Source organism: Dromiciops gliroides, chromosome 6 (genome assembly GCF_019393635.1).
Source record: "Dromiciops gliroides isolate mDroGli1 chromosome 6, mDroGli1.pri, whole genome shotgun sequence".
In the NCBI taxonomy this organism is placed as follows: Eukaryota; Metazoa; Chordata; class Mammalia; order Microbiotheria; family Microbiotheriidae; genus Dromiciops; species Dromiciops gliroides.
This window is the reverse complement of record NC_057866.1, coordinates 137759018-137831106: the sequence shown is the minus strand read 5'-3', so window position 1 is coordinate 137831106 and position 72089 is coordinate 137759018. Positions and strand designations below refer to the sequence as shown.

The 72089-nt window shown below is 34.4% G+C and overlaps 1 protein-coding gene across 1 annotated transcript; it reads right to left on the bottom strand.

Annotated features, from left to right (window-relative positions):
- Positions 1-28846: 28846 nt before the first annotated feature.
- Positions 28847-39932, bottom strand: LOC122732092 (chloride intracellular channel protein 1-like). The gene is made up of 2 exons (XM_043972262.1): positions 39821-39932; positions 28847-29496 (listed from the first exon to the last, which is right to left on the bottom strand). Exons 1-2 carry the CDS (start codon positions 39930-39932, stop codon positions 28847-28849), a joined length of 762 nt encoding a protein of 253 aa, XP_043828197.1.
- Between the last annotated feature and the right edge of the window lie 32157 nt (positions 39933-72089).

The window sequence follows — 72089 nt, the reverse complement described above, 5'->3', positions numbered from 1 at the left end:
GCCCAACAAAGAACAAGGATAAACAAACAAAAAAATTAAATGCTTTACAGATAGCATCCCTTCATATTCAGTTCAGACCTGTGTCCTCTGTCTAAGTGTATTCCTTTCAGCTACCCTGAGAAAGTTCTTATGAGTTTGAAGTATTATCTTCCCATGTAGGAATGTAAACAGTTTAATCTTTCAATATCCTTCAGGATTTCTTTTTCCTTTTACCTTAAAATGCTCCTCTAGGGTGTTGTATTTGAAAGTCAAATTTTCTATTCAGTTCAGGTCTTTTCATCATAAATGCCTGAAAGTCCTCTTTTTCATTGAAATCCTAATTTTCCTCTGAAAGATTGTACTCAGTATTGCTGGGCATATTATTCTTGGCTGTAGTCCTAGTTCCTTTGCCCTCTGGAATATCATATCTCATGCCCTCTGGTATTTTAATGCAGATGCTGCTAGATCTTGTTTTATCCATACTGTAGCTCCACAGAATTTGAATATATTTTCTCTAGCTGCTTGCAATATTTCCTCCTTGCCCTGGGAGCTCTGGAATTTGGCTATAATATTCCTGGAGGTATTAATTTTGGGATCTCTTTCAGCAGGTGATTGGTGGATTCTTTAGATTTCTATTTACCTTCTACTTCTAGAATATCAGGGCAATTTTCACTGACAATCTCTTGGAAAAAGCTGTCTAAAGTCTTATTTTGGTCATAGTTTTCAGGTAGTACAATGATTTTCAAATGATCTCTCCTGGACCTATTTTCCAGGTCATCTGTTTTTCCAAGGAGATATTTCATTTTGCCCTCTTTTTTATTCATTTGCATTTGCTTTACTTTGACTTGCTTTCTCATAAAGTCACTAGCTTCCATTTGTTCAATCTTAAATTCTTAGGCAATTATTTTCTTCTGAGAGCTTTTGTATCTCTTTTTCCTTTTAGCTTTTCCAGCTGTTGACTTTTTTCTCGTGACTCTCCTGCATTGATCTCATTTCTCTTTCCATTCTTTCCTCCACCTCTCTAAATCTTCCTTCTATCTCTACTATTTTCTCTTTAAAGTCCCTTTTGAGTGTTTCCATGGCCTGAAAACCAATTCATAATTTTCTTGGAACCTTTAGATGTAGGTTGCTACCTTGAGGTTGCTATCTTCTTCTAAGGGAACACCCAGGAATTCCTTGTTGCTGAAGAAACTTTCTATAGTTTTCAACTTTCTTTGTTCATCTTGCTGTTTTTTTACTTGACTTTTAACTTCCTCTTACAGTGGGGCCCTACTTCCAAGATACACTGTCCCAAGTTTCAAAGGGTTCCAGGTGTTTTGTTTTGAAGGAGGGAAGGTTTTTCCTCTCACCTGGCCTGTTCTCTTGTCTGAAGATAACTTCAAGCCAACTTGCTAATTAACCAGCCAGCAGAATTTTGTGTGTTGTGGGAGTTCTTAGCTCCAATGAGCCTGTACCCCTCCCCCAACTGGGCCTCCAGCCTTATCAGGATTTATTCCTGCTTTCCTGCTGAGGTAGGATAGCTGAATTTCTCCTTAAGTCCCACAGACACCCCTGTATTTTCCCCTCTGTCCAGCTATTCAGCCCTCTCACAAGAACCCAAGATTAGTTCCAGAAGATACTAGTGCTGCAGCTGATTCAGAGGGTCAGGAGTAAGTTCCTCTGGCACAGTGTGCCTGGTGTCTGTGTCAACACAATCACAGGGTTGAACTCTTCCCTCAACCCAGGATGGCCTCTTTTAATCTGTCTTTGTCTGGAAAAATAATCTCAGCCTGTCTTTTTGTGGAGTTTCTGCTCTAGCAGTTCTTTTATTGCTGTATCTGGGCTAACTGAATCAGGAACTCTGTGAGTTTTTCACAGGGTCATTTTAACAGAATGAATGTATAGCAGAAATAATGTATTCATAGTGTTATGTAACCTTTAAAATATTAGATGATAACGATAATAATGATAATCATTAAGAAGCAGTTTGATGGGTGGCTAGGTGGCGCAGTGGATAAAGCACAGGCCCTGGAGTCAGGAGTACCTGATTTCAAATCTGGTCTCAGACACTTAACACTTACTAGCTGTGTGACCCTGGGCAAGTCACTTAACCCCAATTGCCTCACTAAAAAACAAAAAAAGAAGAAGAAGCAGTTTGAGGGGCAGCTAAGTGGTGCAGTGGATAGAGCACTGGCCCTGGATTCAGGAACACCTAAGGTCAAACCTGACCTCAGATACTTGACACTTACTAGCTGTGTGACCCTGGGCAAGTCACTTAACCCCAATTGCCTCACAAAAAACAGAAAAACAAACAAAAAAAGAAGCAGTTTGACATAATAGATAGAAATCTAACCTTAGAATCAACAATCTATCAATAAATGAATATCTAGTAATTACCATCTATGAATCAAGCACTGTGCTAAGCATTAGGGATAAAAGAGAGGAAAAAGAGAGTCACTTCATTCAATGAGTTTTCAATCTAAAGGGAGGAGAATATGCAAAAAAAAATTTATATAAAGGAAGCTTTATAGGATAGATAGAAAATAAGTGTGAAGGCACCAGAATTTAGAGGGGTTAAGACAGGCTTCATATAGAAGATAGGATTTTTCTTGGAACTTGAAGGAAACCAGAATTGCCAGTCATTGGAACTTAGAAGAGAGATTGTTCTAGACCTGAGGAATAGCCAGAGATAATGTCCTGAGCAGGGCAGCTAGGTGGCTCAGGGAATAAAGCACCGGCCCTGGATTCAGGAGGATATGAGTTCAAATCCAGCCTCAGACACTTGACACTTACTAGCTGTGTGACCCTGGGCAAGTCACTTAACCCTCATTACCCTGCAAAAAAAAAAAAGAAAATGTCCTGATAAAAGAGATAGGCTATCATTTTTTAGGGAACAGCCAGAAGCCCAGTCTCATTGGATGAAAGAGTATGCATCAAGATATAAGGTATATGAGAAGCTAGGTGGTGCAGTGGATACAGCACTGGCCCTGGATTCAGGAGGACCTGAGTTCAAATCTGGCCTCAGACACTTGACACTTACTAGCTGTGCGACCCTGGTCAAGTCATTTAACTTTCACTGCCCTGGGCGGAGTGTGTCGGGTGGGAAGAATTATGATAGAGCAAATAGATGCTAATGACTTAAGGAGAAATCAAGATAAAATAAAGGCAATATGAAATATCTCCTTGGCAAAACAGCTTTCCTAGAAAATAGATCCAGAAGAGATCATTTGAAAATCATTGGAATATCTGAAGATCATGAGCAAAAAATGAACTTAGCCATCATCTTCCAATAAACAGGGAAAATTTCCCTAATATTCTATTAGCAGAAGGTAAAATAGCAATTGAAAGAATCCATTGATCACCTCCTGAAAGAGATCCTGATAGGAAAACTTCCAGGAATATTACAGCCAAATTCCAGAGAACCCAAATTAAGGAGAAAATATTGCAAACAACAACAACAAAAAAACCAACAAAAAAGCAATTCAAGTACTTTTAAGTTTCAGTCAAAATAACCCAGGATCTCCCAGATTCTACATTACAGGATTGGAGGGCACGGCATATCATATTGTGGAGGGCAAAGGAAGTTGAATTACAACCAAGAATCACCTAGCAAGCCAAACTGTGTATAATATTTCAGAGGGAAAATGGGACTTCACTGAAAAAGGGGACTTTCAGAAATTTGTCCACTGTGAGTATAGTAATATATTTTTGCCCTGAGGAAAAGTGGGAGGGGAAGGAAGGAAGGGCAGATGGGGGAAAGGAGCAGAAAAAAAATGTTTTCAAAGAAGTTGAAGACATTCTGTATAACTGCACATGTATGACATAAAATTTAGAACATATAATTAGCTCAAAGACCTTAACCTCATCAAAGTGGACTCCAGGAAGGAATAACATACACATCCAATTGGGAGGAGTAATCTATTTAACACTACAGGAAAGTAGGAAGGGAAGAGGATAAGGAGAGAAAGGTGAAAGAAGGAAGGGAAGAGCTGGGGAGGGGGCTGTCAGAAGTAAAACATTTCTGAGGAGGAATAGGGTAAAAGATGATAGAAAATTGAGTAAATATCATGGGAAGGGAATAGAATGGAAAGAAATAGTTATGATGACTAACTATAATGGCAAAACATGGTACCTATTCTACTGGACTATTGGGAAGAAAATTATTTGTCAAGTTTAAGGTTCTATATAAATTTATGATGAACAGGATGCTATGCTATCAGAAAAACCTGGAAAGACCTACATGAACTGAAGCAGAGAGAAATGTATTGTATACAAAATAACAGCAATAGTTTAAGATGATCTGCTGGGAAGCAAGTTGCTATTCTCAGCAAGGCAATGATCCAATATAACTTTGAAGGACTTATGAAAATTGCAATCTATCTACACAGAATGACCTGATGGTATCTGAAAACAGATTGAAGCATATATATTTTTTGACAGTTTCTTAATCTGAAGTTTTGTTTTTATCTGTTTTCTTTCACAACCTAGCTAATGTGGAGATGTTTTCCATGACTACTAATGTAAAACTTATATTGAATTGCTTGAGTTCTTGGGGTTGGGGTGGGAAAGGAGGGTGGAAGAGAAGTTGTAACACAAAATTTCTTTTAAAAATTGATGTCAAAATTTGTTTTTACATGCAATTTGGAAAATAAAATTCTAAGCAGAAAATAAAATAAAATGACCCTGTGAGGTTAACATAGGTATTATAGATCCATTTTGAAGATGAGGAAACTGAGGTTGAGAAATATTTAGTAACCAGTCCATGGTGACTCAGCTAAGTGTTGGAGGTGAAATATGAATAAAATATTAGCATAACTCCAGCATTGAAACATGGAACAAATCATTATTTACTGTTTTTCCCCTCCCAGGGCTTTCCCTAAGTATATAATAATTTATCTTTGGTAGAAAATACATAGAATAACAGGCTTTAACTCAACTGAAAAAAAAATACAAAATACAGAAAGGATTTGTTTTGAAGACCACTAAATAATCATAACTCTGTTTCCCTCTATGGCAAGCCCCACCTTCCCAGGAACCCACAAAATCTTCTCCAGACTAATAGTACATTTGTATTTATGATGCCCACCTGATCCATAGAAAACACTTGGGGTTATTATAGAGTTATCTCTTTCTGTCACATATAAACCAGTATTGGACAAGATCCATATTCGCTATTACAATTCGCTATTTCATCCCCTTGTTGCTCCTCAACATCACTTTCACATTGGCCTTGGATTTTTCTACTTGCTCCTGAAATTTAGATTTCCTATCCATCTCTCCAAATGATTTGGTCAATTTGTTGTTGTCCAAAAACTTGATGTTCAGGTGAATTGGTCCCAGAATATCTTTGCTTAGAAACACATCTGTAGGGGGTGGCTAGGTGGCACAGTGGATAAAACACTGGCCCTAGATTCAGGAGTACCTGAGTTCAAATCCAGCCTCAGATACTTGACACTTACTAGCTATGTGACCCTGGGCAAGTCACTTAACCCCCATTGCCCCGCAAAAAACAAAAAACAAAAAACAAACAAACAAAAGAAACATCTATTTCTCTACCACTGATCTTCTACTGCTTTGGGAATATGTTCCTATATATCCTCTCTTAGCCCAGTAACTTCACTACTCCACTAAGGCCTCTAGAACTATGTGGATCCCATTTCTTCTGAGATAATATTATTCCCTAGCAAAATGTTCTTTTTTTCCCTTAGCTGCCAGAAATCTTAAAGCTAAATTCAGGAATAATTTTAGCAATCATTTCAGTCACCTGAGTCATACCTACTTTATTTAGATTGTCTGTCACCTGTTTTCATTCCCAAACTGTCTTGTTGGCATTTAATTCAATCTTGTCTTTTAAGCCACCTCATTTTTTCTTAAGTGGTTGGGCTATGACTTCTAAACAAGTAAATAGGGTCTCACATTCACCAATGCCAAAAAAAATTCTCATCTCCACCTAAAAATATTACAGAAAAAGAACACATTTTAACATTTCCAGCTTTTCTGGGTGGATAAAATGTCCAATTGATGAGTAATAAAATAGCTTGGTTCAAACTCCTCAAGTCATTTATAGTACTTGTCATTTTATAGAGTTCTGATTGCTCCATACATAACAGAAAGGACATTCAGTGAAAGATGTGAGAATCTCTAAAATTCAAAACTTCAAAAGAGTTTTCCTAAACTTAGAAAAAAAGTACCAGTAGAAAAACATAGCTATCATTTTATGCATTTACATTAGCCCTTTTTCATATAAAATTATAATTATATTTTGAATAATAGTCTTTATTTTCTTCTAAAGAATTGAAATTATCTTCATTTGACTCCATTTAATCAATAGTTCAATTAATAATTAATTATGGAATATAAGTAAATATGGTTTACCCTGCTTTGTCATTATTTGTAGCAATATCTAAGGAATTAAGCCATCTTAAACTAGAAATTGAAAATATGTCATAGCATTTACTACTAGACTTCAAACCCTCAGATCAGTTCAAATCTTATCCAAACCCTGTCTACATCATTTAGAACTATTGACCATATGGTGAATAGGTTTGTCATATGGAAAATACAATTGGCACATATCTTCAAAAACTTATTCAGAATTCAGTATTGTGCTGCTAGATGTCTCTGCTGTGCTTGAGACTTAAATTTTAACACTTCCTGGTTAATGTCATTGAAAAACCATCAGGTGACAATTTTATTGAACCCAGTATTAAGATGGCATTTAAATCTTCCCAATTTGGGACATCCTACAAAAGAAATGTCATAAACTTACTATGTATCAGTAAATCTCAAGGCACAGTTGATTCATCAATGCTAATTCAGTTGTATTGCAAAATCCATAGACCTTATGTGGCTAAAGACAAAATGAAACGAAATACATTATGTAGAATGAACAGTAGATAATAAACAATATTTCTTCATATATGGTTATAATTAATTTTCTTATTTGCCTCAACACTTGATATAGACAAGAGACAAAGTACTTTTTACAAAGTCTATTTACTTATAATATTTATAGCAAAACAATATGACTTGGTTGACATAATTGCTAGAAGCACCTGTTCAACTTTCAGATTTCAATGTGTTTTAACTCTGAGAGTTACTGTGAATTCACGTTAGGCTTTAGTCTGGGTATTGGTTTCTGTTTTGTTTTTTTTTTGGGGGGGGGTTTAGTGAGGCAACTGGGGTTAAGTGACTTGCCCAGGGTCACACAGCTAGTGAGTGTTAAGTGTCTGAGGCTGGATTTGAACTCAGGTCCTCCTGACTCCAGGGCCAGTGCTCTATCCACAGCGCCACCTAGCTGCCTTGGTATTGGTTTCTGTAATTTGAGATCATATCAAATCACCATATATATAGTTCCAAAACCTTTTGCCTTTCTTAGAATTTATGGTCCTATTATGGAGAACAATTCGGAACTATGCCCAAAGGGCTATAAAACTGTGCATACCATTTGACCCAGAAAAACCACTATTAGGTCTTTATCCCAAAAAGATCGTAACAAAAGGAAAAGGACCCACATGTACAAAAATATTTATAGCTGCTCTTCTTGTGGTAGCAGGAAATTGGAAATTGAGGGTATGCCCTTCAACTGGGGAATGGATAAACAAGTTGTGGTATATGAATTTAATGGAGTACTATTATGCTTTAAGAAACAATAAGCAGAAAGATTTCAGAGAAACCTGGAAGGACTTACATGAACTGATGCTGAGTGAAATGAGCAGAACCAGGAGAACATTGTACACATTGTCAACAACATTGTGTGATGAGGAATTGTGATAGAATTAACTCTTCTCAGCAATACAATGATCCAAGATAATTCCAAAGGACTCATGAGGGAAAATGCTCTCCACATCCAGAAAAAAAGAACTATGGAATCTGGATTCAGATTTAACCATACTGTCTCTACTTTTTTTGGTTTTGTTTTCTTTTTTTTAGGTTTTTCCCCTTTTTCTGATTCTTCTTTCACAACATGATTAATACAGAAATATGTTTAATGTGATTGTACATATATAACCTTTACCAGATTGCTTGCTGTCTTGAGGAGGGGGAATGGAAGGGAGGGAGGCAGAAAAATTTGGAACTAGAAGTCTTATAAAAACAAATGTTGAAAGTCATCTTTACATGTAAATAGAAAAAATTAAATATTTTTATGATTAAAAAGTGTATGGTCCTGACATCTGAAAATAGTTTTCTCTTTGTTTTCTTCCCATATTAATATATGAAGGAACTGTAATTTCATTGGGTTAGTGAACTTATGATATGGGAAGTTACTCTACCAAGAGATATTGCAGTCCATCAATGATTGAATATGTCATAGAGTCATAAATTTAAAGGTAGACAGTATCTCATAGGTCAAAGTCCAATTCCCTCATTTTACACATAGGATTCTATATTTTATCTGCATAAACTGATGATGCTAGCAAAAATAACTCCAATGCAGAAGTATTGAAACTTTAAAAAATATTTAGTATGTATCAAGCCCCTTTCCCCCAAATGAATATTTTAGGAAAGTAAGGGCCAGAGAGATTACATGAACTTGCCCAAGTTATTATAGGTGGGAAATATGGAAGCCAGATCTGACTCCTAATCGAGCTCTTTCCACTTCAGTGGATTACCAAATGAATTGAGGGGTTACTTTTCTTGCCAAAAGTCATCCATCTATCATTAGAGGACATTCTTGAACCAAGATTTGCCTGACTCCAAAGCTAACAATATCCATTCACTACCTTGACTCTTACAGTTTTCTTCCTATTTTTCTCAATTCATTAATATTTTTTTTTCTGCTGAGCTGTTCTTCTCATGTCTGTATCCTCCAGTACTCTGTCTAATGTCTCTAACACTTCTCTTTTGATCCTGATTATTTGGAGAACTCTTGTCCTCATGGTTTTCATTATCAGATATGATCTCTCCATTGAATATTTCTGGTGTCAAGCCATCCAAAAAAGTGCTTTTCTATAGCCTCAAGCTTTAGAATATTACATTTAAGTTCCTATTTCTTTCTACAAAATCTTTATATGACTCAACACACCCATGAGTGCCTATCCTTGAGCATGTAGGATACAGATAATCTATTGTTTATGGCCAACCAATTGATGGATTCTGTCACTTTCTTTTCTACCAAGTGTTATTTCACAATTGGCACTGTTTTACTATCAACACCAAGTCTTTTGTCTGAGTGGAGGTCCCCAATTTCCCAGATTACTTCAGATCCTGGTTCTGTCTTCTTAGTATTATGTGTATGTGTTCAAACCACATTTGTGAGATTTCCAAATAAATCTGCAATGCAAACCAATATTCTTATTATTATTTCAGTGAGCAAGTGATATCTGATAGCCTTTAAAATCAAAATACACACAGAGTTCATTTGTCAGAAGGTTTTGTGAGCAAAAAAGTACTTTTTCCTCACAAATTGGAATTTACAAGGAAAGAAATAGGAATATAGACATTGTAATCATTTCTCCTAGAATAAAGATAGATATCAGCTCATTGAAAGATAAGATTTTGAATAAAAAGTATAGAAAGATCTAGGCAAGAAAACTTGAGTGACCTAGCCTATGACAGGTATTTGTGTTGGAGAAAAAGGACCTAAAGAAAGGGTGATGTCCTGGCATTCTGTACCATTAAGCTGTGTTGTTCAATAGAAGTTGAACACAAGGGCAGAGGCTGCTTATTCACATCCAGTCTTACATCTGCACCACTGTCTGCCAAAAGCAATATTATTTTTCCTGAATTCACAAACTTTATGTGGAAACTGACTATAATCTGCAGATTTCTTTGTGTCTAATTATTTTCCTTACTGTGACTTCATCGCACAATTTCTCAAAAGTTTCCAGTCCTTGTCTGGCTGTCTCTAGACTATTCAATTAATCAGAATTCCCAGAGACAAAAGAATCCATTCTAATAGCAATAACAATAAAAAAAATCCCTAAACTGAAAATTGTATGTATTATTACACAATCTAGAGATCCATAGTTCTTCACATTAAGCCATAAAAAATAGGCCACTGTGGAAGGAAGGGAATGTCTAACAAATAATATGTATATTTAAAAATTCAAAACTATAAAAACTCATCAATAATTGTCATCCTTCCCATATATTTCCACAGTTAGCTCAGCCAGTATCTCCAGGGTGATAGCATCTTGCTGAGACAGATGCTGCAATTGCCACAGTGGGAGTTAATTCCAAGTCCCGTCATTGTATCCTCATTGAGAAAAGGAACAAAGCAGACTTTTCTCATTTGATTACACCTGGAGAAGCATGAGAGAAAGAAATAGAGAAGTAGAATGTAATACTCAGCCAAGCATGCTTTACTTTCAGAGATAAATCTCCTAACCAACCAGATTAAGGATGGGTAGGGATTATGATAATATGATCAATTTAAAATAATATCCAGTTCTCTGAGGAAAGATAAATCAGTTTAAAGACCTATTTTATGCTATAGGAATTAAATCACTAAAAATTTACTGGATTTTTCACTTGGAATGCATTTCTTTGTGTAGCCAGTAGACTCAACATCTTAAACTTTCCAAAGCAAATCTAAACTCCAAGGTAGAGTCCCCGAGTCATTTTCATTTGTTTTGCATTGTATCTGTTTTCATCTTATAGAAAAATTAATACAATCACAGCAGCTTAGTTATAGCCAAAGTTTTATTTTATATCTTATACTTTGGAATATCACATAAGTTTTTACAGTAGAGAGATAATACCACGTGATTTTTTTTTTCATCAATTAAAATCTGACCCGTACATTTTTCTATTCTCCTCTTCCATTTTCTCCTTCACCTGTGATGGGTATTCCCCAAAATTTTGCTGAAAGACAGAATATTAATTATTTTTTAAAATTGTATTTTTATATTTTTTCTTCAGAATAAGAGGAATCTACAATATTTACAATGCATTTGCCTTCCATTGTAAAAAAGAAGGGAGGAGGACACATATTTTTGAAATGTCTGAAAGTTTTTTTGAGGGATCCTTTCTAGATCCTTTACTTTATCATTATAGTAAAATCCAGGTATGGAGCCCCTGACCATGCAGATCAGTAACATCTTTGCAAAGTTGCAAGGAAACATTAATAGGTTAAATGATATACTCATGGTAATACAATTAATATGAGTCAAAGGCAGAACTTCAACTAAGCTCTTCCTGTTTTCCCAGATATTTACTCACTGTACAATATTGTCTCTCTTAAGATGGATCACCCAATACCAGTGAGAATTTTAGTGTGTTCAGAATGAGATGGATACATAGGAGACAATTCCTGTAAAACAGTATAAGAAAGGAAAATAAGAAGATATATGACCAATTCATGATGGCTCATAGAGGAGTCTCAGTAATGGAACAATTTTATTTTTTTTCCTTTTAATTATTGTCCTGGCAATCAGATCATTTTCATTGTCATGCTCATTTGTGTTGATTTTTTTCCATTCCAGCTGTCCCTGTTGGCATCGTGGCAAAATATATTTTCAAATCATTGTCGCAATTATCTGTAAATATTGCTTTTAGCAATGTAGTTGGTGTCACAAGCTAGTTTAGTGGTGGTCCCTGCTGTGTTATGGGATGTGTGGTCCCTGCACTGACTGTGCCATCATCCTCAGGAGCAGTGACCATGCATCCAAGAAGCTAAACTCAACAACTTTAAGAGAAGTATGTTGTTTTTTAAGGCTAGCTATTGAAACGGAGGGAATTAATTTAATAGGTAAGTGAAAATATAAAAATTTGAATGTCAGAAACAAAATAAGCAGAATAATCTTGTTTTTCCCGAAGATCCAGAAACAGAATTTATGTGCAGTGTCTCTTTTCTCCCTCTTTCCCTGCTTCCCCCCCAAACAACAACAACGTGTTTTCTAGTATTCTAACTAGGGTAAGGGTGAGGTAAAAGGAGGAAATCAGGCAGGCACTTTTGAAAATGTTGTAAAAAAATACTTTAGAACCATAAATATAGAGCTGGAAAAGAACTTAGAGGTCAAAAATCCAACTCTTTCATTTTATAGATGAGGAAATTGATTTCTAATGTTCTCACAGATAGTTATTAGCAGAGAACGTACTCAAACCCTAGGTCCTCTTGTTCCAAATCCTACTTCTTTTGTTTGTTTGTTACTTTACAAAAGTTTTTTTTTTCAATGGTACAGCAAAAGAGAACATACTGAGAGGCAGAATCTCCCCAATACCTCCTAGTTTTCTGGGCAGGTAGGTTCAAAATTTAACATAATATTAATTCAACCAAGTTCATATCCTCATGTTTGATCTTTGGCCGGACAATCTTCTGAACTTGGATCCCAGGTCAGGTCCAAAGATCACTCTTTGTTCCTAAGGAAACTGATGAGGCATGGATGGCAAAATTCATCCTGTATTCTGTGACTTGCTCTGTGGACCAAGGTCAGAAACTCTACTCCCTTCATCTAGAATAGAAAAAAAAAAAAAGAATGAGATAATCAAAACCAAAAGAACACTTCTCAAGGCCATATGGCCTCAGAGGGGATGAAGGCCCTAAGGCTCTTCCCTTGCCATATAGTCTCTCACCAGATTCCATGAACTAAAGAATCACCATGCTCACTGAATTGGAATCCCAATTTTCTTTTCTATTGTACCATGCTACCTCACCTCCGAATTTCCTGCAAGTAGTAAACATACTTCCAGAAGTACAGGAGCGATTGCAGATTCCTTCTATTCCCAACCATATATCAGATACCTATGCTTAAAAATATGCTAAAGAGGAATCACCCTTGCCCCTGTCCTTGTCCCATGCTGGGTCTGCAGGCCATAGAATGATGTTAAGGAGAAGTAATTGGGTCCCAAGTTGACTCTGTTGTGGCTGGTGATAGGAGTTGGTGTTGGGGACTGAGAGAGAGGTGTAATAGGACTGTGCATATGTGCATTAGCCTATCTGCTGAGGATGATCAGAAAAACATGGCAGTTTGTGGCTTGTAATGGTGAACTGTCCATTTTGACAGGGTAAAACAACACCAAAGCAATTTCCAAATATCTTATGGAAAATTAGAAGTCTTGTTGCTGACCTCAGCCTGCTTCAGGCCTACTTACTATGGGGATAGGAAGAGGAAACAGGAAAAATTAGTGATAAAGTTAATGAGAAGGAAGTACAATCCAATCCAGGACTTTAAAACCTGGAGAGAAAAGGAGACTCACATTCAGATGATCTTAACTGTCTTTATTTTGTGAACAAAAGATAATGAGAATGAATATTTCCTGACTTCTTCACTCTTGATGTTGATAATATGAGATCATAGGAGCAGGATCATAGATTTAGAGCTAGAAGGAACTATCCAGGTATTTCTGTTCAATGTCTTATTTTTATAGATGAGAGAACTAAGGTCCAGAGAATGTAAGCAACTTCTTCCAAATTGCACTTTTAGCTGGGTCTTTTAGTTGCAAATTTATTACTTTTTTCAGATATCACTCAACACCCGAAATAAGACTCCCAAGTAAGCTGACCTGCCCAGAACATCACAGGATGATTGAAAATGCACAAGAATGTGTGAGTGGGGGAGCATTAGCTATGTTCAACAAGAGAAGCTATATTCTTTAAAAAAACATATCATTCTAGGTTCAGCAAATTTGAATGAACCAATTATGAATGGAGTAGATAAGGATAAACAGGGGACCAAAATTTCATCTGTCTCTGTCTCTGCCTCTGTCTCTGCCTCTGTCTCTCTGTCTCTCTCTCTGTCTCTCTGTCTCTGTCTCTGTCTCATTCTCTCTCTGTTTCTCTCTGTCTCTTTCTCTTTGGTGTTAGTTGATATACTAAGTGAATGAATAAATCACTGTAGCTGTGGCTGCCTACAAACTGGCCCTCTCTCCTTATCAGGTAAAGGATTCAAGGATTCAGGCTAACAAGATTATATCAATGTTTAATTTTGCTGAGATATGCATTCCTTTACAATTCATACATGATTTTAACTCCAAGGTCAAACCTGTACACTGTACAAGCTGATATGTGACTTTAGACAAGTTTGTCAGTATGAATCAATTGTTTGCTTGTATGCATCCTGGCAGGCCCTAGATGGAAAACAAACAAACAAAAATGATACTTCTGCACATTCTTATATACAAACTTATATTTCCAGTTAACTTGAATTAATTTCCTCTTATTATAATATGATTTTCATTTGCCATTAATTCCATCTGTTTTTTTTTTTTTGTGGCTGGACTTATCTGTATGTAAAAATAATGGGGAAGGTAGGGTAACTGAGGGATTGATCCAAGGCATGGAATTTGATGATTGGAAGAAAATTAAAATAATGATTTTAAAAGACAGTATAAGTTTAAAATTTTTGTATTTGCACAGAACTTCTGTTCTTTAAGGAGTGTGGAAACAAGTCAGCAAAATTATTTGTCTGAAGAGATCCTCTCCCATAGCTTAGGGGTAGGAAGGTACTAAGGAAGAATACTGTGCACAGTCAGAAATGTTTTTTCCTTTGTTAAAAAAATACAATGTATATTTTTTCTATCAACTATATTTTCAGATATATCCTTTCGCTCTATCCTATCCAGTTTGTATTGGTTCATATAAGCCTCCTATACTTCTTAGCATTCTTCATATTATTTTTACAGATGCAAAGTGTAGGAAGTAGAATCAGGAAAACAACATGTGTAATAATGACTGTGTAATAATATAAATAGAAAGGAAAAAAATAATATGTTTTAGGAAATGAAAAAAGTGAATGTCATGTAGTTATAATAATCAAGCTCAGCCCCCAGAGCTACAGGAGGAAACATACCTCCATACTTTCTTTGCAGGGTTGATAGGCTATGGGTATGGAACACTATATATACCATTACACTTAGCTTTTCTGTTGAGTAGTTTTGATGAACAGCTTTTTTTCTTCTTCTATTTGTAGGCTTTATTACATGGCATGGTTCTCTGGGGATGAACCTATCTTCCTATTAGATATGTCCGCTCAGTTTTCTTGGTTAAGAGAAAAGATTCAGTTGGGGATAAGAGTGGGACATGACCGAGAGAGTAAGACAAAAGATATCCATTAAAAGCACATTTAAAGGGAATGATTGTTGAACATCAATGAATTCCTTGCAAAGCTTCTCACTTAGAGGTAGCAGCCTGGTCTCCTGGAATCTCTTTCTCAATATCACAAAGCAGTGTCCCAGAGTCTCTCCCCTAGGGTCCTTGGGGACATAGGTCCCTCTCTCCACTAGGCAGCAGCTTTAAGTTTTACCTGTAGGGCCAGTGTCAGGATCTCCTCTCTCTTTTTTAAAAAATTTATATTTTAAGATTTAGTAAGGAGTTCCCAGGATACCAGTATGGCTGGTTACTGTTCTAATCACATGGATTTTCTCTAAATATATACATACACACATTTTCTACCAAATAATAATAGAAAAGTCTGGATTCTGTGTGAACAGTAAGCAAATTAAAATAACTTCTTAGGTATGGGTGATAAAAGTGATGATGTAATGAAAATCAGCATACATGGGTTGTACATAGCAATTGGTCATGTCCTCAAGACAGATGACCTCTCACATCTTGCTCTATTTCTATTTTACTATAATAAGTGCTAAGGAAAAAGATAGAATGCAGTATATAGAAATGGTAGCCATAGGGAAACTCTACACAATCTATATACACAGTGCAGGCAGAGGGAATTGGGTAGGAACATAAAGTAAATCAGCATATGCCGAGAATAATCATCTTGTTTCAGATTTGGACCTTTCTGCAATATATACCTTGCCCAAAAGATATGAAGTCTTTCATGAGACCGACAACTTAGAGATTCATTATTATTAGTGATAGTTACTGATGCCAAACACATCATTCTCGGGCTTGATATTACTTCTGTTCATATTTTTGAAATATCATCTGTGCAGTATCAACAGGGAAGCATTTCATGCTGAGTGTAAAAGAGAAAACTAGGAACTGTAAAGGAAATAAGAGAATGCAAGTGCCCATCAGTAAAGGATGGAAGAGCATTTCATAGTTAAGTGAGGAAAACCAATAAGTCTAAACACAATTTGTGACATTGTATGGGAAAATAAAAATCAAAATGTGAACCAAGAGGAGCCAACTGTGGAAGTATGAAAACATTCAAAAGCAAGAAACGAAAAAAAACTTAAAGGAAAAATCGAAATCATATATTTTTCCCATTCCAAGCAAAGCTTTTAAGTAATTTATGTTCGTCCCAATGTGTTATCCCATATACTTTTGTTAAATGTCCATTGATAGGCTACTTCAGCCCTAAATTTCCAATCCAGCTACTCTGGCCTACTTCCTGTTCCTTAAGTATGATACTCCATCTTCCATGTCCATGCTTTAACACTGGCTGTCCTAACTTCCTGGAATGGCCTGTTCCATCACTTCTGCTTCTTCATTTTCCTGTATTCCTCCATTATTTAATTCAAATCTTACCTTTTGCTGGAGACTTTTCCTAATCCTCTCAACTTCCTTTCCCCTTCAGATTATCTGTTATGTGTTCTGCAAATATCTCACATTTACCTAATTGTTTAAATGTTGCCATCTCCATTTGAATATGTGATGTTTCTTGAGGTCAAGTACCACTTTTTTGACTTTCTCTTTATTTCCCAGTGCTTAATATAGTACCTGACAAAATAATGTGTAATTACTGACATAAAATAAGGATTATAGCTGAAATAGAAGTTGGTAGCTGAGAGGTTTATAACTCTGTGTATAATAGAACTCTGCCTGATAGCACTTAGAAGTCATCTCCACAGAGTGAGTAGAGTAAGGTGTAACAATCACCTTCAAAGAACTGAGTGGAACAATGGTTTTCTAAGAGTACCTGCTATAGCCACATAACCAGGAAAGACTACAGACCTGGCAGGGACCTTATCAAAGGAGACCAACAGGATTAGTCCCAGCATGAGCAATATGGTGATAGTACCAAATGATATCGGTGGCTCTAGACCCACTGGAGATATGAATAATCCCTCTACATATTAACCCAGGTTACATGGGTTCTATTTGCATGTACCTAACTCATGCATACCCAGACACACATTTCCCTATGTGTGTTATTATAGGGCATACAAAGTGAATTATTGTTGTTGCTTAGTCTTTCAGTTGTGTCTAACACTATGTGACCCAGTGGACTTTTGTCCATGGGTTTTTTTTTGGCAAAAATACTGGGCTGGTTTGCTGTTTCCTTTTCCATTGTGCCCCCATTTTACAGATGAGAAACTAAGGTAAATAGGAATTAAGTGATTTGCCTAGGGTTGCACAGCTAGTAAGTATCTGAAGCTTATGATAGCAACTAAGATCTACTTGACTTCAAGCCCAAAGCTCTATCCACTGCACCATCTATCTACACAGCTAGGTAGAATAGTAGATAGCAAACTAGAATTTGAGAAAAGAAGACACAAATTGGAAAACTCTTTCAGATACTTTCTAACTGTGTGACCCCTAGAAAGTCAAAAGACCTTTCAGTCTAACTTTCCTCACCTGCAAAATGAAAATAATAGTACCTTCCTAGCAGAGTTGTGAATACCAAGTTAGATTTTATACATCCATGCATGCATATATGTATGTATATGTGTATATGTATGTGTTTATATATACATTCTTCTTTTTATTATTATTAATATTAGTTTGGTGTGAACTCTGGCCTAACATATTGCTGTAGACATTTATCCCAGGTCTACAGAATCCCTGAGTTGTCAGGGACCTCAGGGGACAACCAAGCCAACATCTACCTAAAGAAATTTCTGTATAGTAACTACAGCAAGTCATCATTCAGCTTTCACCTGAAGATTTTTGTTGTTGGTTGAACCATTATATCCTCAGACAAAGTCTGAGGACATTACTAGCATGTGCAATTGTCAAAAAATAATTCAGGGGCAGCTAGGTGGTGCAGTGGATAAAGTACCAGCCCTGGATTCAGGAATACCTGAGTCCAAGTCTGGCCTCAGACACTTGACACTTACTAGCTGTGTGACCCTGGTCAAGTCACTTAACCCTCATTGCCCTGAAATAATAATAATAATAATAATAATAATAATAATAATACAGCCTTTTGTTCTTCTCTTTCATTTTGGATCAACTTTATAGCACATCTTCAGTTAAAGGTCTAAGATATATGCACTAATGTATAAGCTTTATTTTCCATTTAAATATTATAGCTTGGAAAATGGACATTTTTCATCCATTTTTCTTTACCTGTATGGATGATTAGATCAAATTATTTATGGGCCATTATAAATATTAAAGTATTTTACATATTCAAGAATTTTATATGATCAGCATAATATAATCTATAAACACATATCATAATGATTTCAGAATGTTAAAATTGATTTTCTTCCAAGTATATAATATTGTCATCCATGATTTAAATTGATCTGAAATATTTTGTACATAAAATGTTTCTATACATATATATGCATGTATATAATCTGAAAGGACCTTTAAAATGAATCAAATAAGTATGCCATAGACTGATACATCCAAAATTCTATTGACATGTTTTAAAACAATATTTAGCACTAATTATATTTTAAATCAACAACTATTAGACTCTGTTGCTTGGAAAATTTCTTGCTTTCAAGATTTCTTAGGGAAACAAACCACTATAAAATAAAAGTAGATTGAATGTTCCCGAAAGAATTCTCCTATTTGGATTCTGTGATAAGCTAGAATGAAAAGAAGAAAACTGTCAATATAGAGACTTGCTTTATGGAAAAGTTCTTAAAGATGTTTAATGGATCTTCGAGTTTTCTGCTTGGCACGAAGGAGGAAAATGATGTTCCTTTAACTGTGCCACCCAAGGAAATAACCATTTATACCTAAAATGTCTATAATTTTCCCAAAGGCCTGGCAACTAACACAGCTAGAAATTTGAGCCAATTTCTCCCAGCCGTTCTTGGCTATGCCAAGTGCACTCTGTGTTATGGTATCATTTCTTCCTAGAATATTTTGCATTTCCAAATTCATCCTTGATTGGTGGAAGAGAAAGATGTAGGGTTTAATTTTATTTTTTCCTAGGCATTCTGATTCATTTGAGTATTCTTGGAACTAAGGGGAGTAGCACTTCAATTTAACAAATATTTGGGGTTTTTTTGTTTTGTTTTGTTTTGTTTTGTTTTTACTATGTGTAAAGCATTAAGAACAAAAAGCAAGTTGTTTTTTTCTATTTTGAGGTTTTTCATCATTGCTCTGATTTTTTCTCTTATAACAGGACTAATGCAGAAATAGGATTAATGTTATTATGTGTGTATATATATGTGTGTATAGATATCTATATCTATATGTATATAGATATATAGATATATAGATATAACCTATATCAGATTACCTGCTGTCTAGGGGAGGGGGGAGGGAGGGGAGGGAGGGAGAAAAATCTGAAATTGTAAAGCTTGTATAAACAAAAGTTGAGAACTATCTTTACATGTAACGGAAAAAATAAAATACCTTATATGTTGTGTAATTTAAGATTCTAAATGTGGATTCTCATCTGTTCCCCCAGTTTTTTGGGGAAACTGACTAAAATCGCTGATAAAATGAGTTTAGGTTTTTAAGGGTTTATTGGAAAATAGAAAGAAAAAGATTGAGAAACAGAATTCCAACAGCCTGGCATTCCTATCTTTCCTCAAATTTCCTGTGAAGTCCTCTGCCTCCACCACCACCAAGTCAGGAACCCAAAAAGCGCCAGAGGTCTCCACGCAGGCTCCCTCTCCTCCTTCCTGTGTCCTCCCATAAAATAGGAGGCTCCTCAAGTTGATTGGCTGGTAGCCTTGATAGGCAGCACCCATGAGCAAACATCATTTCCTGACACCAAGGAAAAGCCACAATGCCTCTGAGGCATTTTCCTCATGGTGGAGCTTTCCCACAGCAAGTCTCAAGTAGGTGGCATCATTCCAATCATTACAATGTAAAATAAAAATAAAAATAAATAAATAAAAATTTTAAAAAAAGTAAAGCACTTTTTTTTCAAGCTATATTCCTTGTATTATATGTCTCTTTCTGTCTGTCTGGGGGTGGTGGGATAGTGGTGATGGTGATGATTTGGAAAAAGGTATTTACATAGAAAAGTAAAACAACATATATAGAGAGTAACACAAAGTAATTTCAAGTAGAGAATGTGAATAATGGGGAGAAATCAGGGAATCCTTTTTTTTTTTTGTAACAGGCTATACCTGAACTACTCTTTGAAAGAAACTAAAGATCGAGGACCCCATGTACAAAAGAGATAGAGTGGTGAAAAAATAAAATACCTAGCAGGTCAGATTAACTGGAATGGATACTGTGTGAACAGGAGCAATATTTAAAAACAAACAAACAAACTGGAAATGGGGAAAGATGGGTTGTGAAAAGTACTAAATCAAAGGCAGAAAATCTTGTAGTTTAACATAGATGTGGCTCCTCTTTGGAGAAACTTAGAGATTTCTACAGAAGAAGCAAATGTGTCCATAATATATTATTACAGCCACTGTTCACCTTAGATAAAGGATACTACTTAATTTGGGAGAAGGGAGAATGTGAGGAGAAACAAATACATACTAAGTTATTGGAGGTACAACTGGGTGATGAGATGCAATGCCATGAAGAACCAGGAACTACTGTAAGAAAGACTGTATGTAACTACTCTTTGTTTCATTATAGCTACAAATGATATAACTCACATATCCCTCTCTCTAGCAAGGAGATTATCTCTTCCCAAACTTATCTCTGTTTCTTTAAAAATTTTATTATACATTTCTGTTCACCAGTTCTCTATTTACTATTAAGATAAATCTGTTCTACTCAATATCATATTTATGAAAATATGTCATTTCCCAATTGATAAATGATCAAAGGATATAAACAGGAAGTTTTCAGACAAAGAAATCAAAGCTACATATAATCAGATGAAAAAATGTTCTGGATCACTATTGATCAGAGAAATGTAAATTAAAACAACTCAGTTATGACCTCACACATACCAGAATGGCAAATATAACAAAAAATGGAAAATATTGGATATTAGAGGGGATGTAGAATGTTAATCCACTGTTGGTGGAGTTTTGAAATGATCCAACCATTCTGCAGAGCAGTTTGGAAACATGCTCAAAGGGTTATAAAACTGTGCATACTCTTTGATGCAGGAATACAACTGCTAGGTTTACATTCCAAAGACATCCCCAAAAAGAGAAAAAGACCTATTTTTACACAAATATTTATAGCAGCTCTTTTTTTGTCCTGGCTAGGAATTGGAAATTGGAGGAATGCCCATCAATCGGGGAATGGCTAAACAAGCTGTGCCATATGATGGTGGTAGAATATTTTTGTGGTATAAGAAATGAGAAGCAGGATGATTTCAGAAAGGCCTGGAAAGACTTGTATGAACTGACATATAGTGAAGTGTGCAGAACCAAGAGGACATTGTGCACAGAGAGACAGCAATATTGCTTTGTGAAAAACTGTGAAGGACTTAACTATTCTCAACAATACAATGATCCAAAACAATCCCAAAGGACTATTAATGAAATATACTATCCACCTCCAAAGAAAGAACTGATATTGATGGAACACAGACTGAAACATGCAATTTTTTACTTTCTTTCATTTTTTCTTTTGTTCAAGTTTCTTATACAAAATGACTAATATGGCAATATTTACATAATTTTAAATGCATAACCCATATTAAATCACTACCTCATGGAGAGGAAAGAAGGAGAGATAAACTATAAATAAAAATGTTTATTACTTAAAAAAAAAACAACAACAGATGAGTCTTCCTAACTCCAGGTACAGTGCTCTATTCATTGTACTACCTACGTACTCCCTTCCAGCTCTTCTAACTTATTATTATTATGTTATGTTTTTTAAAATTACTTTTCTAATTCAGTAGTGAAAGACACCCAGCCTATCCCACTCACAAAAGCCTTGCTCAGGTGAAGAAAATAGCCAGGTCTTAAAAAGAAAGATCTTGCCCATGTGCATCTGATTGGTTTCTTGCTTTTGATAAGACACATGAATAAAATAGCTTGTGGTACAGAAGTCTTTAGCAAGAAAGATTCCATATCTGGAAGGCATAGGGAAGGGTCAAGTTGGAAGTTACCAGCAGAAGGAGATGGAATCTCTAGACCATAGATAATCAGGCAGAAAAAAAAAAAAACCACAATAGCCTAGGGCCAGAAACCCATCACAGGAGCTTTTCACAGAAGAGTCAAGAGGCCATTATTTGAGACATTTTTTACAAAACAAGAGAAAATATAAGGCATAACATGTATGACCAAGGGTTAGTTGCAACAAGGGAACACGAGCCTCAGGAGAGAGGTTATAAAGAGGGTCTCATTTGCTTAAATGGGGTGAGAGATTGGTGTTGGCTATACAAAGATGTTCTGACTGCAACAGGAGGAAAAAGCAGGTTAATGATGGTTTTGTGAGAGGATGCCTTTGAATTAACACATGAGATTATGCCAAATTCTTCACTCTTACTACTCAATATGTGAGGATTCTTGGGCTCTTTCTCATGTCTACAACAGGTTTCTTCATCCATCTTTAATGATCATTGCTCATTATAGAAAAAAAGCAATCCATTCTACCTCCTTCCTCACATCAGGTAGCATAGGCCAGGAAACTCTCTAGGACCCAATAAGTGTCTGGTTTTTGGCTTCATACATGAGGAAATTTTCATTCCCTAATAAGAATGAGTACAGAACTGTGTGACTTATAAGTTATTTACATGATGGCACAGGGGGCAAAGAAGTCTGTAAGAAAAAGGAGATTTATAAGGGGTAATGATAGCTTTCCCTATACAAGACAATTTAGATTTGTCTCATTTAAATTTACAAGGAATCTTACAGATCATCTAGGTCAATCCTCATCATTTATAATGGATATGATCTAGTGGATAGAGTGCTACTGTCAAAATTAAGGAGACCTAAGCTCAAATTTTATTTCATAGGCTTTCTAGCTTTGAGGTCTTAGGCAAATCACTTAACCTCAATTTTCTCATCTATGAAATGGAATGACAATAATAGCACATATCACAAGATTGTTTAGAGAATCAAATTAAATAATATTTGTAAAGCACATATCAGTGCTAGCTATTCATATCTTAAGGAAGTAAATAAGAAGAGTTAAATATCTTATCTAATGTCCTGCTGGAAGTAACAATTATAATTCAGGTCTTGTGACCTCCAGAACAGTACTATTCCCAACATACTACTCAGCTTCTTAAAGAGTCAATTCTTTTTATTTCTCTACATCTGATAGTCCATAGTTTCTATCCCTCTGAAAAGTAATAGAACAGCCTAACTCCTACCATAGAAAAGTAGCAGCTATTAAAAAGCTTACAAATTGGACTTTGATATTTTTGAGCTTGAAAATATTTAGTTTTACCCACTATTCCTCAACTTAAAAACACTAAAAGAAAGAAAAACAGCAACAAATAGAAGTGATGAATAATGAAAGGACTGAAAATGAACAAATGGAATGAATCAATATAACTAGGGGAAAAATCGTAAGAAATCTAATCTGTCTTTATCCCTCAATCTGTCAAATGATTTATACAAGTTAAAAAACAAGAGGCATTTGTTATGCTCTCTATTGGAGCGATACATGGTTTTCTGACATTGTGATTTTAAATTTTATTACACTTCTCAAAGTTGAATCATTCGCAACAGATGGCTCTATGAATAGTAGATATTTCCATAAATAATGGCAGATTCCATCCTCTCCTCTTCTTTTGTGAGCTTTACAGTCATACATATTAGAACTTTGGCCAAATAAAAAGCATATCTTGGATCATTTTCACATCTGAATATGGAATAAGAAACTAACAACCCATCTCACTACATCTCATTTCAAAGAAAGTATTTTTAAGAGAAAGGTCATTTTTGACATATACTGACTAAAGCAGGGGGAAAAATCTCTGCATGGATACCTATTTTAAGTGAATGGCAGTCAATGAAAAAAATTTCTTAAAATTTCAAGATTGTAGATTCATCGTCTTTGAAGTATGAAATCAGAGGCATCTAACAATAAAGCTATCAAGAAAAATTGGCAATAGTAATAAGCAATATGTTTAAGGACTCTTCTCTTGACCTTATTCTGAATCTCCTTCTGTATGCTATTGTGGTCAGAGATGGCATGGAAATAAGGGAAGGGCAAATGAGGATGGTCAGTTGGTGCTTATTTTTTACAATCCCAGGAACCTGATAACAAACTTTCCTATAGCTTGAGCCTTAATGATATTGGATAGCCACTTCTTTTGACAATAGAATTTCACCACACCAGTACTAGACTTTATCAGTAATATTATTGCTGGCCTTCTTAAAACACTGATGTTGTGATTCAAAGCAACATTGCTCCTTACTTTCAAAGAAGTTCACCCAGAAAAACATCAGGAAGAAAAAAATATTTGGACAGCTTCCAGGATGCTACAAACCAAGAATGCTCATTAGCCAACCCTGAAATGGGAGCATAAGGAAAGACAGAGGGAGAGTGGGGGGAAGAAGGAAGGAAGAAAGGAAGGAATTAAGAATTTCACGTTAGTGTTGTAAGGATCTAGTATTTTCATAATAGCCTCAGGAGGAAGCATTGAAGTGTATTCTTAGAGCTCTAGCTTATGGATAAACTATGGCTTCAAGTACCTATAAACTATCAACAATATAGTTTCTGTCAAGTGACATGTACATTATTAATATTCTACATTTTATCAGTATTTCTAGAGTAAGTTTAATATTGTAATTGACTGATTAAAATTTTTGTAGGAATAATCTTACTAGTTCAATTGATTTTGAAAACAGGAAAAGCTAGATCTCATATGCTCCTTTTAAATGAACTATTGAATGAACTAATGCCTATACATGAACATATTATTTTAAGTTTCATTCATTGATTTTTTTCTACTATGTCAAGGAGCAGTTATCAAAAAGTCAATTTGACTGCCATGCAACTACCTAGAGCTGTTACCAATGCAAATAAAATAAATAGTCTGACCATAAAACAATTATTATGGAGTATTTCTCCAAATGGATGAGCTTTGATCTCAGACTTATAGAGACATGTTTCACGAGATAGAGATCTGACCTTGGAGTAAAGATAACTAGGGTTTAAGCCCAAATTTGACACACCCTAGTGATGTGACCCTGAACAAATCATTTACATTTTTAGGGTCCCTTCTACAAGACTGAGAGTTATAGTACAGTCTTCATTCTCCACTGAAAGATTCTGCTCATGGGAAGCTTCCTATGCTAATGAAATCACTTGTCTGGTCCAAAATGTACGGAAAAGGAGAACAAAATTGCCAACTAGATTGATCTGGATTTTAGCTGATGAATTAAATCTTTGAAAAACCAAACCATATTTTTGATAGATTTATAGCACATTTCTTTAATGTATGGAATAAAGACTAGGACTAAAGCCAGTTAAGAAAGCCCACAGGTGGGAATGTTTTCCATGGCTACTCATGTATAACTTATTTTGAATTGCTTGAGTTCTTGTGGGTGGGCAGTGGGAATGGAGGGAGGAAAAAAAGTTGGAACACAAAGTTTTAAAAAATTGATGTCAAAATTTGTTTTTACATATATTTTGGGAAAATGAAATTCTATACAAATTTGAAAAAATACAAACAAAAAAAAAGAAGAAAAAAAGAAAGTCCACAGGTGATTAATTCTAATCAACTATACTTTCTCATGTCATGCATTAGAAAGCTCATTCTTACTTTATTTGGACATGATAGGAGAGGATGAGGCCCAGTATTAATGAAACTACTTGCAATGATATCATTAACTTTTTTTTTAAGTGAGGCAATTGGGGTTAAGTGACTTGCCCAAGGTCACACAGCTAGTAAGTGTTAAGTGTCTGAGGCCAGACTTGAACTCAGGTACTCCTGACTCCAGGGCCAGTGCTCTATCCACTGTGTCACCTAGCCGCCCCTATCATTAACTTTTAATTATGCTTTCCTTATAAATCATTGTGAGAATATTCTTAATTAGTTATTAGTTCAATAAATTTGTTTTGAAAATATGCATTAGGGGAAAGTGTTTCAAAAGAAAAAATAATAAAATAAAAAGCAGTGAAACTGAAATGATTCAATGACCATTTTCTTGATATAATAATTATGTAAAATCACATACAAATAAAATACACATATATGTGTATATATGCATAGATTTAAAAATGAACAAAATATAATTATTTCAAGTATACAATGTCATTAATGTTTAATTACCTGTATTGTTTCTAAAAGAGGAGTTCAAAGGCTTGTGGTCTGATATTATATTACCTGTTCTTAACTTCTTAAACAGCTATCTGCCTTCATACTCATTTGACTCCCTAAAAAATGGGAACAAGTAAGTTTAGTAATTACCCTATGTTCTGACATGTATGGATGATTGCTGAGAAGGAATGTTATCTTTTTTAGTGAACTTTGATTACCTGCACCCAACATTTGTTTGGTTTAGGCTGATACTGAGAATTTTAAAATACCATAGAAGAAAGGAGAACTTCAAATGCTTTATTTCCATTTTTCTTTTTTCTTTCTTTTTTTTGTGTGTGAGGCAATTGGGGTTAAGTGACTTGCCCAGGGTCACACAGCTAATAATTGTTAAGTGTCTGAGGTCAGATTTGAACTCAGGTCCTCCTGATTCCAGAACCGGTACTCTATTCACTGTGCCACCTGGCTGGCCTGTTTTCCCTCTTTTCAATAGAGTATTAGCTAACAAGTATCATGGAACCCTAGATTTAGAGTAAAAGGGTATCTTAGGGACCATCTAGTTCAGCCTATCTATTTCCAGGATGAGAAAACCAAAGACTAGAGAGTTTAGGTGACCTTGTCCAAGGGGACACAGGTAGTAGGTTACAGAGGTAAGGTTTCAGTCCAAGTTCACTGATTCCAAAATGAATTATCTTATAATAGTATTATCAGGTCAGCAGTTATTTATGGAGTAGGCAGCTGATCTTTGTCATAACATTCTATAAAGTAATAGCACCTGTAAAATCCTCACTGAGTTTACAATCTACTGAAGAGAATATATATGTAAATATGTGTATATCGATATACGTATATAGATATATATTTACTAATAACTACAGCAGAAATAGCACAAGATAAATGCCATATAAATATTCTTGTCTTCAATTTATATTGATGCAGGTTTTTGAAACATAAAGCCTCTTTCTGTTTCTTTTCCTGATTCACAAACTAGGTTTAGGCTGACTTTATGTTTTTGGTTTGCCCAAATAGATCATCCCATTTTTATGTTCAGTTACTTAACTAGTGATTTCTGGAGCTATTTATATACTTACTAATACTTACCATTAATAAAATGCTTGAAGTTTTATAAAGTGTTTTGAATACAGTACATGATACTCACAACAGTTTTGTGAGAGAGATACTACAAGGCATTATTTTTTCCCCAATTCTAAAGAATAAATAGATTTTTTAAATTGAGTGACTTGCCCATGGTAATGTGGATAATACTTGGCAGAGTACTTACTTAACTCCTAATCCAGTGCAATTTCTACTATATCACATTATCTTTTATTGTCCCTAGTGTCACAATGTTAATTAAGGTAGACTGAGGCACAAAGTTTCAAGTGTGTTCAATTTATTTGTAATGTAATTAATCACCAATAAAATGATTCTTTCAGCTCCTCAGTAAGCTAAAAGAAGATGAGTGAGGGTTTACTATTCTTCATATAGTCTCAGGAACTACAAGAGAACAAAGAACAGAAAGCATTAAAGATGGAAAAACAATATGATTGGATACAAAGCCTGAAGTATCATTGATGATGGAAAACAATATGATTGGTGGTTGTTGGATAAAAGTCTGGAATGCCAACAACAATCCCTTCTTCCATGTCCTTGCTAGAGAGAGCTTATTGGTGGTGTCCAACTACATGGCTACTTGGTCTCATAGCAGTAACCAACCAGACTTTATTGAAGGGCAGGTAGCAGTACAGAGATAACAGATCAGATTCTTTGTCAACCACCTACACTCTTCAAGGATAACAGATTTCTTCTAATTCTTCAGGGGCAGTTAGTGGTACGGAAATAGCAGTTTTCTTTCAAATAAAGTGATTTTATGGTAATAAATTTTAAACTTAACTCATAGAAGAAAACAGAACTTCTAGACTCATGAACGTCTGAACTTAATTCAGAGGCAAAGAAACATGGCTCAGGAAGTTAGAGAATAGACTAAATTACAGAACAGAATCAAATATAAAATCAATATTTTATTTTATCACTAGTTATGGGAATAGTTGTACAGGGACTTACTACTTTATGGAGGGCATCCATGATAAGGATAGACAAGCTAACCTTTAAGGTTCCATTTTATCTCTAAATATCTATAACTCTGTGACTGCAAATTTATGCCTGGAAGAAAATCTGTGGTTATATATTTCTGCACCACTCACAGATTTTCAATTCAAAATGAGAGGAAAGGCACTTTGGCCAAAATGATTGGACAAACACATATCTTATTGTATGTCATTTATGCCAGGATATACTTTGATGAAGGTTATGATTTTGAGAGTTTAATTTCAAAATTAAGCAAGTTGATTAGAGAAACACTTGACCATATAGAATTAAGATTTCTAAATTCATATCTTAAATATCCCATCTTATCTTGTACTCTTTAATCATGTTCAGTTATGACAGGTACCATGGGTTACTGAATAAAGAGAAGATTTTGATATTCTAAGACCTTAGTTTGAACTGTACCTCATACAGTAGCCACAAGTCACTAAATTTACTCTGCTCTTAACTGGGGATAAAAATTGCCTGCACCACATACCTTCTGAGGTTACTATAAATTAAATATTTTATTTTATTTTAATGGTTTTATTATTGAAATATTTTCATCCTATCCCCTTAAAACAATCATTTTTTCCCCATCCTACCTCCAAACAACCTTCTCTGCCCTTCTGTATTTACTTCAAAATTCTGGGATCAGTGGCCATTTTGAAATGTGTTCATTATGAAGCCATTTCGTAAAGAAGAAGGGGAGGGGAGGAAAGAAGCTCTGTCCATGGCAACTGTAGGGCTTTGGCTATGAGCTCATAGGCCAGCTCTATCTCCTCAGCATCTGGACAAGGAGAGGCAAATTCCTCTCTGGCATAAGCATTGCACAGATATCTTTGCACCTCTTGAAACTCTTCTGGGATGGAAAATCCCCAATATTTCTTACATACAACCTGTACAATGTGGAGCTTGGGAAGTAGGTTACAGTCAACCAATGTAAGCTCATCACCATCCAGAAACCTTTTGTGGGAAACATCCCCATCTTCTGTAATTGTCTCATCAACCTCCTCTGGAAGTGGTGATGTCAGATCATTGTCCAGAATCTTCAGGGCTTTCAAAAGTCCCTTCTCCAAGTTGGCATTGAGTGCTGGGTTTGAATTCCTGATGTAGGCAGAAAATTTGGTGAAGACATCTAGGCCAGCTATGCTGGATTCTGGGTTCTTTGCTGTCAACTTGGGGCACCTAGGGGCACTCAGCACCTCCCCCCGAAACTCTTCAATCTTGTTAGTGTCCATGTGTAATTCATTGCCATCCAGTAAAAATGGGAGCTGACCTCCAGTAAACAACTGCTGTACTGTCTTGATTCTCCTTGATGAAAAACGACCTGTTACATGTTACTTGTTATTTTTCAGTTGTTTGAAAACAACTCAATTGTGTCTGATAGACACAAAGTGTGTTGATGACAGGGTGAGAAATTTGTCTCCATATTGAACTCTGGAGAGTTAAGAAAAGGAGATTTAGTGACTTATGAAGTTATACAACTGAGGTAATGGACAAAAGTGAACTATTTTTAACTCTAGTTTCTACATAAATGACAAGTAGAGGGGGGCAGTTAGGTAGCACAGTGGATAAAGCACTGGTCCTGGAGGAGGACCTGAGTTCAAATCTGACCTCAGATTGATACTTACTAGCTGTGTAACCCTGGGCAAGTCACTTAACCCCAATTGCCTCATGCCCCCAAAAAATAAAAAGGAAAAAAACAGGTAGAGGAAAAGCATTATAGGAGTCAAGTTCATAGTCAAGAAGCAGTCATTTAGTTCCATTTCTTCTTCTGAAAAAAAAAATCTTTCCTATCTTTTTTTTTAATGTATGAGGTATTTTATTTTTTCCGTTACATGTAAAGATAGTTCTCAACTTTTGTTTATACATGCTTTACAATTTCAGATTTTTCTCCCTCCCTCCCCTCCCACCCCCCCTCCCCTAGACAGCAGGTAATCTGATATAGGTTATATCTATATATATCTATACATATATATCTATATATATCTATATATATCTATATATATATACACACACACATATATATACACATAATAACATTGATCCTATTTCTGCATTAATCCTGTTACAAGAGAAAGAATCAGAGCAGTGATGCAAAACCTCAAAATAGAAAAAAAAAAAAAACAACAGCACCCAAAACAAAAGAAATAATATGGTTCAATCAGCATCTATACTCCACAGTTCATTCTTTCTTTTTTTTTTCTTGGATTTGGAGATCCTCTTCTATCATGAGTTCCCTGGAACTCTTCTGTACCATTGCATTGGTGAAAAGAATATAGTCCATCACAGTACGTCAACACTCAATGTTGATGATACTGTGTACAATGTTCTTCTGGTTCTGCTCATCTCACTCATCATCAGCTCACACAAGACCCTCCAGGTTTCTCTGAACTCTTCCTGCTCATCATTTCTTACAGCACAAGAGTATTATTCAATTGTATTCATATACCACAACTTGTCCAGCCATTCCCCAATTGATGGGCACCCCCTCAACTTCCAATTCCTTGCTACCACGTAAAGAGCAGCTATAAATATTTTTGTACATGTGGGTCCCTTTCCCCCTTCCATGATTTCTTTGGGCAAAAGACCTAAAAGTGGGATTGCTGGGTCAAAGGGTATGCACAGCTTTATCGCCCTTGGGGCATAATTCCAAATTGCTCTCCAGAATGGTTGGATCAGCTCACAGCTCCACCAACAATGCATTAGTGTTCCAATTTTCCCACAGCCTCTCCAACATTTATTATCTTAATTTTTTGTCATTTTAGCCAATCTGATAGGTGTCAGGTGGTACCTCAGAGTTGTTTTAATTTGCATATCTCTAATCATTAGAGATTTAGAGCATTTTTTCATATGGGAATAGATAGCTTTGGTTTCTTCATCAGAAAACTGCCTGTTCATACCCTTTGACCATTTCTCAATTGGGGAATGACTTGGATTCTTATAAATTTGATTTAATTCCCTATATATTTTAGAGATGAGGCCTTTATCAGAAGCACTGGCCTCAAAAATTGTTTCCCAGCTTTCTGCCTCCCTTCCAATTTTGGATGCATTGCTTCTGTTTGTACAAAATTTTTTTTAATTTAATATAATTAAAATCATCCATTTTGCATTTTATAATATACTCTATCTCTTGTTTGGGCAAAAACTGTTTTCCTTTCCAAAGATCTGATAGGTACACTATTCTTTTCTCTCCTAATTTACCTATGGTATCACCTCTTATGTCTAAATCATGTATCCATTTTGACCTTATTTTAGTATAAGGTGTAAGATGTTGGTTTATGCCTAATTTCTGCCATACTATCTTCCAGTTTTCCCAGCAGTTTTTCTCAAATACTGAGTTCCTATCCCAGAAGCTGGAGTCTTTGGGTTTATCAAACACTACATTACTAGTGTCATTTACTACTGCATTTCCTGAGCCTAGCCTATTCCATTGATCTACCACTCTATTTTTTAGCCAGTACCAGATAGTTTTGATGACTGCCGCTTTATAGTAAAGCTCCAGGTTTGGTACCGCTAACCCACCTTCCTGTGAATTTTTTTTCATTATTTCCCTGGATATTCTTGATTTTTTGTTTTTCCAGATGAATTTTGTTATTATTTTTTCTAGCTGTATAAAATAATTTTTAGGTAGTCTGATTGGTATGGCACTGAATAAGTAAATTAATTTAGGCAGTATTGTCATTTTTACTATATTAGCTCTGCCTATCCATGAGCAATTGATATCTTTCCAGTTATTTAGATCTGATTTGATTTGTGTGAAGAGTGTTTGGTAGTTGTGTTCATAGAGTTCCTGGGTTTGTCTTGGCAAGTAGACTCCCAAGTATTTTATATTATCTACCGTTACTTTCAATGGAATTTCTCTTTCTATCTCTTGCTGCTGGACTTTGTTGGTCATGTATAGAAATGCTGATGATTTATGTGGATTGATTTTATATCCTGCTACTTTGCTAAAGTTGTTAATTGTTTCAAGTAATTTTTGACTTGATTCTTGAGGATTCCTTAAGTATACCATCATATCATCTGCAAAGAGTGATAGTTTTGTTTCCTCCTTGACTATTCTAATTCCTTTAATTCCTTTCTCTTCTCTGATTGCTAAAGCTAACATTTCTAGAACAATATTAAATAATAGGGGTGATAATGGACATCCCTGTTTCACCCCTGATCTTATTGGGAAGGCCTCTAATTTATCTCCATTGCATATAATACTTGCTGATGGCTTTAGGTAGATACTGTTTATTATTCTAAGGAAAGTTCCCCCTATTCCTAAACTCTCTAGTGTTTTTATTAGGAATGGGTGCTGTACTTTGTCAAAAGCTTTCTCTGCATCGATTGAGATAATCATATGATTTTGGTTGGTTTTCTTATTGATGTGGTTGATTATGTTAATAGTTTTCCTAATGTTGAACCAGCCCTGCATTCCTGGTATAAATCCCACCTGGTCATAGTGTATTATCCTGGTGATCACTTGCTGTAATCTCCTTGCTAATATCTTATTTAAGATTTTAGCATCAATATTCATTAGGGAGATTGGTCTATAATTTTCTTTCTCTGTTTTTGCTTTGCCTGGTTTTGGTATCACCACCATATTTGTGTCATAAAACGAATTTGGTAGAACTCCTTCTTCACCTATTTTTCCAAACAATTTGTATAATATTGGAATTAATTGTTCTTTAAATGTTTGGTAAAATTCACCCGTAAACCCATCTGGCCCTGGGGATTTTTTCTTAGGGAGTTCATTAATAGCTTGTTCAATTTCTTTTTCTAATATGGGTTTATTTAAGGATTTTATTTCCTCTTCAGTTAACCTGGGCAGTTTGTATCTTTGTAAATATTCATCCATTTCATTTAGATTGTCAAATTTATTGGCATACAGTTGGGCAAAATATTTCCTAATTATTGCTTTAATTTCCACTTCGTTGGTGGTAACATCACCCTTTTCATTTTTGATATAGGTAATTTGGTTTTCTTCTTTCTTTTTTTTAATCAAATTAAACAATATTTTATCTATTTTATTGGTTTTGTCATAAAACCAGCTCTTAGTTTTATTGATTAATTCTATAGTTTTTTTGCTTTCAATCTTATTAATTTCTCCTTTAATTTTCAGGATCTCTAATTTAGTGTCTAATTGGGGATTTCTAATTTGTTCTTCTTCTAGCTTTTTAAGTTGCATGCCCAATTCATTAATCTCCTCTTTCTCTTTCTTATTCATGTAAGCATTTAGAGCTATAAATTTTCCCCTAAGCACTGCTTTGGCTGCATCCCATAGATTTTGGTATGTTGTCTCATTATTGTCATTCTCTTGGATAAAGTTATTGATTGTTTCTATGATTTCTTGTTTGGCCCATTCATTCTTTAGAATGAAATTACTTAGTTTCCAATTGATTTTCATTCTACTTTTCCCTGGCTCTTTCTTACATGTAATTTTTATTACATCATGATCTGAGAAGGATGCTTTTACTATTTCTGCCTTTCTACATTTGACTATGATGTTTTTGTGCCCTAATACATGGCCAAATTTTGAAAATGTGCCATGTACTGCTGAGAAAAAGGTGTATTCCTTTCTATCCCCATTCAATTTTCTCCAGACATCTATCATGTCTAACTTTTCTAGTAATCTATTCACCTCTTTCACTTCTTTCTTATTTATTTTTTGGCTAGATTTATCTAATTCTGAGAGGGGGAGATTCAGATCCCCCACTGGTATAGTATTACTATCTAATTCCTCTTGTAACTCATTTAACTTCTCCTCTAAGAACTTGGATGCTATACCACTTGGCACATACATATTCAATATTGATATTACTTCATTATCTATAGTACCTTTAAGTAAGATGTAATTTCCTTCCTTATCTCTTTTAATGAGATCTGTTTTTGCCTGCACTTTGTCTGAGATAAGGATTGCTACCCCTGCCTTTTTTACTTTAGCTGAAGCATAATATATTCTGCTCCAGCCTTTTACCTTTACTCTGTGTGTATCTCTCTGCTTCAAATGTGTTTCCTGTAAATAGCATATTGTAGGGTTCTGGTTTTTAATCCACTCTGCAATTCGCTTCCGTTTTATAGCAGAGTTCATCCCATTCACATTCACAGTTATTATTACTAACTGTCTATTCCCCTCCATTCTATTTACCCCCTTTGTACTTTTCCCCCTTCTTTCACCCTATTCCTCCTCACCGATGTTTTACTTCTTACCCCTGCCTCCCCCGATCTGCCCTCCCTTTTTTTCACCCCCCTCTCTTTTCTTTACCCTTTTCTCCCTTGCTTTTGTCCTCCCTTCTATCAGTCCCCCCCTTTCCCTTCCCCTTTTGTTTCCCTAAAGAATGAGTTAAGTTTCTTTATCCCAATGAACGTATATGTTATTCCCTCTTTGAGTCAAATCTAATGAGAATAGGGTTGAAACCATGTTCCCCCCTCCTTTCTTTCCCCCTATTGTAATAGGTTTTTTTCCACCTCTTCATATGATATAATTCATCCCATTCCACCTCCCCTTTCCTCTCCTCCCCATAGACTCCCTTTTTATCCCCTTATCATCACATCAAAGACAATTTATATTTATACCCTCTATATAAAGTCCTTCTCTCTGCCCAAATACATTTACAGTTCTTAAGAGTTATGAGTATTATCTTCCTGTGTAGGGATATAAACAGTTTAACCTAATAGGGTAACTTTTTTTTTTCTCCTTCACCTGATAATTCTGGAATTTGGCTACAATATTCCTTGGAGTTTTCCTTTTGGGGTCTCTTTCAGGAGGTGATCGGTGGATTCTTTCAATGATGATTTTATCCTCTGATTCTATGATATCAGGGCAGTTCTCCTTAATAATTTCCTGGAATATGGTGTCTAGATTCTTTTTCTGGTCATGGCTTTCAGGCAGTCCAATGATTCTCAAATTGTCTCTCCTCGATCTGTTTTCCAGATCAGTTGTCTTTCCAATGAGGTATTTCACATTTTCTTCTATTTTTTCATTTTTTTTATTCTGCTTGACTGATTCTTGGTGTCTCATGGATTCCTTATCTTCCAACTGTCCCACTTTAATTTTTAAGGCATTGTTTTCTTCAGTGAGATTATGCACCTTTTTTTCCATTTGGCTAAGTGAATTTTTTAAGGTATTGTTTTCTTCAGTGAGATTATGCACCTTTTTTTTCCATTTGGCCAAATGAATTTTTTAAGACTTTGTTTTCTTCAGCTTCCTTTTCCAAGCTGCTGATTCTTTTTTCATAGTTTTTTTTGTTTTGCTTTCATTTCTCTCCCCATTTTTTCTTCTACCTCTCGCAATTGATTTTTAAAATCCTTTTTGAGCTCTTCCAGGAAGGCTTCTTGTTCTTGCGACCAATTCACCTTCCCTTGTGAGGCTTCAGATGTAGACAATTTGAGGCTATTGTCTTCATCTGAGTTTGTGTTGGCTTCTTCCCTATTGATACAGAAGCTCTCAATGGAGAGGACTCTTTTTTGCTTTTTACTCATTATTGCAGCTTATTTATTTATTCTTTAAGTTGAGGTCTGCTCTGGAGGCACCAGGGTCCCTGTTTTGGGCTTCTTGTGCAGGTGTATAGGTGCTGTGTGACCGGGCTTTTACTCTGAGGCCTTTATGGTGTGTGGAGATGCCCCGCCCTGCACTTCCTGTCTGATTGTGCTTGGCCAGCCAGGCACCAGACCCCGGCGTCTGATCATGGCCCTCTCGGCCGGTGCAGGTAGGTTTTTCCACTGTCCTTCTTGGCCACCAGATTTTTGAACCAGGTTCTGGGAGCCTCAGTTGTTCGGCTGTGGCCCGCAGCTCCTGCTTACTTGCCCCGACCCCCTCAGCGCTGGGTTGCTGCCCTGCACTGGGCCTCCCTTTTGCCCGAGTTAGACTGACCTTTTCCTGAAGTCTTCTAAATTATCTCTGGTTGGAGGACTGTGTCTCTCTGTCTCTTTGCAGGTTCTGTAGTTTCAGAATCCGTGCAGAGGCTTGATTTAATGTTCGTTTTGAGGGAACAGAAGGAGAGCTCAGGCAGCTTGCTGCTTCCTCTCCGCCATCTTGGCTCCATGCTTTCCTATCTTTTTTATCCTTCTGATAATCACATTAGATTCCAGGACCAGTAGCCTGAAAATTTAGTACTGCCATGCATTCGTTTTTTTTTTAATTGATTGATTTTTTTTAAACACCAGAATAATATACTGATATTTTAATCTTGCCCAGCCAAAGCAGCTAGCTGGCACACTAGATAAAACATTAGAACTGGAAACAGAAGAAACCTGAGTTCAAATTTGACTTCAGTAACTTATTAGTTGTGTGGCCCTTAGCAACTCACTTGATTTCTATTTGTCTTGGTTTCCACAACTGTAAAATGGGAATAATAATAGCACCTACCTCCCAGGAAATTTGTGGGAATCAAATGAATTAGTATTTATAAAGAACTCAGGATGATGCCTGGTGCACGGTATGTGCTTAATAAATGTCTGTTTTCCTTCCTCTACTCCCCTTCTCCTCCCAAAATATTGATGCCTCTCTTACGAAGTCATGTTAATATTGATTTATTGAAAACCTGCTATTTGCCAGGCTATATGCTAAGCATTGGGAATACAAAGAAAAGCACCCCCAACCCCTGAAATATGCCCCTCTCATGACATCATTGTGGACAAATTGAAGATTATGTCAGAGAGAAGGCACTGAGATTAATGAACAAAGGAAAACAAAACTCACTAACGAAGTTACTGTGTTTGATAGCATACACAATGTGGCATATCCCCTGGTACTCCACCTGTCTATTATCTGGGCCCAGGATTGATCATTTCAACAACTTATCTGTAACTAATTGTTTCAGAGAATTTACTAGGTCAAAGCTGCTTAAACTATGGGTCTTGATTACACATGGGGCCACATCATTTAATGTGGGGGCTGTGAAAAATTTGGCGACAATAAAAAGTTATGTATATCTGTTTCATACACTTATATGCCTGGAGTCCTATAAAAATTCCTCCAGGGCATCTAGGTGGTGCAGTGGAGAAAGCACTGGCCTTGGATTTAGGAGTACCTGAGTTCAAATCTGGCCTCAGTACTTGACACTTACTAGCTGTGTGACCCTGGGCAAGTCACTTAACCCCTATTGGCCCGCAAAAACCAAAACAGAAACAAAAAAATTCCTCCAGTAAAAAGGAGTCTTGAGTAGAAAAAGTTTAAGAAGCCCTGGCCTAGGGCATTGAATGTTTAAGTGGCTTGCCCACAATCACACAGCCAGACTGTGTCAAAGGCAGCAATTGAACCAAAGGCCAGCTAGTCCTATGTGCTGAGTGATTATGTTATAGTAACTGTGTTAGGTAATTGTATATAGTTACAATATCTATGCAGAGTTTTTATGCTGACATTCTGCATTAACAAGTTATGTTCAAAGATCTAACCTTTATCCTCAGAATCCTGACTTAAGGCACCTTTACTGAATCCCATTCCATTCCTTACTACAACTCAGAGCATAGATGAGACCTTAAAAACTCAATACTTTTATTCAGTTAAACTTTTATATTCCTATTGACTTCATAGTTCCATTAATTTTCCAAAGAGTAGGAGATAATTATACACCATTATATTTGAAAAGCCTTAGAATTTTTTCTGGTCCTGTTTTATAGACAAGCATATATATGTGATCTTTAAAAGAAATTTGGGAGGTAGGTTAGGTGTTACAGGTATTACACCTTTTATAGAAAAATGGGCTGTGGTTTAGAGGGGTTAAGGAAATTTGCCCATAGTCACAAAACGATTAAGTATTGAATTAAAACTACAAAATGGGATAGGAACTCAGGTTTCTTCTGATTCTTTTTTCCATTCTCAATATACATGATATGGCTTTCTATCTTCAGGAAGAAACCTTTTCCAAACCTTTCAACTTCTAGTGCCTTCTCTCCCCAAATACCCTGTGTTAACTCCCCACGCCCGCCAGATTTGTATTTATTCACTCTATGTTCATTCATGTACATACTTATACATGTACTTGTTTCCCCTGCTTATTTTTATTCTTTGTACCTGGATCACCAACACCCAACATCACCCCTGGCACTGACTATAGCTCTCATAGTCTTTTACTCTATGAATGAATGAAGGAATAGAGAAAGCCATTCTCAAATTGCTCAAAATGAATTTGGGTATTACTTCAACATATAGAGATCACACACTATCTTTGCTTGTCCATTCTATACGATTTTTGTTTATATCCTCCCACAAATTTGCCATAAAGTGTCCACTCAATGTGTTTGAGGCTTTCCCTTCTTTCTTCTTACAACACAAAGATACAAGAGTAGTATGTCGACTATCTGTTATCTTTTGCATCAAATTATCAACCTTTATTTTTTAAGCATTCATTTCTTTGATGCTATCTTTTTTTTTTGTTTGAGTATTTTCTTGATATCATTCCCCTAAAGAATGTTATCAGGGAAATATTCAATTATCAGAGTTTAATTGATAACTAGAGAAAGTCTGAGTAAAGGAAAACTACACCATGCATTTTCCAGTCCCTTCTCTTTCCATATGACTTGTATAAAGGAAATGGAGAGGTGGAATGCTCTATATGGAGAAGAATCCTTAGTTCAATTTCATTGGAAGATGGAATCTGTGAAGGAAAGTAGTGTACAGCAAACCTAGTATGTAAGGCTCAGACTTTAAAGGTCCAAATGGAAGAGTTTGTGTTTTATTCTAGAGGGAAAGAGGAGCCACTGTAATTTTTTAAGAAAGCAAGTGACATGGTAGGCTTTGTGCTTTAGTAATATCAATTTAGCAGCTACATGGAGACACTAGGTGCTAGCGATACTAATTAGGAGGCTAGCCGTCCAGAAGAGAGGTGACAGGGGACTACACAATGGTGATTATTCTTCCACTAAACCTCTGCCTCCCTTGAATCCTGGTTTCTTGCAATGCTCACTCTAAGAATGTACTACCTATTGCATGAAGTAGCCCCCTACATGTTAATGCCTTCTTCTTTAAGATTAGCTTATATAAATTCCTTAAGAGTACGGGTTGTAATTAAAAAAAAAATTGTCGAGGTAGCTAGATGGCATGATGAATAAAGTGCTAGATATGGAGCTAAGAAGACCTGAATTCAAACCATACCTCTGACACACTGAACAGTTGTGTTATCCTAGGCAAGTCAATTGAAATCTGTTTGCCTCAGTTTTCTTATACTTAAAATGGAAATAAGAGCATCTATCTTTGAGATTTGTTCTGACAATCAAGGGAAATGATTGTAAAGAACTTTCCAAATTTTAAGGTGCTATATAATGCTTATTGTTATTCTTGTTGTTACTGTCATCACAGTTATCCCAAATTTTTAGAACATAGTAGATTCTTAATAAGTGCCTACGGCTTAATTAATTGACTTTTTATATTGTTATGTGCTAATTTATTTTTTTTCAAATGAATTTATATGTCTCCTTTATAGACTAACAACATAAATTTCCACTGAATCAGATTTTACTTAGATTGTTAGTTGCATAATAGATTGCCTAGAAGGTTCACAAGTAACCTGAAGTAGTAGAAGGTTCCAAAGTCTTGAAGGACTAATGCTTTATAATTCTGCACTGCTTACATTATGTTTTCTTTGTCAGGTTAAGTGTACAATCTTTTTGGACTGACTTTTATCTTCATCATAGATTTTAATGCGTCAGCAAGACCACTCACTTACCTAGCGCACGCTGGGAGGCCTCATAAAGGTGTCGGGACAACAGAAAAGCAGGGATAATTGGCTTTTCCTTAGACTTCAATAAGTATAAAGGAGCAGTGACTTCTTCACTCATGTCCTGCTCTAACTACAGCTAACAGCTCACAGCTATAATAAACCCAGGGGACATTTGGGGTGAAAAAGAGAATCCATTCTTCCAAGGTCCCTAGCACATTCACTGCAGTGTTAAAATAGACTGCCCACTCAGGGCAAGGAGCCAGCAAACCTGTGGCAGGAAAGTGCTCCGTGGTACCAGTTGCTGTTTTCTCATATAAGTATTTATCTTTAGCAGATTTTTTTCTGTAATGTTTTCCCCACCTCCAATCCCTCTTTAAAGGATATCAGCTGATACTCTAAAAATAAACTCTAAACAAAGCAGGCTGTAAAGTTTGAGCTGATTTGCTTTTTCCCTAAGCCTGGTATCTAGCACTTGTATATAACTGAACTGATCTCTTTTTTTTTTTTTTCCTGTTACCACCTCTTATATGGATGCTAGTTCTGTATTTTAATACTACTTCTGCTTTGTGGTATTTACATACTTATTTTCTTATTTTGATTATAAATTGACCCAAAGATTATAAGAACAGAAAAGGAAAGTTTTAAAGTTAGTACTGCTTAATGAGGCAGATTATCTCTCATGTGGCCACTTTTCAGTTCTCTAGAGGCAATGCCTATCTAAAAAAAATACAGGAGTACATTAAGGGCAAATGGCCTAGCTTGGTCACCAAACACTATATTCTTTCTGTAGAACAAAGGAGCTGGGAAGTAAAAGATATGGCTGCCCTATGATTAGAATCTTTTCTGCTTCCTTCTTAGCCATATTATACCCATCAAGAGAATGAAAGAAGGGACATGATAATGATGATGATGGTGAGGAGGAGAGTGTATTTGTGTGAGTTCATGTGTAGTAAAGTTTATACTATGGTTTTCAGGCAGGTGGAGCTCCTTAGCCTTGGCAGGCAACCCACCTAAGGGAAGGAACCCTGATTTTGAACCTCCACTGCCTTGTGGCTATACCCATATATGGGAAAGGCTTTGGGAGTTAACCCCGAGGAAAACTCAGGAGTTGGAGTCCCTTAGGCAGTTGGATGTTGGACATCACATCCCTCTGGCAATTCCTGCGGGGGCACGTGCCAAACTGTGTTGGTTCTGCCTCTCCTTTGGATCCACCAATGTCGCGGAGAGGGAAAACCTGCTGCGTGGGCAACAGCTTGTTTTCCATATTGATCTGTCCAGGCCAGTGCCCTGGAGAGGATACACCAGCTACTCCTCATGGGGTAGATACAACACGGGATTCGGCAATTACCGATTATAAGTCACTCAGGAGCTTTGGCTCCCACATCGGACTGCACAGCCACACTGTGGCCTGTGGTCGTCTGCAACTGGTGGAGGCCTACTACTACTACTGCTATGGTTTAAAATCTGAAAGTCACTTAAGGCTCTCTGTGACTGCCCCCTACACACACACACACACACACACACACACAACACATAGTCTTCCACTTTGAAGTCTAGTCTCTGTTCTTTGAGTTTTCTAGGGGTGATTATTGATGAATATTTGATCTTCCTCTACTTTTATGGAAAGAGAATGAAAAGAACAGAGGCTACCCACTTCTTCCCTACTTTCTTGTTTCTGAAATAATAACATATTTTCTTTGGTTTTCTGAGAGTTGAGATGTGGGATGAGACTGTACTTATGATTTTATTTTATTAGGATATTCCTTGTGAGGAAGTCATTCATTCTGTGTATTTTCTAGTATATTCTAATCTGTATAACATCTCTAGTTTTTGTTCACTTTTTGAATAAATAGGTTTATTTGTTATTAACTTTTTTGTGTTTTTTGTCCAACTGGCTTTTGATGGGAAGGAGTCAAGTCTTTCTCCTTCAAGCAATAGCAACCAAGAAAACTCCTTGAATCTGAAAAAAAATCATGCCTCTGAGCCAGTACCATTTACAGGGACAGGTAGATATAATTCTAGTATGGTATTCTCTCTAAAAGGAGAAGAGAATGACTGGATTCCTGGTCACTTCTCCTGCTCCCCTCTAAGCAGAAATCAAAATTTCCCTTGGAAAGATGTTGGAAAGATTCTAGGACTATATATCAATGCTGCCCCAATATCCACTTTTAGACAACTCATGTGACTACATACTTTTAACACAGTGCAACCCACACACCATAAACTATTCGGCTAATTATATTATGGGCAAACCGCTCATATATTTTATATCATAGGCAGCAGCCCAAAATTACATATTATGGGTAAACAGCCTAGAAAGGAAGGTTGATAGCTGACCAAAAATAGCAGGAACTAGATTGAAATCAAATGATGGACAAACTGAAAGACAAATGAGATTGTTACCAGAAAGTCTATGGAGCACCAGTATTCAAGGGGGTTGAGTTGAGTGGGCAAATATTGTGCCAAAGCAGAAAATAAAGTCTAAGGTTCAGCACTATAATGCTGACAATGATATTTAAGGAGGTAGAACTTAAAACTGCAGAAGAGCTGACTATCTGGTTCAACTTCTCTAAAGCTCCAACTGTTTTTTTTTTTTTTTAATGGTGGCTTCTAACATGCCCCAGATCCCCCATCCTCCACCTTAATTGGGATGTTATTGTGGTCAGAGGTGAATTCTGCTGTAGTTCCTCCTGATTCATCTGGCATGAGAAACTAATAGTAAATCAAGTGCTGCTGAACATAAAAACAGTCTGGGTTCCACTGAGGCCTCTTATGTATTTCCTTGTGTTATATAGGCAAGTCATTTAACATCTCTAAATTAACTTGCAGCACCTCATTCAGGTGATTGTTTTGAGGTTTACATGGAGGAAATATGTACTTATTAAGTAAATACTGTGTGTCAGGCACAATGCCAAGTGCTTTACAAATATTTTATTTGGTCCTAATAACATATTTGAGAGGTAGGAACTATTATTATCCCCATTTTAAAACTGAGGAAATTGAAGGAGAGATTCAGTGACTTGCCCAGGGTCACACAGATAATAAATATCTGTGGCTAGATTTGAACTCAAGTCTTTTTGATTCCACATCCAGTGATCTACTCACTGTGTGTTGCAAACTTTAAAGTTCTTCATAAAGATAAATTGTTATAGTTTTATGTCACACATTGGACTTAACCAAACCAGAGGTGCAGGTAATTAACATTAAAGAGGGCCTTGTTTTCACAACAGGTTGCTACTTAGAATCTGTGAAGTATTTCTTCTTATATAAGACTATGTTTTACATAGCTTTTAAAGTCTGTTTTACTGTATATTGATCTTATTAGAGGTGAGAAGAAAGTAGTCATTAGGCTATTTAGAACATATTCCTTGCAAAAAGAAGGTACTTAATAAATGCTCTGTGGAATAAATTGAATTACATTTGGAATAGAAAATGGCATGCAAGGATAAAGAATTAGTAGATTTTTATTAACATTTAAATACATTAAATGATCCCTTCCCACAAAGTTTTAATTAATTAATTGACTTCAATTTAAATGAAGTCAATAATTAATAAATTAAAGGATTGACTTAATAAAAAGAATGAAAAATGCTTATTTATTCTCCTTTACTTGAAATTTTCCTAGTATGTACATTACATTTATTTAATATCATCTTCTTTATTAATGTCTATAAGTATATACTAAAGATCTACACAGAAGAAGCATGAGGTTACAGAATAAAGAATAGCTATTTAATCTTGATGTTCATTCAGTTTAATATGGGAGGTCAGACAAAATATCAACAGAAATATGCTCAATTATAATACTAGTTACCAAAAAACCCATTTATTATGTGGACTCTTTATTGGTTAATCTGAAGTGACAAAATGCTACTCTACAAGGTTTTTGACTGTGATCTTTCTTTAATTTATTTACTTCAGTCTCCATGGAGGCTCATTAAGTTATATCCTACACTCTAGTATAAATACTCAGATTACGTATATGTATGCATGTGTATGTGCATTGTATGTTTAATTTATGTGTATGTGCATATTCATGTGTATTGCATTGCATGTATATAATATAAACATGAATGCATAAATGCACACATATAACATTTGACTTGGTACTTTGGCCATAACTTTGGATCAATCTTTTTTCTAACTTTTTTTGTTTCATTAAATATTCCCAAATTACAATTAACAATAATTTTTTATCATTTTGAGTTCCAAGTTCTCTTCCTCCTCCCTTTCACTCCCCTTTCCTTTAGAAGACAAGTGATTTGACATCAATTATACATGTGTAGTAATGTAAACATTTTTTCCATATTAGCTATGTCAGAAAAAAGCTAGAAGCATAAAGAAAGTGGGGAAATTGTTTCAATTTGCATTCATAATCCATCAGGTCTCTTTCTGAAGGTGGATAGCATTTTTCATTATGTTTCCTTTAGAATTATCTTGGATCACTGTTTTGATTACAGTAACTAAATATTACACAGTTAATCATGCTTATAATATTCCTGTTACTATGTACAATCTTCTGGTTCTTCTTACTTCACTTGGCTTCAATTCAATTCTTTGCAAAATTTTCTAAAACCATCCTGTTCACCATTTCTTATAGCATACTACTATTCCATCACTATCGTATATTACAACTTGTTCAACCATTCCCCAGTTAATGGATATCCCCTTAATTTCCAATGGTTTGCCACCATGAAAAGAACTGCTATAATTTTATTTTGGTAAATATTAGTCCCTTTTCTCTTTTCTGAGATCGTTTTGAGATACAAACCTAGCAGTGTTGTTACAAGGTCAAAGGGTATGCAGAGTTTCATAGCCTTTGGGCAAAGTTCCAAATTATTCACCAGAATGGTTGAACTAGTTCACAAATCCACTAACAGTGAATTAGTATTCCATTTTTCCATACCCCTTCCAACATCTGTCATTTTCTTTTGCTTTCTTTTTATCCAAACTACTAGGTGGGAGTTCATATCTCAGAGTTGTTTAAATTTGAATTTCATTTCATTTTTTTAATGTGCCTATTGATTGGAATACCTTGAATTTCTTGTTCCAAAGACAAATCATATCCTTTTTTATCTTTTGACCTTTTATCAACTAAGGAATGGCTTTTATTTATTTTTTAATAAATTTGACTCAGGTCCCGACATATATGAAAAATGAAGCCTTTATCAAGAAACTTATTATAAATACCCACATCAGTTTTCTGTTTTCCTTCTAAATTTGACTACATTAGTTTTGCTTGTGCATACTCTTTTTAATTTCATGCAATCAAAATTATCTATTTTACTTCTAGTGATTTTAGCTCTTGTTTTGTCATAAACTCTTTCCTAGTCCATATAAATGAAAGCCACATTTTTGAGTACTACCCTAATTTCCTTATGTTATCATACTTTATTTCTTAGTCATGTAACCATTTGACCTTATCTTGGTATGTGATATGAAATATTGGTCTATGCCTGGTTTCTGCCAAACTGTTTTACATTTTTCCTAGCAATTTTGTCAAAAGTTGAGTTCTTACCCTGCAAAGCTGGTAAGTGTCTTTGGGCTTATCAACACAAGATTACTGTGGGCAGTAATGTTGCTCAGTGTATAAAAAACTGGGCCTGAAGTCAGGAAGATCTGAGTTTCCATCTGACCTCAGACATTTACTGCAAATCACTTAATGTTGTCTGCATCAGTTCTCCATCTGTAAAATGAGCTGGGGAAGGAAATCACCAATGAGGCCAGTATCTTTGCCAGGAAAACCCCAAATGGGTTGATGAAGAGATGGAAATCACTGAAAAATTACTAAATAATAACACTACTAGGCCAAAATCCTTCACATTTTTCATTGATTCTGTTAACATTCTTGACCTTTTTTTTAGATGAATTTTATCATTGTTTCTCCTAACAATAAAATAATTATAACACTGTAAGTAAATTAACAGGTATAATTGTCATTTTTTTTGCTCATCCTGACCAGGGACAAATAATATTTCTCCAATTATTTAGATATCTTTATCTGGGTGAAAAGTGTTCTATAATTGTGTACTTATGATACCTGGGTTTATCTTGGCAGTTAGAATCCAAAATATTTTATATTATCAACAGTTAATTTTAAGTGGATTTTTTCTATCTTCTCCTACTGACTTTTATTTGTAGTACATAGAATACTTAGTGATATGTGCATTTATTTTATGTTCTTCAACTTTGCTAAAAGCATTGTTTCAACTAGTTTTTACTTGATTCTCATGGGTCCAGTAAGTATACAATCATATAATCTGCAAAGAATGATAGTTTTGTTTTCCCAATATGTATTTTTCTTCAGTAACTTTTTCTTGTCTTATTGCTATAGCCAGGATTTCTAGGACAATATTTTATAATAGTAGTCACAGTGGATATCCTTGCTTTACTCTTCATCTTATTTGGAAAGGTTCAAGTTTTTCCTTGTTATAGATAACAACTACTCCCAGTTTATTTAGATACCATTATTTTTTTTTTTTTTTTGGTGAGGCAATTGGGGTTAAGTGACTTGCCCAGGGTCACACGGCTAGTAAGTGTTATGTGTCCGAGGCCAGATTTGAACTCAGGTACTCCTGAATCCAGGGCCGGTGCTTTATCCACTGCGCCACCTAGCTGCCCCTAGATACCATTAATTTTAATAGAGGCTCCATTGATTCCTATGGTTTTTGTCTTTTTAATAGGAATAGATATTCATATTTTTAAAGCCTTTTTTTGCATCTATTGAGAAAATCATGATTTTTGTTACTGATATGGCCAATTATGCTGATAGTTTTCCTAATATTGAACCAGCCCTGTACTCCTAGTATAAAAACCACCAGGTCATATTGTAAAATCTTTGAGATATATTGCTATAATCTCTTTGCTAATATTTCATTTAAATTTCTCATCAATATCCATTAAGAAAAATAGTCTATAGTCTTCATTTTCTATTTTTGCTTTCTCTTTTTTATGTATCAAAATAATATTTGTGTCATAAAGGAAATTTGGGGAGTCCTTTAACTTTTTTTTTCAAATAGTTCACATGGTATTGTAAATTAATTATTCTTTAAATGTTTGGTAGAATTTATATGTGAATTCATCTGTTTTGGGAAATTTTTCTTAAAGAGCATATTAATGGCTTATTCAATTTCTTTTTCTAAGATTAGAGTTATTTAAGAATTTTATTTCCTCCTCCATTAATCTGGGCAGTTTATATTTTTGTAAATATTCATCCATTTCACTTAGACTGACAGCTTTACTAACATAAAATTGGGCAAAATAACTCTTAGAAATTGCTTTAAATTCATCTTCATTGAATGTGCATTCACCCTTTTCAATTTTGATACTTTTAATTTGATGTTATTTTACTTTTCAAAAATCTAATTAACCAATGATTTATCATTTTTTAATTTTTTCCATAAAATAACTCATAGTTGTATTTGTAAATTAGTTGTAGATTTTTCAAACTTTCAATTATATTAATTTTTCTTTTGATTTTTTAGGATTTCCATTCTGATTTGTTTAATTGGGGAGTTTTAATTTATCCTTTTTCTAGCTTTTAGTTGCATGCCTATTTTATTAATCTTCTCTTTCTTTCTTTTTTATTGATGTACATATTTAGAATTATTAATTTCCCCCTAATTACTATTTTGGGGGCATTCCACAATTTTTGTAATGTTGTCCTATTGCTATCATTGTCTGTAATGAAATTATTCATTTTTCTGTGACTTGTTCTTTGATCCACTCATTCTTTAGGATTAGATTATTTAGTTTCCAATTAATTTTTATTTTATGTTTTCACAGTATTTTATTGCATATAGTTTTTGTTGTATTGTGGTCTAAAAAAGGTGAATTTCTCATTCCTGCTTCTCTACATTTGGTTTTGAGGATTTTATGCTCTAATAATTATTCAATTTTTGTGAAAGTCCATGTACAGCTAAGAAAAATCTATACTTTTTCTATACTAATCAATTTTCTCCAGAGGTCTATCATATCTACCTTTTCTATGTTTATATTCATCTCTTTAACTTCTTATTCATTTTATGGTTAAATTTATCTAGTTCTGAGAGAGGCAAGTTGACACCTCCCTGTATTGTTTTATTGTTAATTTCTTCTTATAATTAATTTAATCTCTCCTTTAAGAATTTCAATGATATCTCATTTGGTGTATATATATTTAGGATTGATTCTGCATTTAGTCTTGATTCAACATTGTCTATGGTGCAGTTTCCCCACTTATTTCTTTTAATTAGGTCTATTTTTGCTTTTACTTTTTCTGAGAGCATGATCACTGTCCATGCCTTTTTTACTTCATTTAAATCATAGAATCTTGTCTCCTCTGCCCCTTAAAAAAAAAAAAAAAGTATGTGTGCCTGTTTCAAGTGTGATTTAGTAAACAACATGTGTTCTGCTTCCTAATTTATTCTATCTGCATCCATTTTATGGACAAGTTCCTCCCATTTATATTCACTGTTATGATGACTAACTTTGCATTTCCTTCCATCCTATTTTCTTCTGTTTATCCTCAGTTTATCCTGTCTTTCCTCCAAAGTTTCTTTTGCTTCTGACCACTGCCAGTTTTTTTCTGCTATCCCTTTTGTCACTCCCCCTTTTCCTATCCCCCTTTTCCTCCTGCTTCCCTGTTGAATAAGATAGAGTTCTATCACCAATTGAGTATGCTTGCATCTATGTATGTGTAAATATGTATGTGTGTGTATATATATATATATTTGTATGTATGTTTGTATATATATATATATATATATATATATATTTTTTTTTTTTTCCTCTTTGAACCTATTTAGATGTGAGCAAGGCTCTTTCTTGTGAAACTTTTTTTCATGAGATAATTTTCCCCATTCTCACTTTCCCCTTCTCCCAGGGCATTACTATTTCCTGTCTATCTGTTTTTTTTAAATACCATCCCAACTTAAATTACTAACACTGATGCCCTAGGTTTATGTAAAATCCTTCTAAGTTCTCTAAAGTTCTTAGAAATGCAATTATTTTCCATATATAAAAGTTAATCATTTTTTCTTGAGTCCCTAATGTTTTCTCTTATGTTGAGTCTTATATTGGAAAGTCAGATTTTCTGTTCATCTATGATCTTTTCATCATGAATGCTTGCAAATCTTATATTTCATTAAATATCAATTTTTCCTTTGAAGAATTATAATTTTTTTCCAGGTAGGTAATACTCTTTTGCCTTCTTGAATATCATATCTCAATCTCTCTGTTGCTTTAACATGGAACCTACTAAATTTTATCTGGTTCTGACTATAGTTCCACAATATTTGGGGGGTTTCTTTCTGACTGCTTAAAGTATTTTCTCTTTAATCTGGAAATTCTCAAATTTGGTCTAATATTCATGGGACTTTTCACTTTGGGATTTTTTTGGTATTAACTGGCATTTTCTTTCAATTTCTATTTTATCCCTTATTCTGCGATATCAGGGCAGTTTTGCTTTCCAATGTCTTGAAATAGGATGCTTAGCCTTTTTCTTTGATCATGACTTTTAGTTAATCCAATAATTCTTTTGGGGGGAGGCGAGGCAATGGGGTTAAGTGACTTGCACAAGGTCATACAGCTAGTAAGTGTCAAGAGTCTGAGGCTGGATTTGAACTCAGGTTCTCCTGAATCCAGGGCTGGTGCTTTATCTACTGTGCTACCTAGCTGCCCCTCCTCCAATAATTCTTAAATTATTATTCCTTGATCTATTTTCTAGGCCAATTTTTTTCCAATGGGATATTCACATTTTCTTCTATTCTTTTCCTTCTTTTAGCTTCATTTTATTGTTTCTTGACATCTCATGGAGTCATTCATTTCCATTCTCCCAATTTTAATGAGTTTCTTTTGTTTTTTGTTTTTGTTTTTGTTTTTCTGTTTTTTAGTGAGGCAATTGAGGTTAATTAAGTTGCCTGGGGTCACACAGCTAGTAAGTATTAAGTGTCTGAGGCCAGATTTGAACTCAGGTACTCCTGACTTCAGGGCTGGTGCTCTATCCACTGCGTCACCTAGCTGCCCCCCAATTCTAATTTTTAATTAATTACTTTCTTCAGTGGGCTTTATTAACTCTTTTTTTCCATTTGGCCAACTCTGCTTTTTAAGGAGTTATTTTCTTCTGTGATGTTTTGCATCTTTTTCTCATTTGTCCAATTCTGTTTTTAAGGTGTTATTTACTTCAGTTTTGTGTGAGTCTGTGTGTGTGTCTGTGTGTGTGTGTGTCTCACTTACCAAGGTATTATTTATCTGTTTATATTTTGAAAATATTTTTTAGCTCTTCCAGGAATTCTTCTTGGTCTTGACTCTACTTCACTTTGTTTTTCCTTTGAGTTTTTCTTGTTAACTTTTTTAACTTTATTGTATTCTAAGTTTGTGTCTTGATCATCCTTGTCACCATAGTAGTTCTTTTTTATTGTCATGATATTTTGTGTGTGTGTTTTCTTTGTCTCATCTTTCCACTCTATTAATCTTGAGCTTTAGGTTGAAGTTAAACTCTGTTTCCTATTGTGGTCAGGTTGTAAATAGAATACCAACTTGTCCCAACACCATTTCTATCAGAACTATCCTTATTCAAAAAGATCTGAGCTCAAATCTAGACTTAGACACTTGCTGTCTGGGAAAGCAAAAATCTACCTTAGATTCCTCAATTGTACAAAGAGGAGGGGCAGCTAGGTGGAACAGTAGATTGACCACCAGCCCTGGAGTCAGGAGGACCTGAGTTCAAATCCGGCCTCAGACACTTAACACTTACTAGCTGTGTGACCCTGGGCAAGTCACTTAACCCCAATTACCTCAAAAAAATAAAGGATAATAATAGTACTTACCTTCCAGGGTTGTTTTATGTGTCAAAAGAGATAATAATTGTAAAGTGCCTATGACATAATAAGTGCCATATAAATATTAGTAGGCGTTATAATCATTATTATTATTATTAATTATCATCATCATAATTATCTTCTTCTTCAAGAAAATACATGAGAACTTTCTAATTATAATGATAAGATAGAGTGTCCTACAATTTCAACAATATAGAGAATTCCAAGATGAGGAAGCTTCGTCCATCAGCACAAGAGGCTACCTCTTCTGTAAGGTGTCATCTTAGAAAATTGTCTACAAAACTGAGTGTTTAAGAGCCTCATTCAGAGTTAATGCAGCTGGTATTTGTCAAGTGAGGATTTGAATTCTAGTCTTCCTGCACTCTGTTTTCTACTCCATACTGCTTGCTATCACATTAACAATATAAGTATGGGGCAGCTAGGTGGCACAGGGGATAAAGCTCTGGACCTGGAGTCAGGAGGACCTGAGTTCAGATCCAACCTCAGACACTTGACATTGATTAGGCGTGTGACCCTGGGCAAGTCGCTTAACCCCAATTGCCTCACCAAAAAACAAAAACAGAAACAAAACCCGACAACATAATTACTACAACAAGAACTTACAATTATATAGAGCTTTGGGCTTTGTCATGTACTTCATACATACTATTTAATTAAGAGCTTATTATGTTTACATATTTCTTCTTGGACTATAAAATAATTTTGGAAATAGGGTAGTTTTAAAAATATATTTTCCTATATAACAATTTAACATCATAAATAAAATGTGAAAATTCCCTCCAAGGAGCATTTAACTCTACTATATTTGCAGGTTATGAGAATTCAGTTCTCCCATCTAATTTGTTCAAGTCAAATGAACATTAACTCTCAAATACTCACTTGAATGCTTGCACATAGAATCTTAGAATGATAACATTGGAAAAGAAGAGAGCTGAGTTATGCTGGCCATCCTCATAAACAGAAAAAGCAGCAGACAAGGTGTAGTACTATTCATTATTACATTCATTAAATAGGAACTTTAATAGATATCAAATGATTAAGTTTTGCAGATCACCTAACCAGAAAGAAACAACTAACTCCTTTGGGGAAATTAATTTTGGAATTATGGCATTCTATCTGATTCTAATCTTATTGAATATTGCAACAAAACCAGATCAATTATCAAATGGAAAAAAATTGTAAGAGCTGGGTAGTCATTTAAGAATTATCTATATATTATAATTACAAGGTGATTTTCAAATAAGCTTATATGTTGAAATATTCTTTTCTCTATTTTTTTCAGTATTCTTTTGTAATGAGAATCTCGATTGTATAAATTCCCTTCAATTGATGCAAATCAATGACTTTACTGTAATTTACAATCTGCTCTAAAGGTTCACTTGCCTACTGTCACACATTCAGTTGGAGGAAGGTCTTGAAACCTAGGCTTCCAAATTTTAAGAGTAGCTATTCAGGGCAGCTAGGTGCCGCACTGGATAAAGCACTGGCCCTGGATTGAGGAAGACCTGAGTTCAAATGCAGCCTCAGAAACTTGACACTTACTAGTTGTGTGACCCTGGGGAAGTCACTTAACCCTTGTGGCCCCCCCCTTACATCCCCCCCCAAAAAAAGAAAAAAAGAGAGTAGCCATTAAATTACTGTACCATGACACTCCTAAATTCTCAAACTAAAAGTCTCTATTTTCACATTCCAACTCTTATACTTACCTAACCTATACTGCCATTAAAGCAAAAATGAGAAGAACTATGTGTGGCAAAATACTTTCTTGCCACACTATTTCTTTTCAAAGCTCACTATATTACAGTGAAAACACATATGCTTGTACACACACTTACACACACACACAGTCACTCATAGATAATAAACCAATATAACATAGCCACATGAAGAGAAGCAAAATAAAGTGACTTCTAGGTTGAGAAGCCTTAATTTAGGTACCATAATGATTAGAGTGTTTTAATGGCATAATAACTGATAAATAGACTGCACATCAGATATTACATTCACTTTTAATCAAAACTCCTAGTCTGATAAATTAATCACCCCCTTGAGGTACAGTAGCAGATTTCCAATTTAGTCATAGAGCATCATTAATAATGAAAAGTTCTGGAGGCACATTCCTTTATTCATGTTCCCTTTTGTATTACGGAGCAGGTTTAAAGAGACAAGACAGTGAGTGGAGTTACCTTGGTACTTTAAAGCAATCCAGATAAGGACCTTTTGCCAATCTTGTTAAAATCATAGAACCTTAGAAATACAAGGAATGTTAGAGTCATTCTAGTATCAAGACTAATGTCATCTATTCCATCTTTCCTTTAAAATAGTAATCCCTTCATATTGAATTATGTATCAGCCAATCTACTTTCCAGTTATATATCAGATTTTTTTTTTTCAAAAAAAAGGAAATTCTTTCTCCAATTATTCTCATTCTTGGGTTTGTTGAACACTGGCCTGCTATTTTCATTTGCTTCTGTTTCTTGCTTATGCCATCTATTTAAATGATGTATTTTTTCTTCCCTCGAAATAATGGAAATATAAAGACAAAATATATGAATAAAATTTATTTTTTTCCCCAATACATCAAAATAATCTTGATGGAAGGCAAGCTGGAACAACATCTCTTCTTTAAGACACAGAATCACATTCTTGGCCACATCTCATTCATCATTTTGATCAATGACCAAAAACCAAAGAAAAAACACTCTTATTAAAACTGTAGATCACCAAGGATTATATTTTATTGAATAATAGATAGCATCGTAAGTTTATAAAGATATCATTAGACTGTGATAATGGAAAGAAAAAAACATTAAAAAGTCATAAAGATTCAAAAATTGAACATTACAAAACTATGTTGTTTTATTCTGTGATCTGTTTAATGCATCTAATACTAATATTCGTTATGGGTAAAATCTAATCTGACAGCAATCCATATGAAGAACATTTTATGGCTTTAGTAAAACACATATTTTATGTGAGAAAATCATGTGAACAAGTAGATAATAAGGAAATATATTCTTTATATACACACACATGCACAAACACACATATATATTACAATGAGCTCTAAACTGACACTTAATCTCAATATTAAAAAATCACATAGTTTGAAAAAAACAGAATAAAAGGAGATGCATTTCAGACTTTATGTTTGCCCTGGGTATTTTTTCTAGAACTATGTCAAGTAATCTTGGGGAAAAGGTCATTCTTTAAATCCTTTGTGTACTAATAAAGCTTCTAGTATTTATGCAATGCAAATGATTCTAATACTTTTTAAAATTAAAATTGTTCAATCAGCAACCTCTTGCGTTAGTATATCTATACACACAAAGGAGGAAGGGGGCTTTTCACGTCTAAGGTTTTAGGAATTTTTAACATATGGTGCATGCTGGATTTTGTCAAAGGTTTGTTTTTGTTGTCTGCTGCAGCTATTGAAATTTAATTTGTATTGTTATTTTAATTGTTCTTACGATTAATACTTCTTTTAAAATATTGAATTATTCTTAAATTGCTGATCTAAATATGAATCCATTTTAGTCACAGTGAATTTTCTTCTGCATAAATTATTTAAACTAGCATTTAATCCAAGCAGCAGCTAGATTGTTCCGTGGATAGTGTCTTGAATCTGAAGTCAGGGAGAACTCAGTTCAAACATATCATGAGACACTTTCTAGCTTTGAGACCCTGAATAAGTCACTTAAGCACCTTCAACTGAGTTTCCTCACCTGTAAAATTGGGATAATAATATTGACGTTCCCTACCCTGAATGGTTTTGTGAGAATACAATGAAATAATATTTGCAATCTTTGAAGTCTTGTATAAATGTTATCATTGTCTCTGGTTAGTTTTTCATATATATATAATCATATACAAGTTCTTTCACCTATCACAGTTCTCTTCACCTTTACTTTATCTGCCCAATTTCATTTCTTTGAGTTCTAGATAGATAGATAGAGATGTCTACACACACACACACACACACACACACACACACACATTTATATGCTTGTAATATGTGTTATTTTAGGGAGCTAACCAATCATCTTTATTTTGAAAAATAGCATAATTTAGTTTTTCCTTTGATGTTTTATAAAAGAATAAGTAACATGTTATGCTAATTAATTATCCTTATAATATCAAATATTTTCCCTTGGTGCTTGTAAAATTTGCTTTTATATTGCAAATCTAAAGCTTAACAATGATATTTCTAGGTGCCTTTAACATAACATTTTTTCTATTCATGTTCATTGTGTTCTATTAATCTCTTTCCAATATTTCAGAAACATCTGTTTCTAAGGTTTCTTGGTTACATTAGTTTTGTTTGTGCAAAAGCTTTTTAATTTTATCTAAACAAAGTTATCTATTTTACATTTTTTTTTGTTCTTTTTATCTTCTTTGGCCCTAAATTCTTCATCTGTCCATAAATCTAGCAGATAGACAATTCAGTGCTCCCTTAATTTTCTCATGGCATCATCCTTTATTTGTAAATCATGCACCCACTCTGTGTACAGTGTGAGATGTTGGTATATACCTAATTTCTGCCATACTGTTTTCCAGTTTTCCCAGCAGTTTTTGTTAAATAATGAGTTTTTGTTCCAAAAGCTTGGATCTTTGGGTTTATCATATACTATATTACTATAGTAATTTACTATAGTGTTGTTTCTATTTTTTCCAATGATCTATGTCTCTATTTCTTAGTCAGTAACAAAGTGTTTTGATAATTACAGCTTTATAGTAGTTTGAGATCTCATACTGCTAGACCACCTTCTTTTGTATTTTTATTGATTCTCATGATATCCTTGTACTTTTGTTTTTCCAGATGAATTTTGTTACTATTTTTCTAGCTCTATAAAATGTTTTGATAATTTGATTGGTATAGCACTAAATAAATAAACTTAGGTAGGATTGTCATTTTTATTATATTGACTCTACCTACCCATGAACAATTATTTTTCCAATTATTTAGATCTGACTTTATTTTTTTGAAAAGTGTTTTGAAAGCAACAACAACAACAAAACAAAAAATTAAAGAAAAGTGTTTTGTAGTTATGGAGATATAGTTCCTGGGTTTGTCTTGGCATTTAGATTCTCAAGTATTTTATATTGGCCACAGTTATTTTAAATGGAAATTCTATTTCTATTTGTTGCTGGACTCTGTTGTAATATATAGAAATTCTGGTGATTTATGTGGATTTATTTTGTATCCTGCAACTAGGCTAAAGTTGTTAATAATTTCAAGTAGCATTTTAGGTGATTCTCTAGGATTTTCTAAGTATAATATCATGTCATCTACAAAGAGTGATAATTTTGTTTCCTCACTACCTATTCTAATTCCTTTAATTTATTTTTCTTCTCTTATTGCTATAGCTAACATTTCTAATACAATATTAAATAATACAGGTGATAATGGGCATCCTTGCTTCATCCCTGATTGTATTGGAAAGACTTTTAAGTTATGTCCATTACAGATGCTTGCTGATGGTCTTAGATAAATAATACTTATCATTTTAAGATAAGCACCTTTCATTCCTGTGTTCTCTAGTGTTTTTAGTAGGAATGGGTGGGGTATTTTGTTAAAGGTCTTTTATGCATCTATTGAAATAATCATATGATTTATTTTGGTTTTGTTATTGATATGGTCAATTATGCTGATAGTTTTCCTAATATTGAACCAGGCCTGCATTTCTGGTATAAATCCCACCTGGTCATAGTGTAGGATCTTTGTGATATATTTCTGTAATCCATTTGCTAGTATTTTATTTAAAATTTTTGCATCAATATTCATTACTGAAATTGGACTAAATTTTCTTTCTCCATTTTGGCTTTTCCTAGTTTGTGTACCAGCACCATATTTGTCTCATAAAAGGAGATTGGTAGGACTCCATCTTCACTTATTTTTTTCAAATAATTTATGTAGTTTTTGGATTAATTGTTCTTCAAGTGTTCGGTAAAATTCACTTCTGAATCCATCTGGACCTGGAGATTTTTTTCCGTAGGAAGTTCATTGATGACTTACTTGAGGAATGTCTCAATTTTTTAATTTCTTTTTTTTAAATTGGGTTATTTAAATATTTATTTCTTCTTCTGTTCATCTGGGTAATTTATATTTTGTAGATATTCATCTATTTCATTTAAATTGCCAAATTTATTGGCATATAATTGGGCAAAATAATTCCGAACACTGATCTTATTTTCCTCTTCATTGGTGGTAATTTTACCCCTTTCATTTTTGATTCTAGTAATTTGGTTTTCTTTTTTTTTTTTATCAAATTAACCAATGGTTTATCTATTTTATTGTTTTTTTTTCATAAAACCAGGTCCTAGTTTTATTTATTAATTCAATGGTTTTCTTATTTTCAATTTTATTAATCTGTCACTTGCTTTTTAGGAATTCCATTTTGCTGTTTAGTTGGGGATTTTTAATCTGGTCATTTTCTAGTTTTGTGGGGGGTTTTTGTATGCCCAAATCATTCATCTACTTTTTCTCTATTTTATTGATGTAAGTTGTTAGGGATATAAATTTTCTTTCATTAAGTGACAAATATGGTGATATTTTGCATGATCATACACACACACACATATATATATATATCCCATATCACATTGTTTGACAACTTGGGAAGGGATGAGGGAAGGGAGGGATAGAGATTGGAACTGAAAAAATATAAATAAAGATGTTTAATCTGAAAAATAGAGAAGGTGGTGTTCTGGGAAATATAAAGGATGTATATTTATGTGTGTGTATCTTTATACACACACATAAATATATGCTTTACATATATGAGTTATTTAGGTCTTATTTATATAGTAACTATTTAAGCAAATTTGTCATATATTATTTATATAAATTGATATGTATACATTATTTATAAAACAGTTGTTTATGTGTATAAAAAAAAGAAAACTGCCTGTTGTGTTTTTTTTAAATAAAGGAAGTGGAAGGATTTAAAATACTAAGTTATATGTACTAGAATATATTTAAGTATATCTAATGTAATAACAGAAAATATACATTAAATGTCATATAACTACATATAAGTATATTACATCTATGTTTGATATATGTATAAAATTTAATTGTATATGACAAATAAAAAAACAACAACATTAGAATATAAAGTAAAGGTAGTGTGGCTTGAGTGTAGCATTGTGGTCATGATGATAACAATGTTCTTTACTAATTGCTAAAAACAATCAAACAAACCTGTTAAATCGTCAGTTCTTGGATTTTTCTATCAACAGAAAGGTTACCATCTTCTGGTTTTCAAAATACAGAAAAATTTTGCGTAAAATTTAAAGTACCATTCAAGAATATGACCTTAACATAGTCATTGTTGTGACTATTTTTTTTTGCTATGTTTTGAAAATTTCGATGTTTGTTCATTTCTAATCTATGGAAATCAAATTTTCACTGCTTCTCAGAGATTAGGAAGATTAGTTCCTCCATCATATATCCAAAATCTCTTTCCCATAATCTGGAATATAGCTGTCATCTGGATCTTGAAACATGGACTCACCACCACCACCACAACTTAACTCAAAAGTAAAATGAACAGTATAAGCTTTAAACAAAACTTATATTCTTTCCCAAAAAAGGACAACAAATTAAGACATTTCTCAATTTCAAATTTTATAACAAATATACACAGAGTAAATATTGTGACTATCGCCCAGACAAATTGGATTTCTTATAGTTAATAAAAATAGATTATTAACCAAAGTGTTCAGTTTTAATCTGATTGTTTGGATAACTATTTATATTACTTTTATTTTGATTGCCTCTTTTTTTTCTGTTTAAGGCTGTCAGCTGCTTTTGTTTACATGGATAATATGTTTTTTGATAGATATAAAGGTGGTTTGAGAAATTAAATCTTCATTTGATTAGGAGTAAATATTGGCAGAGTTGTCTGTATAATGATAAAACTAGTGTTTTGCCTTAAACAGTAAAAAATTAAAGGTTGTTTCCTCTGACATCCTCATGGTGCAGCATCTTATATTTCTGACATGACTGGCTTTCCTCACCCAACTGGCCCAGGTCTACCTCTCCCTGCCAACAGTCCTGTTGCCACTGTGTTTTTCTTACTACATCTCAGGCACATCATTATATATGAGAGCCAAAATATATAACAGATGCCATGATTGGACCACCATGCCCCCTGCCCACTGTATTCCCCATTCTCTTTATTCACTCCAATGATCATGGGACAGAGTTTAAAGAAAATGATGTAAACTTCTCTAAGTCATAACTCTAGTCAACATAAACTCTCCTGCTTGTGGAAGATTACACAACTGACTCCATATACACTTAATATTCTTTTTCCCCCTTTTTTCCACAGATGATTTTTTTTTCCAATTACATGTAAGGATAGTTTTCAACATTCACTTTTGTAAGATTTTGAGTTCCAAATTTTTCTCTCATACTTCCCTTTGATCCCCTTCCCAAAGCCAGCAAGCAATCTGATATAGGTTATACATTAAAATCATGCTAGTATTTCTGCACTAGTCATAAGAGGAGAATGAGAAGAAAAGGGGAAAAAAACAAGAAAAACAACAACAACAAAAGTGAAAATAGCATGCTACACTCTGTATTCAGATGCTGTAGTTCTTTTTCTGGATGCTGAGAGCACTTTCCATCATAAGTCTTTTGGCATTGTCTTGTATTACTGAGAAGAGCTAAGTCTATAAGAATTGATCATCACACAATGCTGTTGATACCCTGTACAATGTTCTTTTGGTCCTGCTTATTCCATTAACATCAATCCATGTAAGTCTTTCCAGGTTTTTTCAAAATATGCCTACTTATTATTTCTTATAGCACAATAGTATCCTATTACATTCATTATTATTATATTATCACATATCATATACCACAAATTCTTTAGCCATTCCCCAAATGATGGGCATCCCCTCAATTTTCAATTCTTTGCCACCACAAAAAAGGCAGCTATAAATATTTTTGTACATGTGGGTCCTTCTCCCTTTTTAAGGATATCGTTGAGATATAGACCTAAATAGTGGTACCACTTGGTCAAAGGGTATGCAGAGTTTTATATCCTTTTGGGCTTGGGTCCAAATTGCTCTTCAGAATAGTTGGGTCAGTTCACAGGTGCACCAACAATTCATTAGTGTCCCAATTTTTCCACATGTCCCCAAACATTTATCATTTTCTTTTTTTGCCATATTAGACAAGTGGATAGGAATGAGGTGGTACCTCAGAGTGGTTTTAATTTGCATTTCTCTATTCAGTAGTGATTCAAACATTTTATATGGCTGTAGATAATTTTAATTTCTTCATTTGAAAATTGACTTTTCATATCCTTTCTCAGTTGAGAAATTACTTGTATTCCTTATATATTTGATTCAGTTGTCTATATATTTTAGATATAAGGCCTTTATCAGAAACACTGACTATAAAAATTGTTTCCCCAGCTTTCTGCTTTCCTTCTAATCTTGTTTTGCATTTGTTTTGTTTGTGCAAAAACTTTTGTGATTTAATGAAGTCAAAATGATCCATTTTTCATATCATAATGTTCTCCACCTCATCTTTGGTCATATAGTCTTCCTCTTTCCATTCACATTCACAGTTATGATTACTAATTGTTTATTTCTTTGCATCCTATTTTCCCCTTGTTTATACTTTTCTTTTTCCTTTCTCCCTACTCCTTCTCACCAGGGTTTTACTTCTGACCCTGCCTCTCTCAATCTACCCTCCATTTTATCCACACTCCCACCTTTTTCCTTTCCCCTCCCCCTCTCCCTATAGGGTAAGATAAAATTCTATACTGAATTAAGTGTGTATGTTTTTCCCCTCTTTGAGTGAAATCAGATGAAAGTAATGTTGAAACATTGCTCACCATTCTCTTCTTTCCCTCTATTGTAATAGGTCTTTTGTGCCTCTTCATGTAATGTGATTTTTCCATTATGACTCCTCTTTTTTTTTCTCCTAGTAGAATCATTTTAGTCATTCCTTAAGTTTTTTTAATATTATTGCATCAGCATCATTGTCTATGTTTCCTCCTCATATTTGTCCCAATAAAGATACAGTTCTCAGGAGTTACAGGTATCTTCTTCCATTGTAGGGATATAAACATTTAAACCTTATTACCTATATGTACAAAAATATTTCTAGCATTTCTCTTTGTTGTGGCAAAGAATTGGACATTGAGGTGATGCCCATCATTTGGGGAATGCTGAACAAATTATGGTATATGAATGCAATGGATACTATTTTCCTATAACATATGATGAGGTGGATTTAAGAAAAACATGAAAGACTTAAGTGGACTAATGCTGAGTGAAGTGAGCAGAACCAGGGGAACATTGTACACTGTAACAGCAACATTGTGTGATGATCAGTGGTGATAGACTTGACTCTTCTCAGCAATCCAATAACCAAGACAATTCCAAAAGATTCATGATGGAAATGCTCTCCACAAGAAAAAAAAGAGAACTATGGAATATGAATGCAGATTGAACCATAGTATTCTACATTTTTCAATGTTTTTTCCTTTTTGTTCTGATTCTTCTTTCCCAATATCACTAGTGTAGAAATATGTGGAATGTGGTTGTACATATATAACATATATCAGATTGTTTGCTGACTTGGGGAGGGGAGAGGGAGGGAGAAAAAAAATTGGAAATCAAAGACTTATAAAATTAATTTTGAAACTTATATTTACATGTAGCTAGAAGACATTTTATTAAGAAAAAATACAGGGGGCAACTAGGTGGCGCAGTGGATAGAGCACTGGCCCTGGAGTCAGGAGTACCTGAGTTAAAATCTGGCCTCAGACACTTAACACTTACTAGCTGTGTGACCCTGGGCAAGTCACTTAACCCCAATTGCCTCACAAAAAAAAAAGAAGAAAAAATACAATTAAAAATAAATAAATATGTGAAATTTAATTTTAAAACAAAAGGTTTTATCCCCAAGTTCAGGAATTGGTTTGAGACTTCAACCATGAATTGAATGTCATAAGCCACTTCCCTAAAGCTTCCTTGGAGAATCCGATATTCAAAATTAATAACCTAATGAGTAAACTATGAATTATTCTAGGTTTAGTAAAAATCAATATTCAAATTGAGTTAACTCATCCTAAAGGATTTTGTCTGTTTTATTTCTTAACTTCTCCCACATAAATGTCTTCAGTAAGTTGATTCAAGACTATACCTTCAACTTTTTTAAAGGGCCAATATAATAAATATCCATTTGAACAACATTGCTATATCTTTTGTATAACCAAGTTAGACACATTTCATTTTATTATTCTACTTTGTATAAGAATCCACATGATAAATTATTTCTTGAAATCCGTGTCATAGTAATATTGAAGGGGGAAACGACCTCTCTAATAAAAATTGTTTGCCTGATTTTATCAATAAAAATTAAATAATAAAAAAAACACATATAAACCTTATTGAACAATGTGTTTTGTTTTGTTTTCTTGTTTTACCTTTATGTTTCTCTTGAGTCCTGTATGTGTAGACCTGAATTTTCTGTTTAGGTCTCGTCTTTCATTAGAAAAGTTTTAAAGTCTCCTATTTCATTGAATACACATTTTCCCCTGAGAGATTATGCTTAATTTTGTTGAGTAGTACATTTTTGATTGTAATCCAAGTTCCTTGCCCTCTGAAATTTGGATATTCCAAGCCCTCTGATACTTTAAATGTTGAAACTCCCAGGTCTTATATAATCCTGATTATTGCTCCTTAATATTTAAATCAGTTTTTTTTTTTTTCTGAGTGCTTGCAGTATTGGTTTCTTTATGGATAATTCTGGAATTTATGATGTTCCTTGGAGTTTTACTTTTGGGGTCTCTTTCAGGAGGTGATCAGTGTGTTATTTTAATGACTATTTGTTCTCTGGTTCTAAGACATCAGGGTAGTTCTTCTTGATAATATCATCAAATATGTTGTCCGTGCTCTTTTTTTCATCATGGTCCTCAGGTAGTCTAATTATTCTTAAATTATCCATCCTGGATCAATTTTCCAGGTCTGTTTTTTTCTAAAGATATATTTTTTGTTTTCCTTCCACTTTTATATTCTTTTGATTCTGCTTTACTTCTTCTGTTGTTTTATTGAATCATTAGCTTCCAAATGCTCAATTCTGATTCTTAAGGAATTATTTTCCTCATTCAGCTTTTGCACATCCTTTTCCATTTGTCCAATTGTATTATTAAGGTACTATTTTCTTTTTCCAAGTTATTGACTTTTTCTTGAATAACTTTAATTTCTTTTTTCAATTGTTTTCTACTTCCTTTATTTGTTTTATAAAAAGTGTTTTCAGCTCTTCCAAGAGGACTTTTTAAATCTTGAGACCAATTCTTCTTCACCTTTAGGACTTCACACGTATTGTTTTGACATTGTTGTACTTCTATGAGTTTATGTTTTGATCCTCCCTGTCATCATAGTAATTTTCTATGGTGAGGGTTTATTCTGTTTCTTATTCATATTTTAGCCTCTTACATTCCTTTTAAAGGTAAGTTCTGCTCCTGGGCTACATCATGTACTGTCCCAAACTTCTTTTACTCAGGGGTCCCTGGCCCAATAACTTAGTTTTAGGCTCTGAGGCCTCAAACACTTATTGCTTGCTCACTGCACTTGAGTTCCCCAGTCTAGTTAAGCCTGTTGGATAGCAGATGCAGCAGATGGCAGATTTCCTTCCACATTTGGGCTGGGGGCCTCACCACTGGCCTGCTGTGTCCACTAGCTTGCTGAGCTAGGACCAAGGGTCTTCAGCTGCTGCTATGTGATGTGGCTAAGAACCCTTGGGTGACTTGCCCAGACATCCTTTTCACTGAGCTATGATCCTCTTTTATCTAGCTGAGAAAGACCTTTTCCTGAAGACCTTCTATCTTATCTTAAGCCAGAAGACTGTTTCACTCTATCTTTGTGTAGTTTCTTCAGCTCCAGAATCTGTTTAGAGGATTAATTTAATGTTATTTCTGAGAGAAATTTGGGAGAGCTCAGGCAAGTTCCTGGCTTCACTCTCTGCCATCTTGGTTATGTCTCGCCAGGTGATCTACATTTAATATTCTTGAGACACTAAAAAGAAAAAAGAAATATATAGTGTATATAAATATAGGGATGATCTTTATGAAGGAAAGGAAGGAGGGAGATTATATAGATTTTGAAATTTTGGAGGGATTCAAAAGAAGAAACAATTTCAAATTAGGAGCTTGGAGATTATCTAGAACCTCACGTCACATATATGGAAACTGAAATCTAGAGAAGATAAGTGACTTAACTAATATCAAATGGAAGAATAACAGATTTAGCCTTTTATCCTCCTCTGCATATTCCAATTCAGTGCTCTTCCTATCACAACACATCAAAGGAGGATTAGATTTACTCTCCTTCAATGTAGTCAGGTAAATTTCGATTACACATATGAGTAGGTTCTTAAAATTTAGAGACCTCCCAAAGTAGAGTTTCCCTTCCAGTTGTAGTCAGTTTTCATGTCACTTGGAGTTTCAGGCAGAAGCCAGATGATCCACCACTTGTTGTGTGTTACCAAAGAGATGCATTCTTCACTTAGGTTTGTTTCTGAATGACCTCTTAGTTCTCTTCCATCTCTGAAATTCATGATTTTAACTTTACACACTGTGAAAAGGATCCAAAATGTTTAATAATGTAGTTATTTTAATCACTATTCTCTCTTTTACAACCCCCAATTCCTTTCCATATAGAACCTGGAACTCTTCCTGAATATATAATAACATATGAATTAAATTGATTTTAATGGGAAAAATGGTTTTAGAATCAAAGTGTCTAGGCTCTGCCACTGACTTGGCTTTACAAAGTTGAGAAAATAAATTAGCCTATCTATGACTCATTTTCCTTACCTATAAAGGGAAGTGATTAGAGCAGAAGATCAAAATATTCCTTCTGGGGCAGCTAGGTGGCGCAGTGGATAGAGTACCAGCCCTGGAGTCTGGAGTACCTGAGTTCAAATCCAGCCTCAGACACTTAACACTTACTAGCTGTGTGACCCTGGGCAAGTCACTTAACCCCAATTGCCTCACTAAAAATTTTTTTTGAAATTAAAAAAATATATTCCTTCCATGTCTAAGTCCTATGAGCCTTTGAATTGAATTGGATTAAATGAATTGAATTGAAGTGAATTGAATTGGACTTCTCAATTGAATGGCACTAAAGAAGAAATCCTAATCATTGATAAGCTTTATAAATTTGGAGGGAAATACATTTATTCTCTATTATATTCCACTCTGCTTAAAAGCAAAGGGGAAAAATGTACTGCGAAAAGACAAAAGGTAAAACAAATTCTTAACTGATGTTATTGCATCTTTAGGGAATAAAATAGAAGAAATATTATCAAGTGGAAACAAATGAAGCCATTGAGAAAATTGTAATGTGTCTGAAGTTTATAGACAAGATTCAGTCAGATTTGGTTTTTGTTGTTGTTGTTTGTTTGTTTGTTTTTGCAGGGCAATGGAGGTTAAGTGACTTGCCCAGGGTCACACAGCTAATAAGTGGTCAAGTGTCGGAGGCCAGATTTGAACTCAGGTACTCCTTGAATCCAGGGCCTTTGCTTTATCCACTGGGCCACCTATCTGCCCCCAGATTTTTTTAAACCTACATTTAGACTGAGGAAGACAATTTCTTATCTACCTTCTCTTATATCATAAACATCCTTACTCTCTCCTCTTCCTCCAACTTTCTTTTTTCTCTTTCTTCCTCGTTCTTTCTTTTCTTTTCTTTTTTTTCTGTCTTTTATTTGGTTCTTTTAAATTTGATTGTTATAGTTTTACCTCCCATTGAATTTTAAACCCTTGAATTTTTTTCTTGATGTGAATTGATAACAAAAATTATGAGAAAAATACTCTAACATTGATTCTATGTTTAAAGTCTAGGCTAAATGTTTAACCTTGTAATTAACTGAATAGCATTACATATGAAATTATCCATATTTAGCCAGGCAAAAGCTTCCAGACTTTATTAATTAATTTAGTTAGATACCTAATTGTTCACATGTTGAGACTTAGTAAATATGCATCTATAAAAGAAAGCAAAGCTTTGTGCTATTTGCCTCCATGGCTGTGAGCATGGGCTACATCATAGGAACAATCCCCATTCTAAGAAGCTTTATCAATTTCTGTGTATTTTTGATACTTGGCCAACAGAATTTCAGTGATGCTTAGACTCTGCTTATAATAATCTCCTATATAGTATCAGAAAAAAAAAAACAACAGCAAAATCCTCTCAGAAGGATTTTAAAAGAGACATAAAAGGAATAGAGTGGGGAGGTCAACATAGAAAAAGGTAACACAGGCCATTCCAATGTATGGAAATAAGAGGGGGGTTAGCCTTGCTTTTCTGCTATGACAATGTTAGTGTATCTGGGGGGCTTATTTGTGAGGAAAGAATCTAGATTTTCTTTGAAAGAAGCAATAATGGACTCTGTGGAAAAAAAAATAATGAATATACCTTAACCTATCATTTCCCCTCATTCCCCAAACCAATCTTACCTATCTCTTTCTCCCATACCTTTAGAGCTTTGGCCTCACTAGAGACACCTCTCTGCAGGAAACTAAATTTTAAATCAAATAGCAGAGCACAGCCAATTTTGTATTCTCCTTATGTGGGGTGGGCAGAGATTTTTCATTTCATACATCATTACAAGTTTCTCCAATGATTGGGGACTACTTTCATCTTACTTCATCACAACAAGCTACCTGCTTACTAACTCAGCATAGAGGCCAAGTTGAGACTATATCCACAACACTCTATTAGTATAATCTTGTAATTTCAATTTCTTACACTAAAATGTTGAACTGTGTATTTCAGTGAAATCTCATCACCTCATATAGAGGAATAGAGTAATGAGCTGTAACAAAATTCAGGTTTTAAAATGTCAAACATGATTAAAATAAAAACAAAAATAATGATTTAAAAAAATCTATGGTGGGGCAGCTAGGTGGTACAGTGCATAAAGCAGTGGCCCTGGATTCAGGAGGACCTGATTTCACATCCAGTCTCAGACACTTGACACTTACTAGCTGTGTGACTCTAGGCAAGTCACTTAACCCTCATTGTCCACCCACCCCACCCCACCCCCACACAAAACTATAGTACCTAAGATTCAGTTTTAATTGAAATTCTTTAATTTTCATATTTGACTACATTTTATCGTATTTTATCTATCAGCTTTTTTTATCTTAAAGACTTAAGGTTAGTTTTGTTAATCACTCTAATGCCATCAAAACCTCAGAACTGACATCCAAAACCAGGTAACTCATTTGGATTATGTAGCTTGGGTTCCGAGTACTCAAATAAATGCACATTTCCCTCTCCTAGGAGTTTTATTGTGGTGAATCCAGTTTCATATTCTTTTTGTACCCCATTTTCCCCACATTCAGAAAGGTCTCTCTAAACACGTAGATCCTTTAAGTATTCTAGATTTTTTTGCTTATTGAGCAATGTCAAATAAAAAAGTCAGTATCCCATTTCAGGTTTCTCAATCTGTCTTTCCCTCTTAACACCAAAGAAATACTTTTTGATATTAAGAGAGTCTGCTTAGTTACAGAACAATGACCATAAAAAATGTTTCTATTTACAGTTGGTATGTGGGAATGCGTGCTCAGGCATGTGTAAAGGTAAACTAGGAATATATTCACATAATTTATTAATATTAGTTAGAGTAAATGATCAAGGCATTAAATGTATACTCTTGTTAATATTACACAAGGATAAGTAGGTAGCTTGAGCTCTTTCCCCACCTCCTCCTTCTTCTACCTTAATACGTATGAAAAGAAAGAAAGCAGATGTTGCATTTGAGCTGAGTTGTGTTAAGTAAATAAAATTATCTAAAAATGCCAAAGAATTAAAATATATTGGAAAATATATTTAGTCTGCCTTGCCAATGGGAATAATTATAAATGTGTAATGCTTTTTACTAGTATGTTTTTATGCCAATTCCTGTAAAACAAATAATACATACTAATACAGCCATTTTCAGAAGTGGTATTAAATAATGCCATTTGAAAAATTTCAGTTTTTTTTCTAATGATCCTGTGTTTTCTAAAGTGCTGATTCTCTTAAATCTATCAGATAGTGTAAAATGTTGTTTATCTTTTAAATAGTTCATTTTTAGCTGCAAGTATATATCCTTTGTTTCCTAATGTGTGTTCTTACAAAGAAAATAGATATGACAACAAGAGATTAAATCAATAAATGTATATGTTTGTATCTCTATATCTATTTACCTACCTACCTACCTATCTACCTCCCTACCCACTTATCTATCTATCTATCTATCTATCTATCTATCTATCTATCTATCTATCTATCTATCTATCTATCTATCTATCTATCTATGAATCTGACATTACCTTTGGCAAATGTAAATTCATTGGAGGATTTAATCAAACCTCCAAGGTGCCTTTCCATCCTTTACTTTGAGCAAATAAAACATTGCTTATCAAAGAACTAAATTTTCTTTATGCTTTTAAAGGTATCATAGAATCAAGGTATGTTACCAGTTAATAAAGGTAATATAATAAGCTATAACACCAGGAGCAGCTGTAAACTCTTCCTTTTCACGCATTCCAGGCTAGAGGTATAATTTAACAGAGTAGCAGATAAAGAAAATTGAGAATACTACTGTGATAGGGGAACTTAGTTTCTCAGATGTAATCCATTAGTAAATCTTTTCCTTAATTTAAACCAAAATCTACTTCTATTGAACATCTTCCATATAACCAATTTTCATAATTCTGCTTCTAAGAGCCTCATCATCGCTATTGTTAATGTACTTGAAGCAAGTAAACACTATCGCTTCTTTAAACTCAATATCCTGCCTCTAACTATCCTAGTCACTCTCTGGTGGATTATAGATTGTTAAAGTTCTTCCTGGAAGAGAATGCCCAGAATTAAACATACTATTGCAGATGAAGTCTGACCAAGGCAGAATCCTGTTCCACTGACTCTCTAATTTTGAGAAGCCCAAGTTGTTTTTTAATTTATACATATATATATATATATATATATATATATATTCTACAATTCTAAATCTGAATATTCTTTTGGTAGGTAGAAATAATGGAGTGAAATAGAGTTGAAAAATTCTTTCCTTGTCTCTGCTATGGATTAACAATTTCCTATACATGGGTAAGCAATGGCTTCTCCTTTCTTTGACCTTCCTCATACACGCAAAAACATCTAAAAAGCACACATACACACCCCTTTTTTTGTCCTAGGAGTCGTCAGAAGCCTATGCATATTTGGAATCCTGTTTTCTTGTAACACTGGATAAACTGTGTAATTAGATCATCATCTGACCATTCCTTCTTATTTTGGGCCACTCTTCTCCATATCCCCTCATTCAACCTCTAGAGGGATACATATAATATAGTATGTGGACTTCCATTGAATTCTTCCCATTCCATAGAAACCAATGTAGCATATGGGCTGATCTTGGTTATGTTTTATTCATTACTTGACTAATCAAATATCTTTTATAACCCTATAAAACCCTGTGCATATGCTTTGGAGTTTTCCCTATGCAATATTTTTTGGTAACATGTTCCAATCTACTTATACCCACCATATAACTCTCCATTTCTTGTTAGGCAATTTGCAGTTTTAATCCATCAAAGAACAATGATACAGACATATACAATGAGAAGGAATATTGCGGGCTGAAAATGGGCATTTGTTTAAGGGACATCACTGACTACATAATTCGAGAGAATCCAACATATCCTTTACAATTAATTTTGTATCCACAGTGCCTGTCTCATATGTATGTAAAAAGAGAATGAAGTCTTTTCATTGGCTAAAATAAAACAATTAGTGTTTTGAGGTTAATAGCTAAATATAATAAAGACAATAATATAGGCTCATTGAGAAGACAAGATGAAACCAACTATGTACAAGCAAGATATAGTCAGGATAAACCAAAATAAATCAAGAATTGGAAAACAATAACATTAAGGGGGGATTTAGGAAAAGCTCCTATAGAAGGGAAGATTTGAAGTGAAATGCGAAGGAACCTAAGGAGATCAGTCTATATAGGACACCTGTCATAGTTTAAGTCCTTTTTTTCTGCTTGTATATTTGAGTAATTATGATTTTGTTTAGTAGATTCTGTGATGTTTCAGGGATTAATAACATGCTCACATTATCATTTTGAAAAGAAGTATCTGGAGAAATATCACCATCTATAAGCAAATCCTCTTTCATTTTCACTTTGTATTGAACATCTTCCATGACACTGGCAAATGCATTTGTTAAGTCTAAAGAACTATTTTATGATTTTCTTTATTATTAATAATCAAAAGGTGATCATGTAAATTTATCTGTATAGTTACATTTTCAAGGAATCATGTAATCCCAATATGATGTGAATTTTATATATACACAGTAGGGAAAAACTACAATGAATCCTGTACTATTTGGTTAATAAAACCGTGACTATGGGAAGATATAGTCTGCTAATGATTATCATGTGTAAAGACCTTTGTCTTCCCTTCTGAAGCATTTATCAAGATGCTTTCATGCTTGTTTAGATTTTTTCTCATAATTCATTTGTAGAGGGGTGTAAAATGATATGTCAGTAGTTATCAATATTTTCTGTTTCCTCTTTTGCTATTAAGATCAATATTTTGTCCCTAAGATTTTGGTGTCCTATCCACCCACAGACCCTGTTCTTTTTGTTTTGTTTTGTTTCAGAAACCCCCTGTTCTTTAAAAAAAATGAGGATAAATGGATCTTTTGAACCATAATCAGTTACATTATTTTTGAAAATAGCATGAACACTGAATAATATATGACCAATCTTAATAGTCATTGACCCTTGTTCCCTTGTATTTTATTAACACCACAATATAATCAACTCTATCAGAGTTCTACACAGAAACTCTGTAGGCTATCCTTCTTAGGTCTTGTCTTTCTGTTTTACTTACAGCAACTGTCAAAACTGATGTCATTCATTCCACTAGCACAGGGCTTCTATCCTGTGCTATGACCCACAAGGGATTCATGACTTGGGTGAGGAAATTACACCTTTATTTTACTAAGTTCTAATTGAAATTTAGCCTTTCCTTCAACTGTAATTAGGAAACCAAAACAAAAAATTCTTTGCTGGTATTCAATAGCTATGGCTACTTAAAAGTAAGATTTATGGATTTAATAAAAAACAAAGGAAAATATTAAAATTACAGATTCACAGTTTATTGATTTATAGAAAAGGCAATTCACTCCTACCCATAGCAATTCTTCATAACCCTTGAATTATTATATTTCAGTTAATTAAATAAGTGATAAATGGTTCCTGTTTAATATGAAATATAAAATGATAACAATGTAGGGGGTTAATGAAACATAACTAAACCTAGCAATAGCACTACCTAAATTTCTTTCTAAATGTTAAGTAACTTGCAAAGGTCTGAATGGGTTAATCTCATCAACTGTCAGGTAAGAGACCTAGAGAAAATATTAAGAACTAATTACCTGAAAGATATAATTTATCTATTTCCTTTTACCTTTTACTTCAAAATATATAGGGAAAAACTATAATCACTTAAACATAATTTATCAAACTGCACTATAACGATACAAAGGGGAAGAAACTAATACGCTGCCCAGTTTTGAAAAATGAATAAGGCATTCTAAAATAAACACAATAATAACAACAGTGTGGGTGCCAACATTTAAAGGGCTACTTTACTTGTCAGAGGTTTTAAAACAATTCATTTTCTGTATAACTTACAAATATAGTAGATCACAAGATTTTTCTTCAAATATTGATTAAGAGAAATAATACATATTTTGCATTGAATTAGACTGAAATAACTCAGATAAATCACATTCTCCCTAAAATGCTTGCCCTGAAATCACAGGTGGATAATCTGTGACATGAAACTAGGAAAAAACACACATGCTAATGTTGGATGCAAATTTCTTTACTTAAAGGAAATTAAAGATAACGAAAATTATGTGGTCAATTTCAGTTAATCATGAAAGTTAACTCCAATATAGAAATGTCCACATGTACAAAGTGAATAAGAAGTGAGGCAAGACCACGTACGAGATTTGATGGTAACAACTGTGAATCAGTAGACAATTTATGGAACTTTCTTAAACAGTAATGTTAATAAAGAAAGACAGATATATCTTGGCTTGTCTGTTGTCTAATATATCTGCAGGTAAAGAAAGCATAGAATTCTATAGAACACTTGCATAATTCTGTTTGGGAATGTAATTTGACTTAGTATTCCATCTGGAAATTCTTTGATTCAGCAAAACACAACTGTTTCGGAGAAATTTAGGTGGAATTTTAATTCCAAATAATTTCATAGTCATTATTTATGTAGATAAATGTGAATATTAGATTATTATCACCATAACAAATAAAAGAACAATGTACAGAGACTCAGATATGGACATAATGCTTTCATGCATAGTCTAACAATATCATTTCATTGGATATTGTG

Coding starts and splice junctions, on each gene's coding strand:
- LOC122732092 (XM_043972262.1), bottom strand. CDS start 39,932: ATGAGTGAAGAAGTCACTGCTCCTTTATACTTATTGAAGTCTAAGGAA. Junction 29,497..39,820: donor GGCCTCCCAGCGTGCGCTAG/GTAAGTGAGTGG, acceptor AACATGTAACAG/GTCGTTTTTCATCAAGGAGA.